This window comes from Cucumis sativus, chromosome 3 (assembly GCF_000004075.3).
Source record: "Cucumis sativus cultivar 9930 chromosome 3, Cucumber_9930_V3, whole genome shotgun sequence".
Lineage (NCBI taxonomy): Eukaryota > Viridiplantae > Streptophyta > Magnoliopsida > Cucurbitales > Cucurbitaceae > Cucumis > Cucumis sativus.
The window spans coordinates 25,147,620-25,219,708 of NC_026657.2; the positions used below are offsets into that span (position 1 = coordinate 25,147,620).

Sequence of the window (72,089 nt, forward strand, 5' to 3'; positions counted from 1 at the left end):
TTTTTGTCCCAAGACCCTTAGAATTGAAGTGTTCCATTATTTTTATATGTTATTAAATTCGGTAGAGCATTATGAATAAAAATTATAATTAATAAAGCGTCATATATTCAATTTAAAATATTGAATTCTGCAACGGCCTCTTTCTTCTTTTCATGTGGTCAATTACTTTAAGCAAATGGATGCATGGGCTGTTTATTAAATAATAATATCTTGTTTTCGTTTTTTTTACAAAATATGAATATATAATATCTTGTTTTTTAGTCCAATATTTTCCTCATATTATATTACTTGCATGAAATCTTCACATGTACTTGGGCTACACTAGATTCATTAATTTGGGGAAGAAGAAAATAACTCCTTTTTTTTTTTCCTCCCTCCACTTTTTATTTAATCATTTTATAATTATTTTAAATAACAAAACTTACCGAACATATTTACAAATACGATAAAATGTTTGAATCTATATTTCTATCAACATATAAATCAAGGGCAATCAACGTCTATAATGGATAATGGATAGATTTTAAAATTTTACTATACTTATAAATATTATAATTTATTTTTCTGTATTTAAAAATATTTTTTTCATTGGTTGTTTTATTTTTTTAGATTTGATTTATAATTTTATATGTTTGTTTAAATGAGATTGAGATAATTTTTCTCGGGTTTAGTCTATAATAAATATGTTATTCTAAGTTAAAAAGATATTATATTAGAGTATCAAATCAAATAAATTTTTGTAAATTTTGTTTTTAAGTTGTTTATTTTCAAGGTATTTATACCTAAATGATGTGTTATGTCAAATTTGAATTAGATGATTAAGTTAATTACTATTTTACTTTTTAATGAGTTCATTTTTTTACCACGATTATGACTTGTTTGTAGTAAAAGTGTGTAAATTTTTTGATTGTGGGAGTGACATAGCCTATATCTAATATCTTTTTATGTTGACCATTGGTTGTTTGTGTGGTTGAGACTTTTGTATGTGTGTAATACAATCACAGTGCATCTCGAAGAAGTTTCTTTGCGCTTAAGATGCTCTCATTTTCTCTCTACACTGTGTGATTAATTCTATGTGATAAAACATAGAGCATGATCATGGCATGTGAAATGCTCATTATATCCCTCTCCATTGCGTAACAGCGAAGTCCTCATTGAGTACAAGTTTTTCTACTGTTAGCCCAAGTGCAAGTACAACAACGTGTTTACCTAGGTAATCCAGGGTCGAACACAGTGAATTGATTCTAGATATTACTTCTCATTGAGGCATTATGAAAGAATTAAAGAATAACAAATGTGGGAATTGTTGAGCTAAGCTTCAATAACTAAACTTAGCTCAACAACTAAACTAAGCAAGAGAGTCTGTAAAGAGGGAATAAGGAGGGAGTGTGGTTATGCGAACTAACTTGTGTTAGAGATATGCAGGAACGAATGCCTACGTGTTATCATGTGAATAAGTAATAAGATAATATTGATGCGATGTAACTCACTAAATCATGCTTATGATTAAGGCTTGTTTCTCTCGAAGTCATTCTATACCACACATGGTCTCTTTTCAAAGATCTATATGACCAAGCACGAAGTGGCGAGTTATATCTATAAGGAATTGCTTTATAAATCGTATAGGATTTTGCAATTAAGGACTGCCACCTCTCGGTGCCCACTGTCCACAAGTGTTCTCCTTCCGGGATACAAATGTTGAAAATGACCTCGCGAAGAAGGACAAAATTCCTCCTTGCACGCGTTAGTTACATCCTAACTATCTTCCCTTTCGGGTAGTTAGCGACTTATGCTAGCCAAGCGATGAGAATAGCTCAACTAACGCAATAAGACTTTTTGTAACTCTTCTAATCAAGAACTTATCATCTACCTAAGCTATGAACAACACATTGACTGGTGGAAAGTAAAGGAATGTTAATTGAAAGGGGTATAAGTATGTAATATATACAAAGAATGTAGGTTGTAGGTTGCGTACGATATGCAAAATACATATTACAAAGAGTACAAAAATGGAAGACATAACAATGAAACAATATTACAAGTTAGGGGTTAGAAGGGAATGACCTTTTTGTCTACCCAAGCTTCGAGCTCTTACTTACAGCAAAACCATAGAAGAAGAGGAAAACTAAACTCTTTAGACTCATGGTTCATCTTGGCTCTCTTTTATGGTCTGTTCAGACCCCTATTTGGCTCATGCAGGCCTTCTTTTTGGTCCATTCATACCTTCTTCCCTTGGTGAAGATGAAGTACTTTTATAGGCAACTTCAGGCAAAAAACTTTTGTTCTTCTGAAATTGTCAGCGTCAATTTCGATCCTATAAAGTCACATCACTCCAACTACCAATCTTGTCTTCTAGTGAGCCTTCCTCGCGTAGTGACGTGGTTCTTCGCTTGGGATGTTAAAGTCGCATTCCCAAGGGAGTTCTCATCACGTTGTCTTGTGTACGTGCGAGATGTCCTTAGTGATTTGCTTCTTTCTTCTTGTCTACTTATCCTGTGTTTAAACATGAAACTCGCGTAAAACAAGCATGATACTTATGTAAGATATATTTTTAAATACTTATGTATTTACAACGTAAGACACACGCTTTGATCATCTTCTTATGTGTTTTGACCTCATTATTCTAATAAAAGAGGTTATAATAACGGGTATTTATACATGTTATCAATCATACAAAGAAGAAAAATATCAATATGTAATCTCATTTTCACCCTTTTTATTCTCTCTCTTTCTTCAAAAGGTGTGTAGAGGTTATTTTTCAATTTATAGGGAAGGGGTATAATGATGCTTCTTTTTGGGATAGAGATATTAGAGAAACAACTCTCCTATCAATTGATAATAACTTATTAGTAAAAGCAATAAAACATGAAACACCAACTTATGTGGAAATTCAAGTACCAAGAGAAAAACTACGATATATTTGTTCTTATTATTTTTTAATAAAAATACAATAGATAAAAGGGAGGGAATAAATAGAATAGTAGAAAGAGATAATAAAAGAAAAAGAAAAAAATATTTAGGACAAACCTCCCAATGGTCTAAGCCCACTAATTCTAGCACTCCCCCTCAAGTTGGGACATAAATATCAGTGAGGACAACTTGCTAAAGCAAAAGTCAAAGTTTGGTCTGAGAAACCCCACTACTACAAATTTGGTCTTTCTTGACGCATGCAGATTTTGATTTCTTGATGGTCATGGCAAAAAACCATATTTTTTTCTTGATACAATGTTTATCTTGCCGGTCATGTACGTCAAGAAAAGTCTCCTTATTTTGTTGAAAAATACGAAAAAAACATTTTTAAAAAATGTGGCTTCTTGTTTTCCTTAATGAGCAAAGATTTCTTAGTTTTGTTGATGGTCCACAAACGTCAAGAAAATTATTTCTCGATGGACAATAAATATTAAGGATAGTATATTAGTTAACTGGCAATGCTCATCAAGTTAGTTAGGTTTTCTTGATGGACAAGGTCCATTAAAGGATGAATTTTCTTGATTTGAAATGGTCATCATAAAAAAAAATTAAAATATTTGTTTTGGATTTCTTGATGGGTTTAGAATTTTCTTGATGGGTCTAAGGTTTCTTGATGGACAAAGACCAAAAAAAAATCATGGGCATTGCCCATCAAGAAAAAAAATTATAATTTTGGATTTATGATAAGATAGTGAGCAAGACCCATCAAGAAAAATGATATCTTGATGGGTATTGCCCATCAAGAAAAAACTATTTTTCACGAAGCACAAAATTTGAACTCTCGTTAACGATCTCAGAAAACACAATATTCATCAATAATGTTCTTAAATCTTTACTATTTTTTACAATTATTACTTTCTATTCATCAACAATAAAATATTACTTTTTTAAAAGTTAACAAGTAATTATAATTAGATTGAAATAAGTGACTTTATCAAAATCAAATTAGTTATTATGTTCAACTTTAATGAGTTGAATTCAAAGTTTGTAATTTAGGGTTTTTAAAATTTGTAGAAGCTGGACAATATGGGCTTAACTCAACTGGCACCTATATGTACTTGGGAACAAGAAGTCTCGGGTTCAAATCCCCATCCTTGCTTTGTTTATGAAATGCTCTAGGTGACTATTTCATACCATATATGAATTTCTAAAGTTTATATACCCTACTGATCGATAGCAAGACACTAACATATGCTTTATATTTGAGATTGCGTGTCCCTTGGGTAGAGCACAAATGATACAAATCTTCCAAGTTTTATTCTTTTCAAGAGTCTTCATCTCTTCCGTGACAACATTCTTCCATTCAGGACACTCTAAAGCAGTGTGAATATGCTTACTGTAAAAGCTCTGAACTATGGAGAGAGATTATCATAGGAAACATAGCTAGCTCAAATGAGACGTTTTTTACAAGACCTGGTACCTTTTCTCCGCATAATGGGAATGTCCAAAGAGGGATCATACTCATCAATTTTTCCTATATGACCCCATTTAGCTTCATTATTTCTAGTTTCTACTATAACCTCAGTCTTATCACCATTATCATTTTCTTCCACATTTTTTAGAACAGTAACATCAGAATTGTCACTCTCACTCATCTTATTATCAGTACAAGGTTCAATAGGGTTTCTCATACCTTGATCTCAACAAGATTCAGAGTCTTGGTCTGGAGTGATAACTTGTAGAAGTAATAGTTATTGTAGCCTTTTAGGTAGAACAATGAAATCAAAAGGTACGGTAAAGTACCAAAACGTGTAATTTTTACTGTAAATTTATAAAGATAAGAGAATACCACATACATAAATCTCTACACCTGATTGGCTATGTTTTTTAATGCTTTTGTTTTAGGATGATGAAGAAAAGAAGAAATATAGCAACTTGCAAGAATGTGTGCAAGAAGATGGTTATATAATATCTAGTGCATCAAGAACCACCACATGGCTTAATCGCCTACAATGCGGAAACGTTCGTGCATATTTCTTTAATACAAGTTAGTTCACTATATTAAATCACCAATTCACCCAAAAGCTTAAGCTAGTGGTTGAAGGCAAACACTCCCCCCTCACTTGTGGACTTGAAATATTTGAAAGGCCCAACAAGTGGAAATTTTGGGACTTGAGAACACGGATCTCCCTGGACCACCTGCTCTGATACCATATTAAACCACCAATTCACCCAAAAGCTTAAACTAGTGGTGAAGGAAAATTTAATTATATATCATCAACACACTATTCATAATCACGTCGGTCTATGCCACCTCCAACAGAATATCTAGTGTACATAGTAAGATTAATATACATTCACATTATACTGTATTGATATTTATACCGCCTAAATAACAAGAAAATGGTATAACTAAGCTTGATACAAATTCCATGTGTTCGACCCTAGCTTACACTTGGACGATAGAGAGGATTATGACATCAACAATGCGTAGGTAGAACATGCATCTTTTATCGTATCATCCTATCCTAGCCGCCTACTAAGTTGTTCGATTAGAGCTTAGTATGACATATCTTCGAAGCAATGTTTGTAAACAAGTCATGGAGTCGGCTGACTAGTAGGGATCTCAATTTCCTTTCTAAGATGCCTCCTGTAATATATTTTCCAGAGAACTTGGTTTATGGGTAGGATTATAGATGAGCAAGTCAGTCATACGACTAAAAGTAAATTCGATAAACTCTAAGGCATAGTTAGACTCTTCACTCACACTCTCCTTTGAAGATGGCTAACGAAAAAGAAGGGTTGGTTTTCATAGAAAGTCACATCCATAGTGACAAAGTATTTTCTAGACGACAGATGAAAACATTTATAACCCCACTGATGAAGGGGATGCCCAACAAACACCCAAGTCTGAGCCCAAGGGATATAAATTTGATCTTATTATGACCAAAATTATGGACATATGCAATACACCCAAATGCAAGAAGGGGAACCTCATAAATTAGACAACTAGAAGGTTAGGACTCCTTATGACAATCTAAGGGAGTATGAAGGTGGAGGATACGAGAATCTTTCCACAGGTATAAAGGAAGGGAAGTGGATAGCATAAGAAAATGGGTTACTTTCAGAAGATGACATTTTTCGCTAAGGAGTGTAGGCACACGAGCTTCGGTGAACAATCCCCTTGGAGGCTAGGAACTCACTAAGGTTATGGTTTTGAAATTCTCGACCATTATCACTTCAAAGAATTGCAATTTTTGTATGGAAATGATGGTATGATAGAAGTTTTAGAAAATAAAGGAAACCTCAGATTTATCGGTGATAAGGTAGACTCAAGTAAGATAAGTATGATCATCAATGAAAGTTATAAATCATCATTTTCCAAATGAGGTAGTGACCTTAGATGGACCCCAAACATCACTATGAATAAGAGTGAATGATTGTGTTGGTTTATATGATTGTGAGCAAAAAGAAACTTGATGTTGTTTTTCCGGAATATACACATCACAAGATAGAGAGAATACATTAGTTTTAAAAAAGAGATGTGAAAAAAAAAATGTTTCATAAAAGTATGGTTCGAGTGACCCAACCAAAAATGTCATAGCATACAGTTATGTACAAAAGTGCTAAACTAGGAAGAAAGTAAACTAGTCCTAGAGATGTTATTACTAGAGGTATCATCATCAAGGATGTAAACTCCCCTACTATGTCGGAAAGTGCCAATTGCCCTCCCCAAGCTCAAGTCCTGAAAACAAACAGAATCGGGTAAAAAAGTAGCTTTACAATGCAGTTCACAGGTGATCTTACTAATAGATAACAAATTGTAAGAAAGCTTAGTAATGTTTCAGTTTATGTAACAATCATTCATGGATGTATCATGCTAGGCTCTAAGTGAGCGACTTAATGGACGACTAGACTAGGAAGATGCAATAAAAGTGCATGTCTTATTTATGCATTACTGATTTCTAATGATATGCATGTAGTACAAGTTTTTTCTCTCTATCATCCAAGTATAAGTGAAGAGAGAGGTTTCCTGGTAAGTCCGGACCCAAACTTAGAGAATTAATGTTCCTATTGAATTTATCATGTGGCTAATTTTATGTGGTATGCTTTATACAGTATTAATTATGCACAATATTTTTATCTTAATTATATACACTCAGGTGCAATTGGTGGTGCAATTGGCGGTGCAAGATGATCATGGCGATGGATTGTATGGAAATGTGAACTCATGTAGCAGGCATGACATGCATAATATTTTATTAACTAAATATTGTGCATTAACATTTTGAGACGATTCAAAGTACCTATTAACTTCATAATTAAGGTGAGTGTCCTCTCCGCGCCTTCATCATACTTGCTCACCTCTCGAAATTCAAATACTTAAAGTTAAGCTATGGTTTGTATTTTTATTCATTGCAAGTAAATTATCCTAATTTAAGGCGAGCATTGCTTTCGGTGTTTTCGCCACTCACGTTAACATTTTTGCAACTTATGTGAAGGATGAGAGTGTATTGCTCCAATCTCTTCATCGCTCGCTTAGTTAACTATAGGTTCTCACTTGTCAGGCAACTACTATCAATGCAATTGTCTTTTCTCTTGAAGAAACAAGACTCGATTTTTGCATTTAGCTAAAAAAGACATACATCAAAATTCTCTTAATATCAATAACACATTACATTGTTCAGAAACTAATTAAATGCATTGAAAATGGATAGCAATAGAGAAATAGGAGAATGGTAGAAGAAATGCATTAATATTATAAACATAACTTTAGGCCTCTCGGCCATGGAGTAAATATTACAACTTAATACAAGCAAAATACAAAATGAAATACATATAAGTGAGTTTATGTTAATTTATTGCTTTTACATGATTTTGTATTTTTTTTTTCAATTTCAAATTTGCTGTAAATATACAAAAAATTCATCTAACTAATTTTGAAACCAATGAATATTAAGGAGAAGATTTATGTAGGATTTATTTTGGAGTTTTTTAAAAAATACAAGAAAGCTCCAAAATATTTATACGAAATAAAACAATTTCGAAAACAGAAAAAGTTAACCAACTCATAATAAAAAATACCAAAATTGCTCCCATCCACATGTGATTAATTGGCAGTCGCGCGCATAGTATATTTGGTACACGATCTTGGTACCAAACTCGTTTAGATTTGGCTAATCAAATTTAAACAATTTTTTGGTACACAATCGTTTAAATTTGACTAGCTATACGATTGTTTAGATTTGGATAGCCAAATCTAAATTATTTTTTTAAGGAATGATCGTTCAATTTAATTGTTCTTTGATACACGATCGTTTAGATTCGATTACTTAGATTTGGCTCAATTTGTAACAATTTTTTTAAAAGATTTTTTTTGTATACAAAATCATTTAGATTTGGTACATAGTTGTTTAGATTTTGTACACTATCATTTAGATTTGATACACAATCGTTTAGATTTGATTTTTTTGTACATGATTCTCGTTTAGATTTAATTACATAAATCTAAACAAGGATCATATCAATATCCCAACACTTGAAAAAAAAGTAAAAAAAATGGATATTTTATATTTGGTACACTATCTTAAATAAAATGAAAAAAATAATAAAAGAAAAATTGCAGAAAAAAAAGATGAAGAAGAAGGACAAACCTGTAATATTTTTTTAAAAAACATCGTCGACTTCGTAAGATATTTTATTTTGTTACACAAATCGTAAATATTTAGGTATTTTGTTATATTTATGAATTTTTTATTTTATTTTTCAACGTGATGAAACATGTGCAATACACGTCGTTCCAACTAGTTTAAATAAAATATGTTAAAAGGAAAAGTAATCACATGCATTATTTATTTATTTTTAAGGCCCCCCAAAAAAAAACTCAAATTATGTGATGTTGTAAGCCGCTATATGAATATCTATTTTTTTCTTATAGAGTAAATGTTATCTATACCCATTTCATTGATTTAGAAAATAATTATTTATAATACAAGTGACGTCATATACTTTTATAACCATTATTATACACTTACAAACAAAAATATAATAATAAGACGTCACTTCAGTGACTTCATGTACTTGTAGGTACTCATATCATGTCAATGTCATATAAATAATTATATGATTAAAACTTAATTTAGAACATGACTATAATCCATAAAATTATATTTTTTTTTAATTTAATAAACTCCTAAATTTAAAGGGTGTCCACTGTTCAATACAATTCTATTATGTTTGTGTCTAATTAAATTGTTAGTTGTGCCATATTTTTTTATTAAATTTTAAAACTCTATTATTAAACAGAAAATTAATCGTACATTTTAAAAATCATCTAAAATAACCCACAAACGGTTTCCATCTTAAAATGATCGAGCTGTTTCGAAAAACCGTTCAAATACATTTATTTTTTTATTGAAAAGATTAGTGTTAGTACATTACAGGTTCAATTACTTTCAAATCCTTAATCAAACTGTCAACTTAGTGCCTAAGTTTGATTTAAATTTGAAATAATGATTGGAATATGGTCAAACCTTAAATATTTAAAGTTTTATTGGTAATTTAATTTGATTTGATGATAAAATTTTAAATTTGATTTTTTTAAAAAATAATAATATAATTTGAAACATAACGAAAATTTTAATTTGAAATACATATGGAGTTTCTACCATGCCTTAATTTGTCTCGACGATGCACAAGAATTTGGAATGTCCAAATTTAATTTGAGATAAAAAAACGGAGGTTCTCAATCTTGAGATAAAGTTGAATTAATATATGACTCCCATTTAAATTTAAGATAAAAAGAAGGTCACATATGCAAGCTAATTTGATTTGGATTTTGAACCCAAATTTTAATTTTAAAATTGAGAATAAGATCTAATTATTTTTGAAAATTTTGAAAATTTTAAATATTTTAATTATCTCAACAAATTAAATTTGAAATTTATCCCAAAACTCAAGTAATTTAAAATAAGATAAGATAATTGAATTATATTTTGTATTTTAAACATTGAATATAATTAAATAAGATAAGATAATTGGATTATCTTTTCTTTATTATTAAAAAAATATTATCATTCCTATTCATTTAGGGTGCGTTTTGGGGAGGTAATGAGTCATGGGAGAAAATGATTATGATAATCCTAGTGTTATAATAATATGTGTTTGGGGTTGACATTATTATTAGTAGTGTTATAGTAGTATGTGTTTGAGGGAAAAATTATTATTATAGTATTATGATAATATGCGTTTGAGGAAAGAGTTATAATTATGGTGTTACTATAACATGTGTGTGGGGGAAGAGTTATGAGTGTAATATTATGATAAGATGAAGTAGGGAAATTTGTAGGGTTATGAAAAGACGAAGTATGATAGTTTGTAGGGTTATTTAACCCTAATCCTTAAAAATTGGAACTCTTAGCCCAAACTCTTGAACCTGAACCTTTTGTTCTTGAATACATACATGGTCGGTTGAGTTGAGCTTAAATTGACATAGTTGTATATTTTTTCCTAATAATTTAAAAAAAGTGAAGCCAAGTTTCAAAAACTAAAAAAATATAGTTTTTCAAAACCTATTTTTATTTTTTATTTGGGGTAAGAATTCCATTATTTTTCTCAAAAAATTATATTGCTATTTAAAAAAGTAGACACTTTCAAACATTTATAAAAAAAAAATATAAAATATAGTAAAAACATTGATATATTTCTATTAAGCTAGTAATAGATTCTTAAACTAATTTTATAAATATTTAGTTTTTCTTTGATAAAATATATTTGATTGTAAAAGTAAAAACTAAGTAAGAATGAAAATAGTTATGAGACTGAGATTCAAATAATTATTAAATCTGACCTAAATGGTGGCTAGAAGTGTAAGAAATAAACATGTAAATGAACCTAAATTTAAACATAAATGATATAATTATAAAAATAAAAATGATATGATTGGAGGGAATTGGCGGCAAGAGACGCTGGAATTTAACCCAATTCCCTCTCTCGGTGTTCATTTATTTATTAGTATATCTGGGCAGGTAATTTCCCCATACAGTGCATAATAAAATGTTGTCCCCACCAATAATTATCCTCTGCATCGCTCTCTACTGGGACCACATGCACCCACCCTTGGTCCCGTTTAATTTCAACGTCACTTTATATACTTCATCCTCAACCGTCAATTCTCCACTTCCATTCAATATCCACCGTGTTCTTCGTATCACTAGAACAGCTGGATTAATAATGGATACATTATTTTAATCCCAAAATTCTCTTTAAATCTTTCTATTTTTGGTAGTCCTTTGTGGGACCCTGTTAGTTGGATCCATCCCTAATGTAGCTATGGATCTTCATTTAGCTCAAAAGAAGAGTTTCTTTTTCATTGTTTTTACTATTTTAATATGTATTTCTGTTTTTTAACTTATATTTAAATTTGACATATACCCATGGTGTTATCACATCTTCATTTTCAATTTACATCAAATTTAAATATTTATTAAACACAATTTTAATTTTATAGTAATTTAAATTTCTCAATTTTCAAAACACTTTGAGTATGTTCAACATTTATGGTAAAAAAAATTAAAAATTGAAAAAAACTTATTTGTCATTTTTAACGTTCAAATACTTAAAAACACATAACTCGAATGATATAAAGACCTATTAGGATATATGTATTTATAAAATTGTTCAATAAAAACATTAACGTTTAGAATTTTCTTTATAATGTGTTCGTATATCATTTTTATTTTGTAGCTTTTTTGGAACCATTTAAAATAAAAACCATATATGTGTTTGATAGCTTCGTTGTTTAATGCTTTTTATAATAAATTTGTGATGGATACAATAGGCAACAACAGAAATTTGAACATGTATCTAATCCTATTAGAAATTAACATACATCCCTATCGAATCATTACATAAAAGTGTTTGTTAGTTCTCTCTCTTTATCTAATTCGAACTAATCCAACATACTATTTTAGGTCATTTCTATATGAACTAGTAGAGAATCCTAATAAGCCAACGATCTACGATTAACTGACTAAAGCCTTTTAGACTAAGCTAATCAACATTTGTTAACTAACGGGTCATTACACAAAAGTCTCATATAGTTGCACACTCTTCTCACTATAGATATATTTATGTTCATCTGATATAACTATGATTAGTATGTTAATCTTTCAAAGATTGTTTGCAATATTGATTGAGTCAAAATATCGTTTTACCCCTAAGATTACATCTTATTCCTTAAGTCTCATTGATTTACTGTTAAACAATTGGTTTAAGGTTCAACTTATAAACCGAATCATTTTGGGCTAATGAGAGGGGTGGAGAGAGTGGGTCTCCTTGTTCAAGAGCTAAATCCAGTTCTTAAGGGAATAAACCATCAAGTAATCCTATAGCGAGTAATAGTGAATTTTGTCTTGCATCTTATATCTCTAGTTATCTATCCAATTTTACCCTTGAAATGAGAGACTTATTGAGCTAACATTGTTGGGTTGCTCTCACCTATGTAGATCTAAGAATAATAATGTGTGAACAAAAGTACATAGTTAGCTCAAGATTGAAATTAAGTTACCTAGGTCACGATCAATAATCGAAATAATCAGATTTATATAGTAGTCAATGGTGTTATAACGTAAAAGTGACTATTTCATGGTTCTAATCTTATACAAACTCCACATAAACGTACGATTCAGAATCACATCGTTTGTACTAACTACAAAATGAGTCACATCCATAGTGTCTCCCAGAATAAGACGCTTAACCTTATTCATGTACTATATATCGTTTAGACTATATATTTAAACTTGATCAATGTTTATGTCTCTACCTAAAGTTCAAGTTTACTCAAGATAGCTTTGAGATATTAGTTTATTGAATTCAAGTGTAGTATTTGATTTTACTAATAATTTCTCAATAATAACTTTATTGAACAGAATATGATTCTAAACTATAAACTACGATTTTTAAGACATAAATTTTAACAAATTAATCGTTTGAATGTTAATCAATTATGCTTTTATTAATTAATCGTAGGATATTTTTTGTATTTTTTATTGGAAGCATGCATAGTTTTTCCGTTTTCAAAAAATTGTTTTGTACAATGTCAATCTTTCTTGTATTTTTTAAAGTACTCCATTAATTTATTGCATAATGAACATGATACATATATGTGCCTAAATAGATAGGGCATATGTCATCTAAACTAACATGCAAGTTTTTCATCCTATCATTTCTATCTCATTTTTACTTCAACCATGGTTTTGCAATATTGTTATATAAAGATCAGCTATAATATTAATAAAAAAAAAATTAAAAGGAAAATCATTTATAGTAAATGATAAATTTCACAAGAAACAGCCATATAAAATTTAATAGATTTTTAAACTTTGAAATATATATATTTTCTCTAAAAGAAATAGTTTATCCATTAGATATATATAGTTAAATTCATGTTTAATGGAATTTAAACTTTCGTTTTTTGTTGAGTAGATATGAATTTAAAAAAAATATTGAATAGCTAATAGATTATTAGCACACAGAATTAAAATTTTAAACTTAAAATAATATAATGTTTTTTTTTTCTTTTTTTCTTTTTTTTTTGATAAAAACTTCAATAAACATGATAGAAAATTTTAATTTAAATATTTTTTAGTACTTATATAAAAAGGAGAGGATCAAAGTTGTGTATTTGTTTTAGATGAAAAATCATGTCACTCATAATTTTATTTAAACTATAGAGATGATATGAACTTTTTTTTAATACTAAGAGTAGGAAAAAGAAAGGATTCTCTTAGTTACAGATCGTGGCAATTACGATAAGGATGAGGTAAGTCACTAAACGTATTTTTGAAGAAACCTTAGGGAAGTATTTTCAATAATTTAACATAATAATAAATAATAAAAAAATAAAAATATCTTATAAGAAAAAAGAAAAAAGAAAAAAGAAAAGGGGAACTTCGGGAAAGAGAAGTACATTGATTTGGGCACATAACCGTCAAAACCCCAACTCGTCCTTTTGCATTCTCTCTCTAAGCAAAGAAGAGAGAGTCAGAGGAATAGAGTAGAGAAAGAGAGCTTATCCTGGAGGTTGAAGGTAGCTCAGTTTGTACGGAGAGAGCGTTCACACTATTCACAGTTCACACTATCAACCCAAAATCCGTCCTCAAACTAAACTAACATTACATCTCTTTTAATTTGAGCTACCATGAAAGACAATCGACAATTGGATCCGCCATTGGGAAAAGCTTTCTGCGGTTAGCAAACTGACGAACTAAGAACTTTCTCGATACTAATTTTTGACAGAGACTTCAAGCAATTTGAAATTCTTTTCTTCGTTCTGGAATTTTGTTCCCACCGACGTTCCATTTCATTCAGTTTTCTTCCGGTTTCAGAGCGTCAGGGAGACGTAATCAAACTGTTGAGTGAGCGGCTTGGAGTTCTTCCTCTTTCTTGTTGGTTATTTAAACAGATTCCAATCAGGTTTTGTTGTTTTCTCATTTTTCATTTCTTTAGATTTAAATAAAACAATGAATTACTGCGTCCCTGATTTTGAGACCGACGAAGATTCCTTGCTTCCTTCTTCTTCTTCCGTGCCATCGCGCTCCAAGACGTCTTCCATGTGAGTGTGTGTTTCTAACTTGTTTATTTCTTTATTTGTTTATTCATTGTTTCTTGATTTTAGATTCAAATTTCATATTTGGTTTAAATACACAGGTTAGATGGTGAGGTTATGGAACTTCTATGTCAGAACGGTCAAGTGGTAATGCAAAGTCCAAACCAGAAATCCAGGATGAAATCGCCGCAGTCTACCACCGCGGAGCAAATCACGAACAGAGACACTCGCCCTATGAGTCAACAGGAGGAACCGCAGCTCTTCATGCAGGAGGACGAAATGATTTCGTGGCTTCATTATCCTCTGGTTGATGATTCTACTTTGGAGAATAGTTTCCGTGATGAACTTCTTTATCCTTCTAATCCTCAGAGTATTGAGCAAAACGCCGTCGTTTCTGCACAAGTTCGTACTACTGATGGCATGGAGTTTCGGCCTCTCACAGCGATGACGACGACAGCGACCTCAACAATGGTTGCTCGGCCGCCAATTCCACCGATGAGAAGAACGGAACCGGAAACGAAGGTAAATAGTTTCGGGCGCTTCTCCGGGCACGCACGGAGGATCGAATCTGCTCCGTCCAATTCGAAGAACATGGTAAGGGAATCTACAGTGGTCGGTTCGACTTCAAGCAACACAATGGTGTTGACGCCGGAAACAAGGAGTTCGGAAGTACAGAGAACGGCTATAACCGATATACCAAGCTGTGGTTTAGCCTGCAGTGGTGGAGTAGCAGCTCCGTCGACTGGCAACGGTGGAGAACTGATGAAGATGATAGTAAGTGAAACAGAACCGGTTCAAAGGACAACGAGTCTTGAGGATCGGAAGCGGAAAGGAAAAGAAACGGACGATTCCGATTACCTATGCTATAGCACGGTGAGTCTTTCTACGAACTCGGTTAATCTGGTGTTATTCAATTTCTCGTTTGATTTTATTTCCCTTCGATTTTTTATTTTATTTTATTTATTATATTTTTTCTGATAGGATTTTCCCTTAGGATTTATTACACATGCGATTTCTGACCATAAACCTTAAGAAAATAACCAAACCACATCGAATAATTTTATTTTACTAAAGTTAGGTGTGAGAACGGCATAAAGTAACTGAGTTATGAGCATGGGGTTGTTTTTTCCGTTCTCTAGAATCTAAACACCAAGATATTACTATTAAGCTGCAGTAGTTGACTGTTCACTGATTTCCCACACCTCTTGTGTGGTATGATGACGTGTTATAAACCCGTATTTCCATCAGAGATTGAAATGGGATGTTTGTTCCATTGGAACCTACGCTGGGCAGTTGGATTATCAATATTCGTGTCTCTCTGTCCATGGGGTGATAATTTGCCTCTTTTGAGTCTGGGTTTGCACATACATGATATGAGGAGGTGGATTTTGAGGATTTAACGGAGTTTCGAAGAAATTTACATTTTCATGAAACAAAACTGTTACAAATTCGTATCGAGGACTTATAAATTGTAATCGAGATTGATTTTAGGTGGCCTTTAAAAAGTGTAACAAAACTGTTACACTAAGCATGGTTTGTTTTTGCTTACAGTTCAAATGATTAAAGACATATAAGTGGTTCAATGTTGGAGTATATAGTGTCTTGACCATTTGGGTTATGATTTGACAACTACCATATTAACTTAATTTACACCCAATCAATTAAAATTGGATTTGATAAGTAAATTTAGTTTAGATGACCTTTTTTTATATTGAATCAACCTTCACCCAATAAGATAGAATGAATTAGTCCATATTAATTTATGGTTTAAATTAATGTATCAAATAAAACATAAAAATACTAGTATAGATGGATGTACCACATATTCAAAACGTGACCATCTAGGAAGTGACTAAGAAATTGAATTAGCTAGCTAACACATATATGGTATGTGTTGTGATTTGAGCTAACTGGTTAAGGTATATGTGATTAAAAGGTAGAGGTTTAAATTTGTTTTGTTCTGTTTATCTTTCTGTATTCCTTTTTTGAGTGATAGCAAGAAGTAGCAAAAAATATTCTTTGTTCCCTGTGAAATGCAAGTTCAGAATATTAAAAATAACCATCCCCTTGATTAATTTTGCATTATACAAAGTCGTTTTACCTTTTTGTTTCTTATTCATCAATTGTAATCTTTACCCTGCCATATATAACCAATCAAATGGTTCGCCAAACAAGTTTCTCACCCCACCATTCAATTTCAAGACAACTTTCTTGCATATTAGTTGTGATTTGGCAGGAAGGAATTTTCATTCTTGGGCTGGTTGGAAAGTTATTGGAATCCTGACAGAACTCGTGTAACATCCACGGGGAAACAAATGAAAACTTGAATCTCGGCCAGGAGTTTTTGGAATATCTGAGGAAATGATTTTGTTTCTGATGGTCAAAGTTTTCATTCAAAGGGTAGAGACTTCGACGGTTGCTGGATTCTTTTAGGATGCCGAGTACTGGTGTTAAATACATAGAACATTTTTGCTAAGAGTAAGGACTAAGATAGTGTCCTAAGCTGAAAGGGTCTGTCGAATAGAGCAGGCATCGGGGTTTCTGTTCTTGCGAGGGCTAAGGAGTGCTGTCATGTTTGAATGAGAATACTTGGTTTGGATGGGTATTAACTAGAGTCATGCATTGGAGAGATGCTTTTATTGGAGCTTGCCAAACACCTAACTTGGAATTGTTGTGTGCTGGGTCGGTGATTCTTCCCAAAAGCTAGAGCTAGACTTTGAATGTGAACATGAGTGTTAACAAAACAGTCCCTGTTTTTTAGATTTATTATTAATTTAGATGTAATATGTCAGAGAAATTTTGCAGAACCTGTAAAACAAGTTCAATTAGTTAAAAATATGTCGAGAAGATTTTTGCAGACAAATCCTACGATACTACTACTTTCCTTAAATTTTAGGCACTTGTATTGAATACCTTAAAAACCGAATGGAAAGGTAACTGAATGTGCTCATTTAGATGGTGTTGCTTTGTTTTGTGGTTCCAGGTTCTATATGTGATTATGAATGTTGTGCTTTGAGTGGATTCTTGCGTGCTTCTTCTGCATATGTAAATTCTGATGCTCTTGCCTGATGAGGCTACTGCTTTAGTGCCACTTCCGTTAAAAATTTTAACTTCTATAAACATTTGCCAAAGGATGTTGAATTCGAATCTACTGATGCAAAGAAGCAAGTTCGTGGATCGACCTCTACAAAGAGATCTCGTGCTGCTGAGGTCCATAATCTCTCAGAGCGAGTGAGTAATTTGCTGCTATTAGCACTTCCTTTAATCATATATATGTATAGGACAGTGTGGTTTCTTCTATGTTTTTGTTGCCATCTTCTCATGGAATATTCATTTCTCCACTACAGAGAAGAAGAGATCGGATAAATGAAAAGATGAAAGCTTTGCAGGAGCTTATACCCCGGTGTAACAAGGTGCATATACAATTAGCGAGATAATTTCCAACACCTCAAATCAGTGCGTAGATCAAATTGTTTCTTCCTATTTTTCTTTGTTCACTGAAATTTGGTTAATATGTTCTCAAATTTCAGGCAGACAAAGCTTCAATGTTGGACGAGGCAATTGAATACTTGAAGACACTTCAGTTACAAGTTCAGGTTGTTTGTCTCTATCGTGTTTACTTGAAAATCACATTGGTTATATATTTTCATGCTATTAGATGCATGACTTCCTTCCATTGTGATTGTTTTTGTTTTCTCCATGTTGCACGATTCCTGGAGTTTTTCAAATTGTTACACGAAGAGAAATATGTAAAAATAGGAAGAGAGAGAGGTTGAACCTACCACACTAATACTTGACCATTTAGGCTATAGTCATGTTTCTTATTTCAAATATGAATAATTTTCAGTACTCAGAATGGAGTTCACTATATTTGCAATTCAGAAGGCTTAATTTGGCATTCCATTTCTATTTACTCTTAGGAATTGGGTGGAGCACTTGTGACTGTCATGGTTTTTCCTTTAATGGTTTTTATTTATTAGAGTTTGTCTCTACTCCTCTATTGCATGTATCTTTGCTAGGTTCAGAATACAAAATTTAGGGTAAAAAAAATGATAATAGGAAAGGAGAATGCATTATATAACTAATCCCAGTAGGCATGCAGATGAAATCCGGCTGGATTTGCAGTTTTGAAGCTGCCGAATTTTCTTAAACAATATGATCTCTGTGAATATATTAAAAGAAATCCTAGCCTTTACCTGGGGTTCTCTCTTGGGAGTAATGCCGAATACATTTTCCTTTTGTGGTGGACAAAGTTAGGAAAAGATCCCTATTAGAAAAGTTTCTTATCTAAGAGTTGGCAGACTATCCTTGATTCCATCTGTTTTGATAGGTGTCCCTATTTATTTGTTCTCTTGTTTTAAAGCTTTATGTGCGGTTTGCAAGAATATTGAGAAGCTTATGTGTAATTTCATTTGTGAAGAGGTAGAGGAAGCAAAATGGTCACACTTGATTGGATGGGAAGGCTTATGTCCAGAGTGGACAAGAACATACCATTGTGTAAACGATTCTATTTTTTGTGCTTTAACTAATATAGGATGCTGTTTGAATCAAGATGCACCGTGGGAGGATTTCCATATTTGATTGAGAGCTGTAAGTTTTGGATTCAATCAGGTTTGGTTGTCTATGATATTCCAAATTCATCAGTTTTATTTCATCTCCTTTCTCCATGAAGGGTTAAAAATATGACTACGCCGATTTTACAGCATCCATGGCTTTTAGGATGACACAAGAATTCTCGACCTAGTATTTTCAACGTGTGCCCAAAAGATTCACATGTTGCTTAACTAGCTCTGCAAGTCATCAGATTTAAAATCAAATTACCTCCTAAATATTTGACGGTTTCAAGGAATATTCTTCAGGTTTGAGATCAAATCTGCCTCCTAATTAAGTAGTGCCAATAGAGATTTCAAGGAAGAAACTTGGAGAGGTATCTACCCTGAAGAATATTCTCTCTCTCTATGTAAGTTGTTAATGTATGTGTGAGAGCCCTAGTTAGAGATATATTAGGATTATTAGTAGTATATTAGATTAGAAAGAATGTAAGGGTTCATTAGCTAGAGGTGCCCTGGTTTTAAATAGAGTGTGGAGATTTTAGTAGAATTTTCATTTGTGGGAATTTTGAGGGAGTAGCCCTCCAAAAGACTACTATGTTGTAACTTCATATTACAATATACATTTCATCTTTTAGCGCTATTTGTTGTTTTTGAGTTATCTTGTTAGGTAGTATCCTAAAAGTATGTCACTTTTGAAAGGTCCAGCTTCTAATCATTTTGAGAAGCGCCCAACTATTTTTGTTCGTGTTAGTTAGAGGTCATTCTCAGTGGTTGAGAAAAAGGTATTCGTTAGTTTAGAAGAGAGAACAGGTATAGGGCTGGAGAGAGAAGTGGTGAGTGACTGAGATAGGTATTTCAATTTTTCTTTTTCTACTGGTTCTGTAAAACACCCTATAGAACAATCTTAAAGATACTTCTTAAACGAAAGTGGCGGACTAGAGTTATTATTATTATTGAAGTGTATAAAATTAGGTATATAAATAAAGATTGAATATGATCAACTTAGATATAGATGAATCTACAATGTATATACCTTACGAGCCATCTCTTCTTTTTTGTTGAGAAAAAATAGTTTATAGTAGGGTAGACTAACTTACAATGAAAGAGCCCAATGCTTTGTGTTTTAGGTCTTCGAAACAGTTGGGATTTCATTTTCATAATATTGAATTTTTTCCCCGAGAAGGTATATGGTTTGAGTCTGCATAGTATATGCCAAGTGAATGTAAGCTCATTGCCAGCCCACTTAAAACTGTGTTAAGTTCTTTCTACTTCCAGTGTTATTTCTTGTTTGAGATCAAACAAGTTAATTTTCTTCTGCAAAGCTTAGTTGGTGAGCTTGAATTTGTGATCTCCTCAACTATCAGCTTGGTTATTCACAACATAACTAACTATTGGAGACTTACTCATGCTAAACAACAATGGACCCTGCACCTAAACCTTCCTCACTCCTGGAACATTCTACTCTTGCTTTTCTTGCTGCATACAATCCCTTCTTAATCTCGCATCAGTCCTTCCCTTCCAAGATTCCTAATGAAATTTGATTTACTGAAATAGAGTTTTGGAAATCCTCCTCACCTCGTCTTGTCCTCAAAATTAAGGAATGGTTTATAGCATAACAAACGTGGTACAGTATGCATGATAAGTAATACGAATATTGACCAGTTTCAATGCAGATGATGTCCATGGGATGTGGTATGGTGCCAATGATGTTTCCTGGTGCTCAACAATTTATGCCTCCGATGGGAATGGGAATGGGACTTGGAATGGGCATCGGTATCGGCATGGAAGCAGGTGTAAACCGTCCCATGATGCCATATCCTAACATGTTAGCTGGACAGATGTTTCCGTGGCAAGCTGGAGCCACTCAACTTGGACCTTCTCTCTCTTTTCCACCCTTTCATATGGCTCATGTTTCCAATACTGATCCATCAAGAATCCAAGAAACCAATCAGTCAGATCAAATGCACAGCTCATCAGAAATGCAAAATATAAATCTGCCAAGGGCCTCGAGTTCACTTGATAGCTATCATCAGTTTCCTGGTTCCCAACAGATGCAAAAGTCAGCATCATCATCACAGCCTTCCCTACAGGTATCATTATAACCAGTTGTGTCATTATAGCTTATAAATGCATATTCTTTACTATATAGTTCTTTCACAGAATCAACCGCCAGCCCTGCTACCAGGAACACATAATCAACATACTAGGCGGAGACTTGAAAATATCGACAATCATGAAACAGGAAGTCCTACCATGTATCCGTGTGAGCTTTCATCTGAACTTTATTCTTGTTTCTTTGGTGTCTAAAGGTTCCTTGTTTTATCTGTTGAAATGCTGTGCGACAGTGAGTATCGTGGAGCAGCAGCTAAAGCTATACCCTAATCTTAACTTTGTATGATCGCAGGTTGAAATTGGAGGAAGCATGGAATTTCTTGGATAGGGCCCTACATTACATGCCTGCAAAAATTTTGTAGCTAGGTAGAGTTTGATTACAATAACAACATAACACAGGTTGACATGTAAATTATGCATAGTTCATACCATTATCAAATGAGAACAACACAGCTCCTTTTCCAATTTCCTCCCTTTTGCTACTTGGGATTTGTTTGAGTTTTTACACATTGATGATGTGAGCTCTCAATCAAACACACCTAACAGAATAGCTAGTCGTGGCTTGGAGATAAATATTAGAGTTGGTTTGGATTGATCAAGCATGTAATTTGTTCGTGGGTTGGAATTTTCTCAATGTGCAATGACCTACTCGGAACCCTAGAAAGTGGATTGTATTATTTCAATCTCACTTGGTTTTGTTTTCATCTTTGGTTTCGTGGGAAAAGAAAATGTGAAAGAAGGCTAGAAGGCTAGTGAATTGAAGATGGAGGAGAATTAAGATAATTTAATTTGGAATTTGGAGTGACCAACATAAACCAAATAATAAGTATATTAACACATTCGGAGTATATTAACACATTCGGAGAAATTTGTTCGTGGAGTTGAACTTGAGTTATTGATTTGATGTGATGCGATGTAGTTCGATCTCTAAAATTTGATCCTTTGATTCATTTTCGGTTGAATATTTACGCTTGATTTGAGCAAGTGGAGTACGTGATGTTCTTGATTTGAGGAAGCGAATTACATGATGTTGAAGTTGGAGTCTCGGAAGAAAGCTTATATTTTCAATTTGCACGTCATGATCTTAACCAAACCACATTTGAGTTTTTATTATTTTCATATACCTTCTTGATTTTAAACCAAACCACATTTGAGTTTTTATTATTTTCATATACCTTCTTGATTTTAAAGGCAAGGCAAGGTTTCTCTATATAGCATACTGTGAAACTCTCTTAAGTTTTGATTAAAAAACGACCCAAAGAAGTGAAGCTCAAAGTTTAAAACTAGTATAAAATCAATTCAAGGAAAGTTAGATCAAGTATCTGAAGGTAAGAATGATTATTTCATGTTTAAGAATCATATCGGGGGCACTGATAAAATCAAACTCAGATTATTATGCAACCTAAATTACATAGAATTGCTGAGGAATTTAGTTCTACTACAAACATGAGTGTCTGAAAGTTGTTTTTAGGAAAGTGTTAAAAATAGGGCTTTTGAAAAAGAAAAAAGTTGGTAAAAATTTCAGTCTTTCAAGAAAGATTGCTGATGTTGGACAACTTTTTCTTTTTGAATTTTCGTTGGCATTCACCGGCGTTGAGGTTGGACGTCCCCATTTTTTTCCGTTTCACGTTTCCTTACGACATTTTTCTTTTTCTTTTTCAAATCTATTTTTAAAAGAACAATAACCATTAGTTTGGGTTTTCCTTTTTAGAAACAAATCATTTTGAAGTTGGGTGAAGTTTTAAATTTTTTTATTTTTAAGTTTTAAAGTATTTCTAAAAGCAAACCATTGATGATTTTAGTTTTTGAAGTATTTGTATAAAAGGGTGTGTTCAAAATTATTAGAAATAATGAATTTAATCAAATATGGGGTTTAATTGTTTAGCTGACTAATTATAAAGGATTATGTCATAATCTTTGTATCACATATTATTGTCATAACTTATGCTTACTTAAACTAACCCAAATTTAGATAATTGAAAGACTAACATGTTTTCCATGCTTCAACTATGATGTAAAATAAATGGTGTAAATTTATTCTTAAAAACAAATTATCGTCTATTCATTCGTTGAAGATGATACACTTCGATCATGTCTAGAACGACCAAGATTTTCATGGCTTTATAAAATCGATGTTTTTCCTTCATCAATACCTTCACTACGGGATCGATATGTCACATATTGATCTTCAAGCCCATTGGACTATTAGAATGTTGACCTATGTACATGTTGTTGATTCGTAGGTTTGGAAATATTATATTAATAATAAAGTTTTTAAAACTAATTACGTGTAGATGTAGCTATTTTTAAAGTAATTACCAAAATACTGTTGTATTTACATTTTTTTTCTCTCTCCACCCTATATTTAGTTTTCCATCTTCTCCCATAGGGTGAGTCTTCAATACTCTTCTTTCTTTAAAACATAATTGATTCAAAGTAATTATAAAATTTGTTAACAAATTAAATTCTAATTTTTTAACTTAATATCAATTTATTTTTATCTCTAAATGAAAAAAATTATTTATTTTAAAATCAGTTTTATTGTTATTTAAATTTGTTGAAAAAGTATATCTATTGTATTTTTAAACGGGTGAAATTTAGTTAATTTTTTTTTTAATTTTTTAATTTATGTTTACGTTAATTTTTAAATTTATAGATATTTATCGTTGTAATTCACTTTGAGTTTATTAATTGAAGACCATAAACTTGTAGTAACTGTTTTTTATTTGAAAATAATTAAAAGATAAAACAAAACGTCTAATACAATAATTTAATATTTTTTATTTAATAAAAAAAAGATGAATGTGTACTAGATATTTTGTTGATTAAAATTAGTTGTTACAATTTTTCTGTTGCCAAAGTTAATTAAAATGTTATTAGTATATTGGTACTCATTAATAATTACTAATTTCCAAAGTTTAAATTTTTTCTCTCTCTTTCATAGTAACTCTCCCTTTATATTTCTTTTTCTATTTTTTCCATTTTTACGCCATTTAATTTAATTTGAAAATAATATCTTTTTTAATTAATTTTTATGAAAAATAATTTTATTGTTATTGAAACTTATTGAAAATGTATATTCATTGTATTTTTAAATTAATGAAAATTCGTTAAACTTTTTTCTTCAATTTTTCAATTTACGTTTACTTAATTTTCTAATTTATAGATATTTATTGTTGTAATTCACTAGTTTTGTATTAATTGAAGTACGTAAGTTTGTAGGAAGTGCTTTTGATTGAAAAATAATTAAAAGATAGAACAAAATGTCTAATACAATAATTTAGCAATTTTCATTCAATGAAAAAAAAAAGATCAATGTGTTCCACAACCTAGACGTCGATGATTTTTAGCTGGTTGTCGTCGTCGATTATGAACTTTTTGTTGTTGTATTTCTTCCTGATTCTCATGTTGTTGTTGTTCATCTAGTTGCTCGGGTCCTGCTGTAGGCACTTCGTAGTACAAATGTTCATTATGTTCTCCACGACCGCGCTCGTGACCATGCATGTATGAAGATGATGAATCTCTTCCTAAATCATAGTATTGTTGTCCAAAGTTTGATGATGATGAACCTGCCTTTGAATTATAATATCTTGTTCCAAAGTCTGATGAATGACCGACTCCTAAATCATGATATGTCGTTCCAAATGCTGGCATCATCATTATTGGACTAACGTAACCATGCTCGCTCTGTGTCTGTGTCACGAGAGGCACTTCTTCCACATGTTTGTCAATTTCTTCTAACTGATTAGGCACTTGTCCTCGAGCACGTCTCCTTTGGATTGGAGCAGGTACAATAGGGACATCGTACATATAGTGAATGTTTTTCATGTACTGCTCGTTTTCGCTGCATATATTTAGGACCTGTTGTGGATCATCTACAACATCTTGAAGTCTACTATTATTCGATCTATGTTAAATATTAAAATGAATTAGAAAGCATTGAAAATCAATTTATACTAAAATAGTTAGACAATATTTAAATATGTACCAGATGACCCGTAGCAGCTCCCGGTCGGGTGATATAAAGCCTAGTGATGTTTTTGTACCAATAGATGTATTCTGGAGTTACATCCATATGAAATTGCCCAATTGAATGTCCCTCAACAATAAGCCTTATGCGATTTAGTCATTGCATCATTAAATGAGCAACTCTATTTGACCAATCAGTAGTCCTTAGGTCAATCTTGTGCAAAAGTGGTTCAGTATTACAGCCATGTGGAACACCTTGTTGAATATCGAACTGTCTAAGTGTTCTGTCAAGTTGATGCCACTCAGCAATATAGAAACATATGAGAGAACTAACCGTCTGCCATATGTCTTGGCCGTTCGTACAAAAATGTGGCAAATTATCTATGACAACTTTGTATTGTATTGTACAAAAATGTGGCTCCCAAATAATCTGAAACACAACATATCGTATGAAAAAAATAATATTGCACAAATGATATAAAACTTAAAATTTAAATTTAGCACGACGTACCTGATCAGGTTGAAGAAGATCAAACATGTACCTATATTGAGAGACTACATGTGTAGCCGACCTGGTCACACAAAATTGATCTCTCCATATGTATTGTTTAAGTAATATTTTCGATTTAAAATCTATTACATATAAAAAGTTGTTAATCTAAAGCAAATTGAAATAACATACCTTGAACCATAAGCTCAATCATGTAATTGATGGGCATTGACATGAAGGAGTTGTGGAGCCACTATTGGGAATCATTCCCAAGCCCATATTTGTAACAATATTAGTGGTCTAGCAATTTCACGAATTCCTTGATTGGATGCTTTGCATAATTGTCTATACAACCATGCCAAATAGGCTCCATCCCAAGAATATCGTCTCGTGTGGTGCAGATTAGCTAAAAATGGTAGGAACATTAGGTGCACATAATGAACTGATTTATTTGCAAACATGCTCCCACCCATCAACTGCAAGATATATACCCATGCATATCTTGTGATAGTTTCCTCGTCTAATCCAGGAAACACTGACCCCAACCATGTTAAACTCAATCTTGAACCCCTAATTTGTTTAGGAGGTGGGGTCACACCAAGTAACATTTGGCAAAGATGCAACCAATCATCATAACTTTGACTAGTAACATGCTCACCATCAATCGATAATCCCATCAAAACTTTCACATCTAGCAATGTAATTGTGCACTCTCCAATCGACATGTGAAATGTATGCGTCTCTGGTCTCCCTCTCTCAACAAGTGTAGTGATGAGATGCCAATCTAACTGGATGAACCCCAATCTAGCAATCCCATAAAATCCCGAAGCACGTAGAAGTGGAAGTATGTTGCGGTGTAGTGGGATAGTACGATAAACATCTGTCTCACGTCGTCTACAGATTATCTTAGGTGTAGTTCGATCATTCCATACACTTTCTGATCGGTGAATGTTCTGATCATATAAAACATTTGGATCAATTGGTCATGGGTTTAATGTCATTATCTACATAACAATAATTTATTTTTAGTATTAAGAACAACATAAAGAAAAATTAAATAACAATTTAGTGTAACAAACATTTTAAGATGTGAACATTTATAACAAAAAAAATTGAGTGCACAAAGATCTCTAATTATTATGTGTCTGTCTCCTTAACAAAGTACACTTTCATCGGTTGTGACCAAGTTGACCACAAAATGAGCATTTTTGTCGAACACTTTGTTCTGTCCAATCCATCTCGTTGTGATAACATGAACTCTTTGGTCTTCCTCATTTTTTCAACAACAATGGATCTAGATGTAAGACAGGCATAGTCGTGGGTGTGCTCCAATAATCTTCATGCGGTACAGGTTGAAATTGAGGAGTGTAACATGCAACATAAGTTGATATTTTATAATAGTCCTCAATAAAGTCTTTGTAGTTCATGTTAAACAGTGAACAAACCGCCATAAAATGTGAGCATGGAATTCAGAAGGCTTGCCACTTGTTACAAGAACAGTACCGCTCAGACAACCTTAATATTTGGATATTTCCTCCTTTACAATTCAAGTCATGACGTCCAACCTTCACATGAAAAACTTCTTGAAATCGATCATATGATTGAACTTCATGCTTACTAGATCTTGTAGCCCATTTCAAAAAAATTTCGAGGACGTACCTAAAAATTGACACATTTAGTATAACATGAAAACCATAAAAATTATTGACAACTGTCAAGTTAAAAAATTCATACCCGATGTATTTATCTTAACGTTCTAATGCATCTCTTATTTCCTCTCTCCTTTTTTCAAAGTAATTCACACATTTGAATAATGTAATTTGAGCTCTAGAGCATTTATCAACAACGCTCGAGCTCCTTTAAGGACTCCATTCATGCACTCTGATAGGTTCGTCGTCATCCACCCGTACCAAAATCCTTCGTCATGTGCTTGAGTCCACTTTTCTAAAGGAATGCCATAAAAAAAGCTCATACAATTGCTGTTTATTCTCGTCAAATCCTGAATTACTTTATCAAACTTTTGAATTTGGAATTGACACCCGACACGATAGGCATAATTCTTCAATGGTGTGAATTTATATCTCTTATAGAAATTGCTGATGACATGACGTAAACAAAATCTATGATGACAATTCGATCCTGTCCACCCATTCTCCGAATTGTTCACTGGTGATATAATACCAGCATGTCGATCAGAAACTAAGCATACCTCATCGTGGGTCACAATTTTTTTAGATGTTTTAAAAACCACCCCCATGAATTTGCAGACTCATCTTCCACAACGACAAATGCTAATAGCAGAAGATGGCCATTCAAATCAATAGTCGTAGTAATTAATAATTTTCCTTGATACTTGCCATACAAGTGAGTGCCATCGATTTGAATTAGTGGCCTACATCTATTAAAGGCCTACATGGACCAAATGCCTAAAATACCAATGATAGTATGACATGACCTTCAGTAGGTGTGACTTGTACCCTCCATTCAACAAGTGTTCTAGGATTGATATGTTTCACCATGTATAACCACCTATGTAATAATTTGTATGACTCATCCCAATCGCCAAACACTTTGGCCACTACTTTTCTTTTACCATCCCAAGCCCTACGATAAGAAACATGATAGCCAAACTTTTCCTTGATGATTGATTGCAGTGACACAACACTTGTTGATGGTTTATCTAACAGGTTCAAAAAACTCTCATGCAAGCATTGAAGAATCCAACTGAACATGACTTTGACTAAGTTCAGAGTAAAAACATGTATGTTGGTCATATAATTTTGTGATCTCAAATAAACCATGAGTTTTTTTCATTATTGCACGAAGTCTCCATCTGCAACCTTCGTCCGACTTCTTACATCGGATGATCCATTTTATCGGTGTTGACTCTACTACTTCGTATGTGCGTGACTCTTAATAGCAAATCACTTGACCATATGTTGTAGCATCTCTTTGTTTTCACAAATCATTCCCTTGTATAATTTTGTGTTGTTAGTAACCATTGGAACTATAATTGGATCGTGTTCCCGAATGCTATCTACTGCATTCATGTCCAACTTAGTGAACATATTTGATGAAACTTGATATTCACGACCATCAAAGTCTATCTCTTCAAATTCATCATCAGTTTCTGTTATGAAGTCTTTGTACTCATTGTTAGCTACCATTTCTTCTTCATCACACACTGGTTGTGCATCTGAATCTACGTCAACATCAACATGTTATGTTTCAATATTTAAGTTTATGCCCAAATCTATCCTATTCATAGTCACATACAAATGCACCATGTTCGAAAAGGGTTGTGCAATGGAAAACATGGTGTTCACTGCTTGTTCGCTTGAAATAGGAATTGACGTAAACCTTACTGGTCCGAATGAGGTTAAGTTAGGGTGTCTATATATTATCTCTATCTTGCTTCAACTCATATCTACTGCAAGTGATAATCCCATCATTTGGAGGAATTGTTTAAAACAATTCCCCTACTCAAATTGATGCTAAAATTTCCACATGGAGGTTGATCGTAATCAACCGCATCCACACAATCAATCATATGACCATTTGTAAATAACAAAAACGACACATATTTGTTTGCCATTTTTTGTATATATATATATAAACAATAAACACAATGTGGCAAACGATTTAATTCAAATAATGGTTTGCATAAAAGATAATAAAATATATGAAATTAGGATAAAACAAAATAAAAATATAACAAAAATACAAAAATTTGAATTTTTAAAATTCAAATTAAATATAGAAAAGATTTATTATCTCCTTTATGATTGAAAGGAAAGAGTTATTATCTCATTTATAATTTAAAACTAAAAAAAAGTAAGGTCATAGGTTTAAAACAATTATGATTTGAAATTTATCAATTTTTTTTTTGAAAAAGTCAGCTAAATAGTCGAAAAGTTAACAAAATATTTTAATAACAATTTTATTATTAAAATAATGATTTTTTTACTATTTAAAATAAATGACATTTTTACTATTTCAAATATTTTATGATCACAAAATTTCGTACATAATTAAATCTTAAAAACAAATTTTTTTCTTCATAATTTTTACTCCTAATAAATTGGTCATAAATTTGGTATATATTAAATTAAATTAAAAAATTATCCATTTAACTAATGTCAAATTTTCAAATATTTGTAAATTTCACTTGAAATATTAAACAAAATACCCAATTTCATTCTTAATGCTAATAAAATGAGTATTTGAAACAAATTTGACTATGATGAGTCAACATTTGTTTGTTTTTATTAAACTAATTTATCAATAATATTTAATGCTAATAAAATGTTGATAATATAAATTACACCTAAGCATAACATACATTTTATAATATAATTACATAATTAGTTTTTTAAAAAAAAACTTACAAATTTTGAGGATGATCTTACTGATTTATTGTTGTCAATCCACGATACTTCAAGAAAAATATCCAAATGAGAACAAAATCTTTTTCAACAACAATCAAATATGAAAATATAATACAAGAATATAGTTAAAATTTATATAAATAAATTAAAAAATTTCGATTTAACTAATACAAAAAAGTTTTATATTTATTGGGAGGATGATAACCAAACCCAAAAATAATTAACTAATGATAAGAAAAGGATGAAAAAGGATGGAAAGAAAAATGACAAAAAAAATTTCACCTGTACATAATGGAAAGAAGGTGGAGAGGGTGAAAAATTTAATAAAGAGGAAGAATGGTGGAAGAATGTGAAAAATTTATATTGTAGAATGAAGAAGAATGTAGAAGGCAGAATGTGAAAAGGCGGAAGGTGAAAAAATTAGAAGAAAGAAGAATGGGGAAGAATTAGAAGGAAGAAGAATGAGAGAATGGAGAAGAATAAAGTAAATTTAAAGATGAAAATCACGAGAAAGTCTCCATTCCCTATTTTTTAATTTTTTTTAATAATAGAGGGCGAGTGACTCGCCCTCTTCTTTAATTTTATTTTTTAAAAAATAAGACTAGCCCTCCTCTTTAATTTTTTTAAAATAATGGAGGGCGGACTCGTCCCTTCTTTATTTATTTATTTTTTTAAATAAACCATAAAGGGCGAGTCTAGACTCGCCCCTTCTTTAATTTTTTTTTTAAATGTCAAAATCAACGTATTTACGTAAAAAGTTTCAAAATTGCCGTATTTTAGTAATAAGTTTTTTAAACAACAATTTTTTGGTATTTTGCCCCATTGGTTTTAATGAAGGAATTGTTAAATGTGGATCAAGAGTCATCATAGGTTGCATGAACATAGACATGTATTGTGGACTGAATGATGGAGTTTCATAAGGTACTCTATAGTCGATTGAGACGTTGTGATCCTGAACATGGACATATTATTGTTGAAAAAAAATTAATGATCCTGGATTGTATCTATCCAGATGTCAGAGTTGGTATATAATTATGTGTGCTTCTAAGTTCCTTTCGTGACCCTCACTTAGGTTTAAGATGTCACTCTAGAAAACAAAATGAAAAAGAATTTTAGGATGTTGCGAGTGTTGGCTTTTTGGCCCTTAATCTCAAATTAATTTATTTTAATTATTCAATTAATTTATGTTTTGATGATAACAAATCTGATTTTTTTTATTGACAATTTTATTAATTTGAATAGACCATATCGTAGAGCTTGGAAAAATGATTCTAACGCCTCTTGAATCACCCAAATCGAAGTTCAAATGAAGAAAATGTTGCTAAAAGAAGCTTAACGAAAAAATACCCGAGATGGTGACGTGGCGACCAAGCATTCAATTTGAACCAATTAGAGAAAGCCACTTGGAGCAATGAAGGAGTAACAAATGTGGCTTTTTGTTATGTTTTATTGGCTTTTATAAAGAAAATGAATTTAAAAGAAAAATGATTTTAATATTATTATTATTTCTTGTGTCTAACGGCTAGTTTTTTTAAAAGAGGGTGAAGTTGCTTTATTGATTTCTTTTTAAACAAAATATTTTGAAAAGACATATTATTATATTATTATTTGTATTGTGTCTAACGGCTAATTAAGTTTAAATCTCAACCATTCATTTTTCTTTTACCTATATCTAATGACCCAAATGATTTTGAATTTATCTTTCCTCTCTTTTTAAATACTTCACATTTACACAAGATCACAACATCTTTACAATCCTCAAGCAAAAAGCCAACATTGTTATTCTCTCTAAAGCTTCCAATTTTTATTCTTTTCATCTTATTCTTGAGAGCTTCTTATTGTATTGTGAGGATTAAATTTGTGAGCTTCAAATTGTATACTCACTCTTTTAGAGAGTTTTCTTTTGTGTGATTTAAAAATTTCATCATATTGTAACGGTTGGATCCTAACCCGTGGAAAGGATCGGGTTTGCTCTTGAACCCGAAAAAGGAGCAAGAATCGGTTCGGCTCAAATCCGTGGAAAGAGTCCAAAGAAGATTTTCAATCAAAATCCCAAGGGGTGCTTGGGAAAGTGGATGTAGGTTGAGTTTAACCGAACCACTATAAAATTACGGTGTCTTCTTCTCTAACTCTTTTCTAATTATTTTTTAATTTAATTTTAGTTACATATTCTTATTGGTTGAGTTTGATTGCATACTTCCATTCATATCTTTTTATCAATCTTGTTATTTAACAAAGTTTACAAAGTTCTTTATTTAAATTTTAGAAAATATCTAATTAGTTGATTTTACTTTTTATTTGTCAAAAAGTTTATTTAAACCCTATTCACCCCCCTCTAGGGTTGCCATACCGATCCAACAGCGAGCTGAACAATCAATAACACAAGAACAATTCCTTACCAATATAGCATTATATAATGCTCTTGATTGAGTAATGTATTTCTTATTAATGTTAGAAAACCACAATTCATATCCAAGACCTATATCTACACCCCTACGATTGGGTTTCCATGAATAACGAAGTTGTGTCGATTTTGCTATAATTTTCTATTTGAGGAGCCAATAGGCTTAGTTTTTTTCACGCTGCTCATGTAGGTTGTGTGTAGGTGTAGTCGTTTGTTTATATCACACTGTTGAGGAAATCTAATCGAATTGGCGCATCACACGATCAATTAAGTGTCATTTTGTTACAAAGAAACAAATCAAAAGAACTCTATTAGTCCAAATTTTGTTTCTACTAAGACATTCCACTAGTAGTATTTGGATCGAGTTGCTATAAGGTTCCTATTTAAAATATACGTAGTTCATTAAATTATTGCACATATAGAAATATATATTTTCATTAGTTCAAATATAATTCAACAATGCTTGTGTTAAGCCTTATGGTGTCCTAACCATGTATGTGCATTGAAGTAACACGTATGGAGGGTTATTCTTTACAACCTTAGCATTGTTCTACCTATAAATATTTACATAATTGTAAGGCTTTATTCACTATACAGGGATATGCAATATATTTAATTATATGATAAAGAAATTGTAACTTATGAGCTAGAGGCCTATCACCTTTTTTGTTCTCATAACACTACAAAGAAAAAACATTACTTTTATTTTACGCTTATAATCATTAAAAAAATGGTCAACAATGCGCCAAGAGATCATCTCCGATGATGTTTTTTTCGTAGGTAGAAAATATCAAGAGTTTCGACATTGAGAGATAGAAACTATCAACACCATGTAGACATCGTCGGGAGTTTGGAATTCCCAAAACAAATCTTGTTTTATTATGATTTTATTTTGTTTTATATTTTTTTTTATACTAATTACCTAGAATTTTGAACATTAATTATTAATCAAATAAATTTTTTCTTATAATGAATAAAATAAAACCAAACAAAGTCGATTGATGTATATAGAATTCTTTATTATAGAAAATAAAGAAGAGTTTGCAAAATGTTCTCTACAAAACCCTAAGCCCTTGAGAAATATAGAGAGAAAAAAATCTGATATCTCCAACAACTCCAAAACAACTGTTTACCTTCAATCACAGAGAATATCATTATAACATTCAAACTTCGTAAACTTCAATGAAACACAATATTCAAACTTCGTAATTTCAACCAAATACACAAAACTCCATTTATAAGATCCAAACAAGAATCTAACTTCTAACTTCTAACTTCTAACTTTGAAACCTTCCAACTTATGAAAAATATATAAATGTAAGACTCATACCTAAAATATAAGTTAAAGAAGTAAAATTTGCTCAAGTGTTCAATTTTGGTGATTTAGACAAAGGCATTTTGGTCAGTTTACTCGATTAAGAGGATAGTTTGCGAGGAAACTTTGAGAAAAGAAGGATTTGTGATAAGAACTATGAAGTCTAGGTGTTTACATGAGAAAAAGTCTTCGTGAGAAAGTTGGATAGTCTGCGAAAGAGTTACACGTTAAGACCTTTGAAAGTTATGTTAAACGGTTAAAGCTATTTGCGAAATGGAATTAGGCAAAAAGAAAGATTTGGCGAGAAAATATCAAATCTGATTTGACAAGGGTTAACGTGTAAGATTAAGGATTTAAGCATGACTAAGATAAATATTAATTTTACACGTGTGAGGTTATAAGTAGGAGCTAGCAATCGGACAAAGAACTAAGGATGACTAACCTGGATTAAGAAATAGTATAAATAGAGGATTTGGTCATTATGTAAGCATTAATTTTTTTTTTAAGAGCTAAAGTACTGCTGTTTGCTCTTGTGAAAAGAAGAAAAACAAGATGTTAAGTGTTGTGGTTTGTTCCGCGCGAAGGCTTTGCGAAAAGAGAAGGAAGAGGAGGATTTTTGGTAAAGTTTGGCGAGTGTTCTTTTCTTAAAAATATTTGTGAGTGCTTTTCTTCTCAAAGTATTTATGAATATATTTCTTAAATACGCTTATGATAAAAATTTTATTATGATTTGTCTTACTGATTTGAAAGACGAGTTCAAATGAAAAAGTGTTTCAAAAGAGATTTTCATGAAAAGCTTACATGTTTTCAAACATGTTTTATAATGTTTAAAGCTTGATTTGATGAATATGATATTGATTAAGAAATGGTGTTCAAACCATTAGTTGCTTGCTTTGAATGAGGTAACTGTTATGTACACATAAGGTTAAAGGCAACCAATAAATCTTATTAGTGTACGTATGCAAGTTAAGATTTCTTGTAGAAAGACAATACAAGCATGTGAGCAAGGGATCAAATCAAGGTCCCATTGGCGACATGAGCATGTGCGAGCCAAAATATTGGCAGCGTATTGTTCCTTATGATGGTGGACTTCAAATTCCTGTTGATCTACATTATATATTTGTCAAATTGTTAAATTCAATGTCATTCATAAATAAGTGTATAGATAATAATTGCAATTATTTTTCAAATCTCAAACAACATACATTCATTTAGCAACTTTTCCTTAAAGATTCTCGAATAATATTTTCTGTATATACTGATAGTTCTGTACGTTGAAAATTCCATTTGGTATGACGTTCATAGAACCACTTTAAAACCAAACTACGAATTGATTATAAAAGTTAATTTACAGGTAATTCTCAGGATTCTTTCAACGTAGAATTGATGCTTTTAAAAATGTTAATCGTAATAATCAAGTATTTCTTTTTTCTAAAAAATTCCCTAGCCCACGTATGTCTTCCGATATCTTCCAACTCATGCCTAATTGATGGAGAGAGATGATCAAGTCTTCTCATGTAGTACTCAAACATCAACGGGGTATAAGTTTTGACACAACTATGGAATGATTCCTCAACATGAAGTGACTCATTGTTCTTTTTCAAGTTCTTATAAAGATGGAATGCACATAATCCATGCTCAACTAATTCATACACAACATTAAACCCATTTTCTATACTCTTGTCAGCATTAGATACAATTACCATTTCGTTATTTTTTTCCAAAAATAGCTTTAAGATGGCGAAAAACCAAGTCATTCTCTGAATGAACCACAACAAAAGCTAGTGACACAATTTGAGAATTTGCATCAATAGTGCAAGCAGAAATGAGCATATCAAGATATTTTTTCTTCAACGCTGCATCATCAATTGAAATAAGTAGCACGCAATAATTTCATGCATTAATTAAAGCTGCAAGGGCCATGAAATAGAACTTAAATCAACCTTTATCGTATGATTCTTCAGTCGTATACGTTCTTTGTAACAATGCAATAAACATAATATTAAAATTACAATGTATTTCCAAGATGAACAATATAACTATAACAAATACAAAGTATTTGGTATATATATTGTTTCTAATCAATGAATCTGTGAATGCTGCCAACATTGCATATTAGTCCTCCGGGGTACCCCTAATGGAATTCAATGCAATCTCACGTCCTCTCCAAGCCTTATCATAACTTACATTTACTCAGTGACTAATCTTCATGTAATTAATAACATCAGAAGCGACATGGAGCCTTGTCATTCATTTTAAAAATGACTTTGTACACTCAGAAACAATCCAGAATGTTCCTTGCCTGTGATCGCTTTTAACAATGTCAATGACACACTGGTGGGTATCCGTAAACTTACGAACAATCTAAATATCACTTTTTTTCTTAACACAGAAGCACATAAATACCAAAGACATGACAAATCTTTGCATTATCGAATGTCATATGATGTGCGATTGGATCTAACTGTAACAAATTCAAAACTATTGTTCACGACTAACATATAAATCAATTTCTTCAGTGTTGACTTAGTTATGAACTTTACTCCCACCTTAATAGGTATTGCACCATTTGGCGAATCAAATGAATCAATGTCAATAATCTCTGATACATTATGTGTATGTTGCTGCCTATTTACTTAATTATTCAAATAAGATGTATTTCCAACCGACCTAACAGGTGCAGAATCAACAACCACAAATAAATCATTGTCAGGGAATTACAACATAATCACCATCAATCAATACATGTCCTTGTTTTCAACAATCAAAATAAAGTTTGAATTGTTGCATCCATCTCAATAAAGAGTAACCCCACACACAGAAAGATCTGAAGATGGAAAAAGTCTACCTTGAATGCATTGTATGAATTCTTGAAATGAAGATGAGCATGAAACATATACATCAACCACGCGATAGTCAATATATCGAAAAGATTCTATCCATCTACCATAAAAAACAGTCTTTACACGTTGCATTGTCATGACAAGAAACGCTAGAGGATAAAGGTAAAGAAATTCCAAAAACAGTCGTACAATAAAGGTGAAATTATTCAGCCAAATGAAAATAAAGTTGAATATTGTTGTACTTCAAAATAAAAGTTCGATAAAAAAACTATGGAGTATAATTGGTACAAATTAAATAATTTCACATAAAAATCATTGTATTCTCACGGTTTTTTTTTTTTTTTTTGGGATATTGACATCTAAAATCAAATTTTTAGTATTTTGGTGATTTCAAATCAAATTTTAAAATCATATTTTAAATAACATTTATGGAAAATATACTTCATTTAACGATTCTTCCATAAAATAATTTTATTCCCTTTAATTACGATGCATTTAATGTCCATATTATTAGTTAATAAATTTTTTATCATTCATAAATATCGTATAATTGATTGATTCCCAAAAAAATATTGTCAATTTATTATTATGTTAAATGCAAAATTGTAGAAGGGATAACATCACAATTTTAGGGATTTTTTTAAAAAATAATGTAAAATTTGAAACATATATAAAAAATAGGGTGGATGCAAAACTATTTTTAAAAATAGGTGATTTGAGGTGAAGTCGTGTACGGGGTACACGACTTCCATGCAGTGGACCCCACATATTTTTTTTTTCTTATTTTTATATTTATACTACACTGGACCCCACATTTTTTTATTTTCTCATTATTTATAAATGTGGGTCCCACATACTTCACTTTTTCTCATTATTTATATATACATACTCACATATAATATAATATATATATTAAACATTCAAATTCTAAAAATATATTCCTTTATTAAATTAATTTATTTTTTATTTTTTCTTTATATATATTTAAATATCACAATCTTCAATCTTCAATTTTTCTTATTAAATTTATTTTTCTACTTTAATCTAAATTTTTCTTAATCAAAATTACACATATCTTCTTTTCCAATTTTTATTTTTTTTAAAAAAACTCATATATTAACTAATATGTTATTAAAAATATATTAAACAAATAAAAATAGAAATAATAATAATAATTTATATATATATGTATATAATATCTCAATCTTCAATTTTTCTTATTAATTCATCTTTTCTAATTTAATTTAATTATTTCTTAACCAAAATTATATATATCTTTTTCTAATTTTCTGTTTAAAAAAACACATATATTAACCAAATATATTATTAAAAAATACATTAAACAAATAAAAATAGTAATAGTAATTGAAAGAAGTTGAAATGTACTCTAAAAATAATAATAACAATAAATTTTCAATTGAAAATTATCCGTTAAATTTAATTTGTAATCGAACCAATTCTTGTTTTTTTCCTTTTGCCATAAACATGAATTTCTTTTTATTCAATTATCAATGTGCATGGCTTCAAGTGTTATTATTATTTTTTTTTAGTAATTTTAACTTATCTCAATTATTATTATTACTATTTTAATTTGTTTAATATATTTTTAATAACATGTTTTGTTAATATATGAGATTTTTTTTTAAAAAATTGAAAATTGGAAAAAAAATATATGTATAATTTTGATTAAGAAAGAATTAAATTAAATTAGAAAAATGAATTTAATAAGAAAATTGAAGATGGAAGATTGTGATATTTAAAATATATATAAAGAAAAATATAAAAAATAAAATTAATTTAATAAATAAAGATATTTTTAGAATTTGAATGTATAATATATATATTATATTATATGTGATTATGTATATATAATAATGAGAAAAAGTGAAGTATGTGGGACCCACGTATAGAAATAATGAGAAAATAAAATAATGTGGGGCAAAGTGTAGTATAAATATAAAAATAAGAAAAAAAATAGAATATGTGGGGTCCACTGCATGGAAGTCGTGTTCCCCGTACACGACTTCACCTAAAATCACCTATTTTTCAAAATAGTTTTGCACCCACCCTATTTTTGATATAAGTTTCAAATTTTACATTATTTATAGAAATGATCCTTAGGGAAGGATACAATTTGATACAATTTTAAATTCAAATTTTAGAGATGTTTCAACTAAACTTTCAAAATCAAATAATAAAATAAATATTCATTATATATATATATATAGTGAAAACAATCAAAGATAAATATGAAAAATTGAATATTTGTATGATATAATAAAATGTTACTAAGTATTAAACAAATCTTATAAAATGTACCATGAATAAATTATATTATCAATCTTCTTATGGATAGTAAAAAGAGTATGAATTAAATAGCTATTAGTATATATATTATGAAAAATAAATGGTTAATTATTTGATTTGAAACCTATAAATCCGAAAATCTGGTATAAATTGCATGTATAAACTTAGTAGATATTGATTAAATGAGATCAAATCCCAAAATAAATATTTATTTAATATTTGTATGTAACTGAATAATTTACCAGTATGAAAAAAGAATTTACGTGTATGAAAGGGTAAAGTAGGGTGAAAAAGGATAAAAAAATATCTACTTTTACCGTAAATCAAAATATTTTTGAGATGGTTATTTTCCAAGTTGTTATCATTCCCACGGTTTTGTTTTGTGTTTTTAATCACAAGCCTAATTTAAGGTATTAACCCATACCCATACAAAAGAGAAGGCCCAAATGAGTCCAATTCGAAGCCACTCAGAGAGAGATATTTGGTAAAGGCCCAAGCTCAAATTAAAGACAACAGTGATTCTTTTCTTGTTCAATGGGTCACCGGCGGACTGAATATTAGCTTCAATTGGGAGCCATTTCTCGGAATCTCTCTTTCAATTGCAAAAAAATGGGTCAGGGAACTCCAGGAGGTTTGAACCGGCAAGCCCCCGGCGACCGGAAGTCCGACGCCGATAAAAAGAAAGACAAAAAGTATGAACCGGCGGCGCCGCCAACTCGAGTTGGCCGCAAACAGCGGAAGCAGAAAGGCCCGGAGGCGGCTGCTCGACTCCCGACGGTTACGCCTCTTACGAAGTGCAGGCTGAGGCTTTTGAAGCTCGAACGTGTGAAGGATTACCTGCTTATGGAAGAGGAATTTGTCACTAATCAGGAGCGCCTTAAGCCGCAGGAGGAGAAGGCGGAGGAGGATCGCTCTAAGGTCGATGATCTGAGAGGATCTCCCATGAGTGTCGGGAATTTGGAGGAGTTGATTGATGAGAATCATGCCATCGTTTCCTCTTCTGTTGGGCCGGAGTATTACGTTGGTATTATGTCTTTTGTTGATAAAGATCAGCTTGAGCCTGGGTGTGCAATTTTGATGCACAATAAGGTATAGGGCTTTTGGTTTCTATTTGAAGATTTTGAATTTCTCTTGTTAACTTCTTTGTGCTTGATTTTTTGTTGGAGTAGATTTTATTTCCTCGGTGTGTTAAACTGTATGATTCTGAAAGTTAAGCTTGGGTAGTTTGTGTTGGAATTTTAGGGATTTTTTTCTTGATTGGGTGGGAACACAATGGGGCAATTTCTTAGCTTTGTCTTTTGAGTAGAAGAAAGAGGGAATGACTTAAATTGTTGATGGTATCTCAAGTTTAGTAATCGGGGTTCAGTTCATATAATGTTTCATTACGTGTTTGTGGAACCTAAAATGCTGGTTTATCTCGGAGGTACCTCTCTTTTGTTAAAAACGAGTGTATTGAGACTGGAAAATGGAACATCTCAGTACTAAAATTGTCCAGAGAACTTGACATTGTTGAGCTCTTTTATGAACTATAAGTCTCGTGTTTTAACTTTGAATGGCATGTGTTGGGAGTGATTTTGAAATGGTTAAAATCACTTGTCAGTTTTAAAATACTCCAAACATGTTGTCGATCTATATGAGCTTGAATTGTAAACTCTAAATTGCAGTTTTGATTTTATGAAATAATTTAGAAGTGTTAAGATCAAACATAAAAATGATTTTGAAGGATTAAGGACATGCTTGAAATTGATTTTGAATTTGATAGAATTGCAAACATGCCCAAAGAGTCATAGTTGGGTATCTGTGATGGAAACCACATAGCTAGCTGATGCTTTTTATGGCATTCTGCAAGTCTTTTAGTTTGTCTTTTTTGGAGTATCATCAAGACCCTGGTTGATCAATTTGCTTACTATCAACGGTTTGTTTAATAGGTACTTTCCGTTGTTGGACTTCTCCAAGATGAGGTTGATCCAATGGTGTCTGTGATGAAAGTTGAGAAGGCCCCTTTAGAGTCATATGCTGATATTGGTGGATTGGATGCGCAAATACAAGAGATCAAAGAAGCTGTTGAGTTGCCATTGACTCATCCTGAGTTATATGAGGACATTGGTATTAGGCCACCCAAAGGTGTGATACTCTATGGGGAACCAGGAACTGGCAAGACTTTGCTTGCTAAGGTGATTGTTTATTCTTCTTTCTCCCTTAAAAAACTTTGCTGTCCACTCATTCAGTAGATTTATAACCTATTCTGTTTTAAGTTGAAGTCACGCTTATGTAAACTTTTTATCATTCAGACTAATTTCTTTTGGTTCTCTATTCAACTTTAAGATAAAATTTTAAATTAGAAGCCATCTAAGAATATAGTTGTAGAGAAAACCTGGATCACCTTCTTTGGGATTGCCGGTTTGCGAGGTCTAATGGTTGTGCAATGATCAGGGAGTTCCTTCTCCATCTGCCTTCCATAGAGAAAGACCGTTTGTTGTGGTTTGTTGGAGTATGTGTTGTGGGATATTTGGGGGGAGAAAAACGAAATGTTGTTTAGAGATTTGGATAAGGACTCTAGTGAGGTTTGGTCCTTAGTGAGGTTTGAAGTTTTGCTGTGAGCTTTCGTTTCGAACTTCTTTTTGTAATTATTTATTGGTAATCGTATTTTCCCTCTTTTAGGCAGTGGCAAACTCAACTTCAGCCACTTTTCTGCGTGTGGTTGGGAGTGAACTCATTCAGAAATACTTGGGAGATGGTCCAAAGTTAGTAAGGGAACTCTTCAGGGTTGCTGATGATCTCTCACCTTCCATTGTTTTTATTGATGAGATTGATGCTGTCGGCACAAAGAGGTCAGTTTTTTACTTTCTTATTCTAAAAGAAGAAGACTTTTGTTTCTGATTCATAATCCCTACGTGCAGGTATGATGCTCATTCTGGAGGTGAACGTGAGATCCAAAGGACAATGTTGGAATTACTTAACCAATTGGATGGTTTTGATTCGAGAGGAGATGTCAAAGTGATACTTGCTACAAACAGAATTGAAAGTCTCGATCCAGCTTTGCTTCGACCCGGCCGAATAGATAGGAAGATTGAGTTTCCATTGCCTGATATAAAAACCAGGAGGCGCATTTTTCAGGTTTACTTTCCAATTGAATGCCATGTTAATGCGTGAACTTTGCATTAACTTATACCATTTGATAGTTCAGTTTGGTTAGATATCGTTTATCTTTATCTAACAACTTGACAACTCTGATATGTAGATACACACATCAAGGATGACATTAGCAGATGATGTGAACTTGGAGGAATTTGTTATGACCAAAGATGAATTTTCTGGTGCTGATATAAAGGCCATATGTACTGAAGCTGGACTGCTTGCTTTGAGAGAACGGCGTATGAAGGTAAGAGTTCCCTAAGTTTCTAAATGAAAGAGTTCGTTCCCTAAGTTTCTAAATGAAAGAGTTCCCTAGGTTTCTAAATGAATTATGATTCAAGAAAACTCTTCCACTTGAATGATCTATTAACTAAGCTTTTGAAAGCTCCGTTGAGGTAGGCTTCAAAAACTTACAATGGATGATTAAGCTCCAAAGTTTTTGGTCTATCAAACATCAAGAAGTATCGAAATCTACAGTACAGATAGAATGGGATTGAACAGTTTGTCCCTAGTCTGTTTCGTGTATTGTTACTCTTGGGGTGTAAGCTTAGGTTCTTTTTTATGTTGTCTTTTGGTTCAGGTCACACATGCCGACTTCAAGAAGGCAAAGGAAAAGGTTATGTACAAGAAGAAAGAAGGCGTGCCAGAAGGCTTATATATGTGATGAAGATTATTGTTAAGTGTGTTTGAAACTCGAAGGAATGCCTTCTTTCACGTTTTGGATTATGGAAATACTCTGTTCTCAGATTCTAATCAATATATATGTGTTTTCCATTATGAAGCTAATTTGTTACCAGCCTTTGTTGGATATGTATTTTATATGTTCTCCAAACTCTTCTGCTCATGTTTTAGAACTTGAAAGCATCAATTTTGAAGATAATCAGAAATTTCTCCCTCAATCCTTTTTTTTCTTTTCTTTCATTTTTTACCGAGAAATTGATTGAATTCGATAGTGTACCAGAAACTATCATCAAACACATTTTTGTTTTTTTGTTCTAAAACAAAGAAGAAATAGGGAACGAGAAACAAAAATCAGAGAAGAAATGTTACCAAACAGTACCTAAAAGCTTGTTTGGTAACGTTCGTTTTCATTTTTTAAGATACGGAGGTGTTTGGTAACATTCTCTATTTATCTTTCTAAAGAAATAAAAACGTTTTTCATTTTATGAAAGTTATTGAAAAAAAAAATAGTTTCTTTCGTTCGCCTTTTTCAATTATTTCTATTGGTTTCTTTTTCTTTCTTTTTCAATTATCTCTATGGTTTTCTTTTCTTTTTTCTCAATTCATTTTATTGGTTTTCTTTTCTTTTTTTTTCAATTCTTTTTATTGGTTTTCTTTTCCTTTTTTCAATTTTTTTTTATATTTTATTTTAAGTAAAATTGTGGAAATTATTTGGTTTTGTAGAAATTGGAATTTAGTTAAATAATTTTAGGTGTTTATTTAATTAAATTTGAGGAGTGAAAATTTTAGAGATTTGATAATTATATATACATGGATACATATATATAATAATTATGGAAAAGGAAAAGATAATTATATTTGTTAAAATATAATCATTTAAGAGAAAAATATTGTATTTTGTATAGAAGACAAAAATAAATTATTTAAGGGAGGATATTTTTTTTAGAAAGAATAAAGTTGATTGGATTTAAGGGGATTTAAGGAAGAGAGAAAATATTTGATATTTGGAAAAGATAATTATTATTTTAAGATAAAAGTTAGTTTGATGGAGATCTTTTTGAGGGAAGGGAGAGCAAATTTTATTTAATATGGAAAAATAAAGTTTAGTTATATAATTATCATTCTTTATGAAAAATAAGATAATCGATCACGAGAGATGGTTTATTTGATTGGACGAGAAAAAATTATAGTTCAAATAGATATAAATGTTTACTATATATTTTGGTGAGAGAATAATTAAGTATTACTATTATTATTACTTATGGTTATAAATATGTAAGATTTTGCGAATTTAAGGAGTTTATTGAAAAAAGATAATGAGATTAAATATAGAAAAATTTTAAAGAATAGCAAATTTTACAAAATATTTATAACCTATAACAAAACCTTATAACTAATAGTAATTGATATACTATAACGATAGAAGACTATCATTGATAGAATCCAAAATTTTGCTATAACTTGTAAATATTTTAATTTATTTTTCTATTTTGAAAAAATGTTCTATATATATATATATATATATACTATATTTATTTATTGGTATTACATATAAATACATATATCCTATAAGCAAAAGGAAAAGGAAAATGAATGATAAATAATGATAAATATTGTTATTATTTGGGTTTATAAATAGTATTGGAATGCTCAAATTAAAAAGAGAAAGAGAAAGGAAAGGTTATTTATCTTTGAATTGATTTTGGTTGCATGTAGTTGGAAAGTCTCTTTGGCAAATCTTGAAGATTTTAATGGTAAATTTTTCCCATTAAGGTTGAATTGGTTTCAACCTCAACTTTGGTTAAGTTAATTTGGAAGAATTATTTTATGAAAGTCAATTGCTAATTTTATTAACTAAGATACTAAAATTTTCTTTTATGATTAGAATTGAATTAATTGGAGAATTTTGACTGTCAACAACAAAATATTTTTAACTAATCCCAGGTAAGAGATTATACTACTAGACATTCGAAATTAAAATTAAGAGTTTGCATGTATTTGTCATTATGCATTGATGTAGCTAAGATGCATAATGTGATGATATGAATGATTGATATAGATAGCTACCATAGATGACTATATGTTACGACTGATGTTATATTGATGATGACTCAAATTATGTTATGATAATGACTGATAATAAGATGATGATGATGACTTATATGTTTATGATGTTATGCTACATGATATTCGTTATGATTTAGACATGTCATGTCTATGGTGTTTATGATATGCTATATGTTATGGATGTGTGTTATGTTAACTTTGTCTATTAAGATTGTATCCATATGGGTGTCCCTCAGGATCACCACATTTTTACGACTGTGTGTGTTCAACGAGACCATTGGTCTGTCATGATAACTTTTAAAACTTTTATGAGTGATTCGACAGGGTTACTTATAGCCCGATATTATAGATGTTCCTTCGGGTCATCGATAGATGAGAGAGTTCCTTCGAGATCAGTAGATTGCATGTGTCCATCGGGCACATGATAGTTTCTGGTACCTCTTCACAGAACCTTAATGGCAAGTTAACAGACATCTGGTGGGACTAGTAGTGGATCTTTTACTGAGTATATGTTTATACTAACCCTTCTCTATGTTTAATTTTTCAACCAATAAGAATATGTAACTAAAATTGAATTAAAAAATAACTAGAAAAGAGTTAGAGAAGAAGACACTGTAATTTTATAGTGGTTCGGTTAAACTCAACCTACATCCACTTTCCCAAGCACCTCTTGGGATTTGATTGAAAATCTTCTTTTGACTCTTTCCACCGATTTGAGCCGAACCGATTCTTGCTCCTTTTTCGGGTTCAAGAGCAAACCCGATCCTTTCCATGGGTTAGGATCCAACCGTTACAATATGTTGAAGTTTTTAAATCACACAAAAGAAAACTCTCTAAAAGAGTGAGTATACAATTTGAAGCTCACAAATTTTAATCCTCACAATACAATAAGAAGCTCTCAAGAATAAGATGAAAAGAATAAAAATTGGAAGCTTTAGAGAGAATAACAATGTTGGCTTTTTGCACTTTTTTTGAGGATTGTAAAGATTTAATGATCTTGTCTTTTAAAATTTGGGAAAAGTGAAGTATTTAAAAAGAGAGGAAAAATAAATTCAAAATCATTTTGGATCGTAAAAGAAAAATGAATGGTTGAGATTTAAACTTAATTAGCCGTTAGACACAATACAAATAATAATATAATAATATGTCTTTTCAAAATATTTTGTTTAAAAAGAAACCAATAAAGCAACTTCACAATCTTTTAAAAAAAACTAGCCGTTAGACACAAGGAAAAATAATAATATTAAAGTCATTTTCTTTTTAAATTCATTTTCTTTATAAAAGCCAATAAAACATAACAAAAAGCCATATTTGTTACTGCTTCATTGCTCCAAGTGGCTTTCTCTAATTGGTTCGAATTGAATGCTTGGTCGCCACGTCACCATCTCGGGTATTTTTCCGTTAAGCTTTTTTTAGCAATATTTTCTTCATTTGAACTTCGATTTGAGTGATTCAAGAGACGTTGGAATCATTTTTCCAAGCTCTACAATATTGTCTATTCAAATTAATAAAATTGTCAATAAAAAAAATCAGATTTGTTATCATCAAAACATAAATTAGTTGAATAATTAAAATAAATTAATTTGAGATTAAGGGCCAAAAAGCCAACAGGTGAGTGCAACACTTAGGTTGGTAAGGCCAAACCCGAGAAGAGAGAGAGATAAAGAGTTGAGTCAACGAAAGGAAACCCTAAACATTGTCCTCGAGTTAGGTTGTTGGACCACCAAAGAGAAGAAAGAAATGAGGTCTTTACACCTCTAGGTGCCTCGTCTCATCAAGCAGTGTTTGGTGGCGAAGAAAGAAAAGGAGTCTTATACTCCAGAACATCTTGGTGCGAAGAGGCAACAACTTAGTGAAAGAATAAAGACATGTAGATCAGACTTGGTTTTATTTTATGCAAGAAAAAAAAAGGAATGCATTTGTAATTTGAGAACTATGTGAAAAGTGTTAAGTTAATAAGGAAGGAATTTTATATTATTCTATTGTATTTTATCTTTTGTGTTTGAAGCTAAAGTTGTTTGGATCAAATTTTAAGAGCTTTTTTTCCATTGGAAAAGTAAAGAATTTTGTAAAGAGACAAATGAAGGGAGTTATTCCACTTAATAGGTGTACACTCGTCATCTTGGGAAGTGGATGTATGTCTAGGTGTCACAACACCATCTGGTTGCATGGAGTGACAGTTGGGGCGAGGAGTGACATTATTATTGCTAAAATAGTCATCCATTGCAATTTTCTCAATATTTATGGCCCGTATAACAAAATTAGAAAGCCCATGAAGCTAGCCATTTTTTAAAAATATTCCAGGATTGACCTTCCTTTTCATCTTCTTTCTTTTGAAGCATAACTATGATGCTTCCTAAATTGAGTAGTTAGATTATGTGCTTAATGGAAGTTGTGTGAAACTAAAACGCAAATGAAATTTACATGAGTTGTATATATACTTGGAGTTTCATTAGATAAACTACGATCATAATGTAAAGGGTAATTAATTACAATTTTGATCTCTAACCATCGTATTATTTATTAATTGATATCCAACAGAAAAATGTTGTTTCTAAATCTGAGAATATGTTTCCACCTATTGGATGATGTGAAATAGAGAGAACTTTAAATTATTTTAATTTTCAATACTAAACAATTATGAGGCTAGAAATCTGTACTCCTTCACTTCATACTACTTCACAAAAACCTCACAATCTTTATTTTACGATAGGTTGCATGAGTCGCTCCTCTCTTAATTTATCATTTTGATATATGAAATCTCATGTTTATCAAATACAGTGTTTTGTGATGCTCAAATCAATATTAATTCAAAAGAGAATCTCACAAATTCTTTTCCTTTTAGATGAAATATACTTCATATTTATCTAATAATAAAAGTTGACATATAAATCGAATGTCTCTAATCTTCAAAAGGGAAACTAACTTTTGACGTTCATATTTTATTCATAGAGAATCATTCGTACATAGCTCTAAAAAAGGAAAAAAAAGAAAAAAAGAAAAAAAGAAAACTAAAGAAACGAATGATTTCATCATAGCATTTTCTAGATTCAGATTTTTTGAAAAATCTAGCCAAGCTATGGCAATATTCTTCTTCTTTTCCTTCCATAACTTTAGTTTACCAACCAGCCAACCATTTGGTATGTAAATCAAACTTATTTTCAGGAATATTTTTAATATAAATTCCATCATCTCTTACCGACCAAAAGCACCTTTGACCTTGACATCTATGTGAAAGCCAAGATTTAGAAATTGATTCTGGCCAAAACACTTCTAAAGCAATATGATTTTTTTCTTTCTTGTGCATGTAGCACCAGTACAATGTTGTTTGCCACAAATTCTTTCTGAATTTCCATGAAAATGTTTGAGCAAATCCTAGATTATGTTGTCCAAGATCATCATCTTTGGACTTACAATGAAGAAATAAGGATTGTTTGGTTTGCATGTCATTAGATATCTGCACACTCCAACGCTCAAATGGAGCTGCTATGCTTGTTTGAACCATGACTAATAATGCCATAGTAATCAACCAAACAAAAACCATGCAATATTTGAGGTTCTTCATAATTAGTTGTTGTGGCCGTTTTCCTAATGTTGGAAGCGTTGTAAAGAACACTCACGAATAAATAACAAGAAACAATTCAAAAAGTTTCAGAAGAAACAAGAAACAATTGTATTAAAAACTTTCACAGGAGTTGTTGCTTCAACGTTGCAAAGGCAAATGCTATTTATAGGATTTCTGTATAAATAATTTCATCTTCTAACTTCCGTTCCATTAAACATAATAAAACTCTTTTTTTTCTTAACCCCATTTTAAATTCATGAAAAACTTTTAAATTAATTGTCATACGTTGTTATCAAACTTAATCCTCAACCTAAATAAAAACTTAAATCTTAATTCGTATATAACTTACACATAGGATTAAAGAGATTTGTCTTTCAAACGCTTAGAATAATAGCTAAGTTTTTTTAAAAAAGAATAGGAAAAAAAGAGTTGAAGAAAATTATTTAGATTTAGCTTTATATTACACAGTTTAGAGTGTGCTCGGAAAGTGATTAAATAGCATGTCACGATTTATTTTTTCTTTTGTTGTATAAATTACAAAAGATTTGAATCACAAACATCTTTAACAAGAGTTTCATCTCAGATAAATTATGTTTGTTCAAGCAATTTAGGGTATTTGGGTTAAATTTTCTTTACTCGGGCGATTTCAAATATGTACTACCATAGTCTCGTTTATAAAAAGTTATTATATTGGTTATCATATTAGTATTTTTTAAGAAATGAAACAAGTCTACTAGATCAATATTTGCAAGAGGAAAATTTATATTACATAATTGAAAATTCTTCAATTCAAATCATCATTTCTTGAGATGTAATATCATACTCCACCCCAAGATCACTTCCATATGACTGTCTAGAGACTTAACATGTTATCTAGCATGTTAAGAGCCTAGTAAGTGGATTACAATTACAACATCAATCATAATCAAGTTGAAACTTACGGTTCTCTTAATATTTAGCTCAGACTTACAATCTTAAGTTAACAGACAACAATAAACACAACGCAAGATAACAAACAACTTCTCTTTATTAACTTAACAACTTGCGTTCCAAATACAATACAATACAAGCTTTCTTAGATACAAAACTATAAAATATGGCTTCCAACACCTTGCGCAACATCACCCTTAAAACATATGGCTTACACCTTAACGAGTAACAGCTCGCCCTACCTTTATCAATTTGGCCTCAACGCCTTGATAACCTGGGGAAGAGAAGTTTAACACGAAATTCAAATACTTAGTGAGTGAATAGCCTCGACGCCTTGACTGAAGCGCATTTGGTCAACTTGTCTATGCCATGTGGTTTGCAGCACCACCATGGTTGTCGTTACTCATTATGTGCCCGTAATAGCTAGCTCATTGATAGGAATAAAGCTAATAGTTTACTCACATGCATACATAGAAGCATCAAACATGAACCCTTAGTTTTAGAAAAAAAAAATTCAATAATCAAGTATAAACACCAACATCATTACAATACACGTTAAACATATAAGGACGACATAAGACTCTTGCAAAACATCCATTTGAGATGTCATTACCTTCTCATCTTAGGGAATGACCAAATGACAAGGCCATAACAAATATGATCCAACTTCTCGGAAAATCACATTGACACCTTCCCTTGCTGGAACAGGGACGAAGCAATCACCGTCCACAACCACGCCCGTTGAAACCTTCATGTTGTCACCCTCCATGTCATAGTTAAATATAGTTATAACCCTGAAGACATTCTCCTTGGCCCCCATCACTAGTAGACAAGAAGTCCCATCCTATAGTATATAGTGGAAGAAAATATAAACATATTAATGTATTGCATAAGAAAAATGGAAAACTATAGGAATAAAATTCATACTAACCTTCATTTTCGTCAAAGTCCTGGCTGATGCACTAAAATCTCTATTCTCATATATCCAACCTTTGCAGCACATAAGTGTTAATTGGTTAGATATTCAATCATAAGAAAAAAACTACACAAATGTCTTTTACCTTATCTTGTTTTTCTCTCGTTAAGTCCTCTATTTCCACTTCTTGAAAAACTTGTCTATTTCCTTCTAATGTATCATTGTCATGAGCATCGTTCGTCAACATCAAATACTTCCTCCTCATACATAGCCACAATGGAAGGTCGTATATTATAGCAATCACGTGCCAACAACTATATTTTGTCGATAAATCTCCTTATGAATTGATGTCATTTGTGGACAACTCCAAGCTGAGATTTCTCAGTTTGAACCCAAAACTTGTCCACAAATGGCCTACCAACCTCCAAGATGTAGTATTGCTTGTGAATATTTTTCTAATAATTATTCTATGCATGCATTACTATCATGGATTTATCATGATAAACTCTAATTGAGCAACTACTAGACAACTCAATACGATTATGCGTTAAAAGGTGCATCCCTATTTATCCTATCGCGCAACTAAATCATGCAGTATAAACTATATAGTAAAGATATGCACAATATACTTTTTATCCTAACTATTTACACTAAGGTGCTTAGTGGTGCAAGGTGAGCATGGCGAAATAATGAAAATGGACATTGAACACATTCTAGGCATGGTGAGGAAGTAACAGTTTAATTATCTAAATGCAATGAATTGTGTTTTAATAATTTAAGGTGATATAAAGCATATTTTAACTCTGAATTAGGGCAAGCTATCTTTCTACGCTTTTGCCATACTTTCTCGCTTCTCAGGATCCAAATATATAAAGTTAAGCTATGATTTATACCTAGTTAATAATTTTATATGCATTTTAAGTAATTTCTCCATGATTAAGGTGGACAACCTCTTGGTGCTTTGGCCACACACATTGGAATTTATGTAATGTATGCGAAGGAAAAAATTGGCGATAAGATTGTATCACTACAACCTTCTCGCCACTCGCGTAGCTAAATGCATGTTCTCATTTGTCAAATGATTACAATCAATATCATTGTTTTTCTCTTGAATATACAATGTTTTTGACATCCACACTTAACTATGCAAAAATTAAAACGCAAACTCTATGATTCTATAGGTATTAAAACACATTTTATTGCTAACAAGTTAATCAAATAGATTAAAGAGGGCAAGTATAAAAAAGATGGGAGAATGGAAGAAGAAATGCATTGTATTCATAAAAATAACTTTAGGCCTTTCGGTCATGATGTCAATCTTACAAAGAAATATAATAAAAATACAAATTGGAATACAAAAGAAAGTGTCACGCCTTCGAGTATGATTTCTCAAACTCTTTGGCACTTATTTTTGCCTATTTGTCAGGAGCAACATGGAGGAGATGAACTCTCTCTCTTTTGTTCTAAACCCTCACCTAAAACTCAAGGGAAGAGAGAAGATGGGCGATGTAAAGAACTTGCTATCTGGCCAACTTGTGCACACCTTGTTTTGAAGTGAGAGGCTCAATTTATAGACGAGGCTTGATGTTGACAGGATGCCATGAGTCATTAATGCCTCTGAAAAGCTGCATCGGCATTGAGCATACATCTTTTGTGTTATCTTTTTTAATTTTGCACCAACCAAATTTGTCTGCTAGTGACTTATATCGCCTATAAATTATATCTTACCATTGATTCTTTATATGACACACGATTTCCACATTTGAAATATAGACACCTAATAGTACTAGAACGTTTGTCATTACGAAATTGAAATTGAATGAACACTTCCACTCCTAATTCATAGTCCCTAGACATCCTGCTGTCCATCATCCATGATCTGTCCATTAGACGATATTCAAATTCAAATATCTCAGAAGTTAGTTCTTAGCCAAACCTGTTTGCAGCAGAAATAGACAAGATACTTAGGTTATATATTTAGTAGTTTTGTTGTGGGGGTTTTTCTATAAATTTGAACAGAAAATGTCATGAAAGAAAGAAAGATATAGCAAAGGAGAAAAAGGAAGACATGAGAATTTGAAAAAAAAAACTTAAACTAATTACAACTTAAAATGAAGTAGTGAAGAGATAGTGTGATGAATTGATTCATACACACTAAATGTAGGGTAAGAATCCCAACAAATCTCAATTCACCCCAAAAAAAAAATACACGACTTAGGAAAAAGATAATAACCATTAATACTTTATTTAGGTGTTTCATCTTTAGTCAAGAAGTATCACATCCCACCAATAGGTAAGGGTGCCAAGAAAGAGAGATTTAGTAGACTTAAGAGAAAAGACATCAATCCTTTTTATTGATTTTTTTATGTGAGGCAACCACACCATATTCAAAGCAAAAACTAAAATCAAATAAAGAAGTCCTTATTGGTTTCTGCGGGAACTCCACAACACACAAACTTAATTCTCAATAGAAAGTTTGTATCTACTACGACTTAGAATTGACTGAAAAATGCATAACCACTTACTATAGCAAAATCCTTACAATAAAATAGTAAAACTATATTAACCCAACGAGTTAAATGGCCAACATTAACTATCTACCATTCTTTATGCTTCGTACATCTTCTTTCCACTCACACTTCAACCAAAAAATAACATAAAATGGCTTGCTAAATTCATTAGAAAAAAAATCAAGCTAACATAGTGAACATGAACAATAGCAAAATAATCTACTAGAATTGCATAAATCAGTTTTAAGAACCTACCAACAAGATAGTAACCAAAGTAAGAAATAAACTCACTATTCAAACCAAAGTTGAATGTGGTCGTTCTCCTAAGTTCATAGAGAATAAAAGCACACACATATACTAAACTTTCATGAAGTTTGACCTCAAATTTCACATGGTTCATTTTACTAAAGTTATCGTTGACACACAAAGAAAAATTAAGTTCTTAAACGCGGAGAGCTTGGGTTTATACTGCTTAATATTGGTTCTAGTTTTGGGCTATCACCAGATTGAAAAAGAAATGAAATTCAATATTGGTTCTATTTTTTTGTTTATATATAGGTCTCTTCCATAGTAGAAAAATCCTAAATTTACACATGACCAACGTGACAGACAACAATATTGGTCCTATTTTTGGGTTATATATAGTTCTCATCCCTAGTAGAAAATTCAAAACTACATTAATGTAAAAGTTGTGGATGTCAATAATGACATTTTATGAGATTTTTTGTCACGTTAATTGATAATATTTTTTTGACATTTTATGAGATTTTTCATCACGCTAATTAATAATTTTCTTTTTCAACGTCAATCTCTACCTCTAACTGGCATGGTTCCCAACTAGACGAAACTGAACCAATATAACTTGAAAAAAATACCTAACAAAAAAATTACTACAGAAAAAATGTAAATTAGTCATAATATTGATAGACAAGTATCTTAGAATTACTTATGAAATTAAATATAACATAAAGTCTGTCGGTGATAAACTAATATAATTGATAAACTAAAATACGAATCTATTAATTGTAGACTAATATCATTGGTATACTAACATCTGAATCTATTTGTGATAGACTAATATCAGTAACAAATAGTTTATGGATGAATACTCTTATCAATGAAGTAATGTGAGTCTATCGATGATGGACTTGAGATATGAGTCCAAATAATCAAGTCTATTAATGATAGATAGACTAATATCGTTGATATACTAAAATTTGAGTCTCATTTGATTAGTAGTAGTACCTTACCAACAACTCCAGAATAGTATTTTTTTATCTTCTTTTTCAAAAAGAAAAAAAGAAAGAAAGAAAAAATGGTAAATTACTCTGCATAGGGAAAAACAAGTCTAGCAAAGTTATTTATTTGTCATTCGTCCTTTTTCAACTCAACTGGCCGGCAACAACATCAGCTAACAGAAAGAATGTTCAGTAGTTTAAGCTAGAAATTGGCCAGAAAAATATAAACAAAAAGTTGGTACCATCTTTAGAACAATTTTTTACTCCATCACAGCAACTCCTCCAGCAGCTTTGATTTTTTCGATGATACCGTTTGCTTCCTCCTTGGTCACCCCTTGCTTGAGAATCGCAGGTACTTTCTCTACCAAGTCTTTTGCCTCCTTCAGACCCAAATTAGTGAAGGCCCTTACTTCTTTAATCACTTTAATTTTTGAAGCAGCATCAAACTTCTCTAGCTTCACGTCAAAAGCAGTTTTTTCTTTTTTCTCTTCCACGTTGGAAGATCCTGCCGCTGCCCCTCCTTCCGGACCCATGTCCAAGCCATCCACTGAAATTTCCTGCAGCTTAGGATGTCTAAGTTTTTCGCCAAGTGTGGGACCAATCTGGCAACGCTCAGCAGCAGGCAGTGCTACAATTCTTTCAGCAAGCTCAATGATTTTATCAGAGGGTGGGGGCCTAGGGCCATATGGATCATAAAATGCTGGGTACTTGTATTTTTTCGGCTTGGCATTTGGGTCTCTAGGAGTAAAATCAGGCTGAAAGAAGCGGACCTGCGACAACCCAATTATTTTAGCAAATGTGGAACGGACTTGAAGGGATTGTGCAACTACAGTCAGCTTCATTATTCTTCAATTCAATATCAGTAAATTACTGAATCATAGAACAGAATCCCTGTGGAACACAAAAATAGACGAAAAGATAAGCACAAAACTTTAACGGTGGTATTTAGAATCCCTGTAGAATACAAAAATCTAAAATCAATTAACTGAACATAGAGAAAAAACTAGGACAGGGATCTGCAGAACACAAAAAGTTTGAAGTGTTACTGATTTTAACCATCGCTCACCTCTCACTTCACAATTTGTTTAGCACGCAGGATTGAATTGTCGACTCAACTCGACTCGACTATTTTGTCAAAAAATCTATATTTGGAAAGTTGAATCGAGTTATTTTGTCAAGGGAATTATTGTGTAGTCCCCAATTCTTCATACTTATAAAGAAAGGGGCAAGAAGGGGAATTCATGGAAGTATTCATCCGGAGGCTCATTGGAGAGGAAGAAACACCTGAGGGCCCCACTATGGTGCTTGTATAAAAAGTAATGTTTTTGGGATTTCTGAAGTTACGTTTTGTTTGGTAAATAGCTGCTGAGAGCATTTTAGGGAAAAGCTGCCAGCCTTCTCGAAGGAGCTAGGATATTTCCAATATCGTTCCTATATATTTTCCTTTTTTGTTTTCTTCTTTGATTGAGTGTTAGCTTATGGAACTCTATTGGTTTATTATTCAATATACTATTTCAGAGTACAGTCTCAGGATTTTTTGAGTTTCAAGTTGGAGAGCCTCAACATTCTGCCTCAAACAATATCCATGGCACAAAAACAATTAGAAGAGAGAATGCAGTGAAGCGAGGAGGAAATTATGGGAATTAAGGAGATGATCCTCTCGCTAATGAAATTTGTTGAAAAGTTGGCGAAAGATGTGAAAGAAAACAACTCTATCAAGCGGAAAGAGGAACCGAGTACGTCTGATGGGTCAAGTGACTCAAAATGAAAGGTAAAGCTGATGAGACGGAGTTGACATCCTATCTTGGTGGGGAATCGATGGAGTTGACATCCCGTAAGTACGAGAAACTTGAGGTGCCAGTTTTTCAAGGGTGAATTCAGAGTCAAAGCTTTATAGAGTCAAGAATTACTTTGAAATCAATGATCTGGTGGAAGCAGAGAAGGTAAAGGTTGCACTGATCAGCTTCACTCCTGATGAGGTGGATTGGTTCCAATGGAGCAATAACAGGAGATAGGTGACTTCGTAGGAGGACTTGAAGAATCGGATGTTCGAACATTTTCGACCAACCGAAGAAGGGATTTGGGAGCAAGAGTGATAAGAATCAAGCACGAAGGGACCTACACAGATTATTTGAAGAAGTTCTTGAATTATTCTACACAGATTATTAGAGTGTATGATGGACGCCTTCGTGACGGGATTGGAGCCGAAATTACAAGCTGAAATCATGAGTACGCATCTGAAAACCTTAGAGAAGTCTATGAAGGAGGCCCAGTTGGTGAACGATAGATGTTGCCCTAAAATTAGCCTTCAATGAGCCGGGAACCCACGAACCTAGAAAGAAAGAAGCACAATCCATTAAGAATGCTAGTTCTAATCTGGAGAAAAGTGGGCCAAAGGGAAACATAACTTGTACGTGACAGATATCCATACCCTTGCATGGGAATTACAGGAAGAGAGCCGCCGGTGAAGAGACTCTTCGACAACAAATTCCAGACACAACTTGATAAGGGATTGTGTTTCCGGTGTAATGAAAAGTACTCGCACGATCATCGTTGCAAGGTGAAAGAAAGCTATGAACTAATGTTTTTAATAATGAATGAAGAGGAAGAAACGGATGAAGGTGTCGCCATGGAAGAAAACTAAGGTTGAAACAGTCGAATTGAAGATGATGGAAGTCACAGAGGAAATGGAAATTTCACTGCACAACATCCTCAAGTTTTTGGAAAAAGGGACTATTAAGCTATGAGGAGAGGTAAAGGAAAGAAGAGTGATTGTTCTAAATGATAGTGGTGCAAACCAAAACTTTATTCGTCAGAAAATGGTAGATCATTTAAGGTTACCAATTATAAAAGGAACTAAATTCGGAGTAACAATCGGAGATGGAACGGCAGTCGTGAGACCCGGAATTTGTAAGAATTGGGGAGAGTTTACCAAAATTCACCATTTGGAAAGATTTCTTAGCAATTGATTTGGGAAAAATGGATGTCATATTAGGAATGTCGTGGTTGTGCTCCGCTGGATTTACAGGAGTCCATCATGTTAACAGAGAATGGTAATCAAATTTAACATAGTACCAAGGAACAAAATACAAAAAAACAACACAAATTTTAACTAATAATCATCAAAGAAAACAAGGAAGACAAGGCAACAACAAAAAAATTAAACACATATAGAGGAATGCACAACAAAAATAAAATAAGAACAAAACAAAAAAAAAATGAACAGAATAGGAGGTTAACAATATAGTTGCAGTTTTTAATTGCCATAATGACCCCAAACGTTTCCAAATTTAATATATCTAACCCTCCTTAGTCCCCATTTTCACACACCAACCAAAAACACAGCCTCAGTCCTCACCGCTGTTTCTAATTCAATCCTTCTCTTAATTAACCATTTTCACACTCTCAATTGAAAAATGCAGTTGCTCCTCATCCATCATATTGCAAAGCATTTTACAAGCTCAATGATTATTCCTCTGAGTTTCTCAAAGGCATTCCCTCGGCCGACATGATTTTGTTACTGTTTATCAAAGCCCATTTAACTTGTACTTATGAACACTCCACTCCCCCAAACTTCTAAAACCAACAAGGAGACCTACGGAAAATAACTCTATTAAAACACAGTCACCTAACATTTTCTTCCACATATCACGAGCTCTATATCACATATGGGGAAAAATCACATTCACTTCACAACCTCAAAAACCCACCGACAACAAAAACTATGACTCAAGAACGTGGGTCTGAAAATGGAGCAGTACAGAGCACGGCCATGGCAGAGGGTAGATAGCAGGGTGCCTGGTATATAAATATCGAAGAACAAGTACAGAAAAGGATAGCAAAAGCGAAGAGATCGAAAAACAGTGAAATTTACTTTACTTTACTCATTGCTCAAAGAACAAATACAAAACAAATACATTACTTTACTTGATACCTGACACTGGTTCTAAAGCGACCATGGTGGAGAATGACAAACTTAAAAGAATGACAAACCGAGTTGGTTTGGTTTGGTTCGGTTTTTTTCACCCTTAATATCCATTATATCAACAGACCAACAGCCTTAAGCACTTCCTAAGATTTAGATTGAATTATTCCCCAAATACTTTAATTTAAGCTAAAATTTCAGTTTTGGACCCTTAAACTTAAACTTAAACACCACACCCAAACTTAAGTCAACTTGGAGATTTAGATTCAGTAACAACTCAATACCAATCTAACAAGTCAAATACTTGGGAACTTACCCAAACTTGTCTAAAAGAACCTTAAACGTGTGTTGATCAATGCTTCCAAGTTCATGCTAAAACTAAATTGGCATTCAAAATTCCAAGAGAACTCATTATAAGTATCCAAAGATCATATGTTATTCAATATTAACACTAAACTTCAATGGCTATTCAAGAGCCACTCCAAAAAGCTTTAGAATCGAACTTAGAGTGTGCCAAAACGCCCAAAAATCACTCCTTCTTGGCTAGACAACAGCTAAATCCTTCCAAGAACTCAATTTTAATACCTAAACATGATGGTATTGATAAAAATTTAAGTTCAAATTTAATCTGTGCTCCAAAATTTACAAGAATCCCAACTAAAACAATTAAATCTTACCCCAAAGCTCAAGAATAACAATTTCAGCGGCAACCTACTGGAAATACAGCGGAGATTCGAAGCTTACTAGCACACCGGAGGCTCAATCAACATACAAACAGAAAGGGCAACTAGCTCGACACAGGACTCGGGTCCTAGTGGCAAGATCTGAGCGCTACGACTTTGGATTAGGTAGCAGCGCGAAACGAATCTCGAGGTAGCGTGACTGGTCCAAGCGGCAGCGTGGCGGACAAACAAAATCCCACGGCCAGGAGTTAGTGAACGACTTCCAATCGGTAGACAGTAACTGATCGGTGAAGGGACAAAGTACAACACAGATAGGGTAGCAACTTCGATCCTGCGCGGCGAGAGCTGGCGGCGGTGCGTTTGGCTGGTGGGCGTTCAGCCACAGTGGCAGTGCAGAGATAGAGATAGATGCCGGCGAGAGGAAAGGAGTTGGCTGGCGTTGCGGCCACTGAAACTTGAAGGGTATAGGAGGGGGGGTTTGCGTGAGAAGGAAGAGGAAGGAAATTTTTTTAAAAAATAAACCCTTTTTTTAATTCATTTATTCAAAAAATAAGGCTAATGATATATAGAAAATGACCATGTTCCCACCTCAAATTAACCTCACTTTTTCACTTGGTTTCCTTCTATTTAACACTTCTAAATTTTCATGTTTTATACTTAAAATTGAAACTTTCTTATTGAAGTAATTAAATCTCCAAAGGTGTAAACTGTACTCCAACTTAACTTTGATCTACTGAAATTAAGAAAGATTAGGGTATATAGAAAATCAGACCTTACCATCACTATCACTTATCAATCTAGAGTAGATAGTGATACTGATATATCTATTTAGGATAAACGACTAATCATTTAGATTTTGATACACGATTGTGTAGTGAAGAAAAATGAAAGATGACATGGAGTAATGAAATTCTGGAAGAGGAGATGAAGAAATTGCGAACAATAATAAAGTGGAAATATGAAGAATGAGAAGTAATAATATGAAAAAGATGCACAATAGTTCTGTACACGTCCCATAAAATTTAAAATCAACAAGGATAGATTTTGAATTTATGAAAAAACAATGGTGACTCATGGGCTTTTTTTTTTTTTTTTTTTTTGTTATACGGGATGTAAATATTTTTGTGTTTTGTTCTATATATATGTGAATTAATCTATATTTAATTTAATCCAAATAGAAATCATATTCATATATAAATTTCTCTCCTAACATATATTTTTAAGGTGTATCATATACGAATTAAATTTTAACTTATAGTTTTAATATAGTTCAGTTCGCATTAATTTATTCTCTCATAAATTAATTTTGAATCATATTCAAAATTAAATTTATCTGCGGCTCATGATGTATCCCATGTTTATATGCTGAGAAAATATGTAGTAGATCTAACACATATTGTTGATTATGAACCATTAAAAATCAGTGACGATTTGAGCTATGAGGAATAACCAGTTGAGGTTTTGGGAAGAGAGGTTAAGTTGCTCCGTAACAGAGGTATTGCACTAGTTAAAGTCCTTTAACGAAACCATAACATTGAAAAGGCTACTTGGGAAAGAGAGGATGATGCGAGAGTTCAGTATCCCAAGCTCTTCGAGGATTAAAACTTTCGAGGATGAAAGGTTCTCAAAGAAGGCAAGATTGTAATGCCCAAAAAATAAGGCAATTATAAATTGAATTATCGTGGTTTAATTTAGATTAGTTTTCATAAATATAACAAACCAGAAAAATATTTACATTTGGTATAATAAAACTAAAAACCCATGGAACTGGCCATCTTTTTAAATATTCTAGTTTGTCTTTCCTTTTCAGTCTTTCTTTCTTCTCTGCTCTTTTGCAATTTTTTTTCTTTACAACATCTTTTTCTCTTCTTCTGCAATTTTTCTTTTATTTTTTTAACTGTTAATTGGTTATTTCAAATATAAAAGATTGTGAAAAAAATCATTGAGATATTGAATATTCAAATCTAACCGATTATGTACAAAGAATCTTTAAAAAATCTTCTAGATTTAGGTAGCTAACGATAGTGTTCCAAATATAAATGATTGTATACTAAATCTAAATGATAATTTTTCAAACATAAACAATCATGTACAAAAAAAAAAATCATTGAGATTTGGCTACCAAATTTTAAACTATCAAATATAAACAATCGTGTACAACAAATTATGAAAAAAAAAAATCGTTTAGATTTGGCTACCCAAATTTAAATTTAAACGATCAAATCTAAACATACCAAAAAATCTTGAAAAAAATGTTTATATTTGGCTACCCAAATATATTACACTCGATGGATGCTCATTAATCATGTGGCATTTTTTGTATTTTCAATTGTGGGTCTGTTGGCTTTTTCCTTTTTCGAAATTGTTCTATAACGTGTAAATTTTTTGCTGTTTTGTTATATTTTTTTAAAATACTCCTTTAATTTAATTATGTTAGAATTATTGTGAGTTATTTTAGATTTTTGTTGATGATTATTTGATTTGGTGGAAGTTAGAATTAATTACATATTTTTGGAAGAATATTTAAAATTTTGGTGTCAGTCAAGTCTTGATATTTTGGATTGAATGATTTGAGTTAATTATTTTGGTGAGATTTAAAGATTATGGTTAATTATATATAAATATATATATAATTAAATAATATTTTGGATTGAAAAAATTATATTGTGAAATATAATTATTTAAGGTAGTATATTTTATTGTTTTGGGAAGAAGATAAAAGGATTGATTTGATGGATATTAAATAGAAAATAAAAGATGATTTTTTATTGGAAAAAGAAAAAAGAAAAAGAAATAGTTAAGTAAAAAGGAAATAAAAATAATAATATATTAAACAGGATTTCCTGAAACATGCAACACCATATTCATCACCTTCCTCCTCTTCTTGATTAACCTAGCCACCGCCACCACCTCCATTCACCGTCAGTCAACACTCGACCGTCGTGCATACCGTCCCTGTTGTCAATCTCTTTCTGTCGAACACAGCTTCTTGTCGAGCCTTCAGTCCCGTCACCTCCATCTTTGTCTCTCTAACCATTCGAAATTGACCCACTTCTCCTTGATAACGTGTATAAATATCAATTATTATAACCTCTTTTATTAGAATAATGAGGTCAAAACACGTAAGAAGATGATCAGAACACGTAACTTACGTTGTAAATACATAAACATTTAGAAATACATCATAATACGTATCATTCGGTTTTATGTGATTGTCATGTCTAAATGCAGGATAATGAACAAAGAAAAAAACTAATGAATCGCAGGAGACATCTTGCGTAAGGGTTATGCGATGGAAATTCATCGGACGATTAACATCTCCAACCGAGGAACTACGTCATCATGCGAGGAAGGCTCACTAGAGGTAAAGAATGGTAGTTGAAGTGATGTGACTTCATAGGATTAAAGTAGGCGCTGACAATCTCAAAAGAATAGAAGTTTCTTGCCTAAAGTCATCTATAAAAGTACTTCGTCCCCATCAAAGAGGGGAGAGGGGGGCTACATGGGCTAGATGAGATCTTAATGGACTAAAACCTAGAGAGTTGGTGGTAAAGATTAGCCTTACCACCATTTGTACAGCACTCCTTCATCTTCTCCGATCAGATTGTAACGCGAAAGCTTACAGTTTGAGAGGAGAAAAGTCCATCCCTCGTTTCCCCTAACTTGTATTTCATTTTCTTCTTCTTTCTATTTTACTAGTTCTTTACATTGTATTCAGTTATATTGTACATTAGTCGAAGACCTTCATTCTTTAATACAATGTATCTTTATACACTTTTCAATCTATCCATGCCTCTACTGTTCATTTATCTTTATGTTATTTAAGATAAAAATATGAGTTGAATGAGAAATAATATTTTAAAATAAATTTTAGCTACATATGATTAATAAAAATTTATTGTATTATAGTTATTAATTTTATAACGGTATTTACGTGTATCTAATAATGTTAATATATTATAATTATTCTTTTATATATTTTTAATGAAGTCTATATATTTTTTATTTTTTAAATAACTATATTAAAAAGCAAAAAAAGTTAAGAAATATAACTCAAGAAATGAGAAACAAGAAATGGTTATCAAACAAATACATGTATTTTGTTTTTGTTTTTGTTTTCAAGAAATGGAAAACGGGAATAGTTATCAAATATAATTTTGTTTCTGGTTCTCGAAAAACAAGAAACAAGAAATAAAAAACATGAAACAAGAACGTTATCAAATGGACTTGAAACAACTTTGCGTATAAATTCTCAAATTTTAGTCCTATATAAATTTAGAAACGTTTCTAAAATTAAGAAACATGGAAAGTTTACAAACAAATGTGTTTCTAAAACAAATTAGAAACAAAAATAGAAAATAAAAAACGGAAATGTTATTAAACAAGCTTTTATAAATCCGTGGAAGTTGAAACACATGTGTCTAGTTTACAAAATTTGTATGTAAAAACCAAAATTAAGTTATCACAACAATAAATATAGTTATAAAGTTTCATTTTTCTCTTCAACTCTTTCTCTAAATCATTAATATTAATATATCGTAACATCAAAAATATATTTCAACATAAAAGCAAAGCGAAAGACTATATAATAAAAATTATTATAAGAAAAAACCATGTACATTTGCTATAGAAAAAACACATACGTAGCTTATAAAAAAATTCAAATGTTTATATAAAAATGATTGAAGAGATGTCTTTATATATAGTTGAAAAAAATAAATGACTACAAACTTTTTTGAAATCTCATCATTAAATATAAATTTATAATCTTTAAAAATTAAATTATTAAAATAAATATACAAAAACCTTTGATATTGAGAGATGAAAGTAAGAATTATGACATCATTAAATATAAACTCATTTTCATGATCTTTATAAATCGATTTATTGAAATAAATAGACAAAACTCTTTCACGTTCCTAACGAAGTTAAGGAATTTGAAAAAAATAATCTATAAATTTCTTTTACACAACTCTTGGAACATAAATGACTTGTTTTTTCTTTTTCTCAATTTAAATAATAACTAATATTTATTTTAAAAGATTAACGTTGAAAATTTTAAACTTGGTAAGAGGTAGAATCGTTCAAAAATTACTTCTAAACACAAATATCGATTTACGTGGATAAATACACTTTTCAATTGAGTAGTCCATAACAAATGAGGTCTTTTCAAAACTATAACATAAAACATTTTCAAAAAATGAAAAAGCCCTTAGACCTAGAATGAAAAAATACCAAAAACGTCTATGTGATTAATTGACACCCAGTGCATAATATATTTGGTAAACGATCGTTTTAGATTTAGCTATTCTTTAATCGTTTACATTTGATTGTTTAAATTTGGCTACTCAAATCTAAACGATTTTTAAATATTGTTTAGTACAAGATCATTTAGATTTGACTATCTTCTGTACACGATCATTTAGAATTGGCTACCTAATATCCCAACGAATTTTTTCATGATCCTTTATATATCTTAAACAACTAAATAATAATTTGAAAAATAATAAAAATAATAAAAAATTTATATTTGATACGAGATCTTGAATCGCATAATAGTTTGAAAAAAAATTAAAAGAAAAATTGTAGATGAAAAGGAGGAAAAAACAATCGAAAGGAAAAGAAAAACTGCAAAAGAAAAAAGATGGAAATGAAGGACAAACTTGAAATATATTAAAAAAATAGTTGGATTTAGATTTTTTTATTTTGTTATACGAACCATAAATATTTTGGTGTTTTCTTATCTTTATGACAAAGTTTTATAACAAATTTTAATATGATCGGTGAAGATTTCAAATTTATTATTTTAAGAGATATTTTAAATAAGACATCGGTTGCTCCGGAGTAAGATTGAGATTGTGACGTAAGTTAACAATACAATAAACAGAAATGAAGAAAACGTCATATATTACACTTCAATTATATTTAAGGTAATTAAAATGTTTGGAGTTATTAATTGTGAAAGTATAATAAATACATTTGAAAAAAGTATTCCTTCATTTTTCTCAACAATATAAGAATGGGAATAGTTGTTTAAAACAAATAGTACTACTAGAAACAAATCAAATTCCAAGAGTGTCAGAAATGATCCTGAGTACAAAATCTTGTATGGCTTTTGCTTTGGTATTGTTAGCATGGGTGATGCATAGTCAATCGTGCTTTGCATTTCGCCTTAGTAGTTGGACGATTCGAGTATTTAATGACATGAACAATGGAGAAACGTTATCGATTCACTGTAAATCTAAAGATGACGATTTGGGACTACATTATCTCGACATCGGAAAGCAGTTTACATGGAGTTTTAGAGAAAATCTATGGTCGTCAACGTTGTTTTGGTGCTACATTCGAAACCAAGATAATCATGTGTCTTTAGAATTGTTTAATGCTTATGAACCTAACTTATATTATAGATGTAAGAGTTTTGAGTGCATTTGGTCCATCAGAGAGGATGGAATTTATGGGTTAAATAAAGATTTTGACAATCAATTTGAATTGATAGGTAAATGGGAGTCTGGTTGGTAGAATTTTGTTATTATCTGTCTTGAGCATCCTTGATATATTGGTGTATAACTCAACTATAATGTTAAAGATATTTGAATCTCCACTCCAAATGTTATATTAATTAAATGGTTTATATAACTCTTACTTGAATCAGAATAAATAATATTAATAATTTTACCTATTTTTTTATTATCACAGTTGGATATACCTATTTCACAACGGAAAAACTTTTCAATGTTGTGTAAAATAAAATAAATAAATTTTAAGTATTAAATTTTATATCCCAACATTCATTTAGATCCAAATCTATACATGCATTTCATTTTTGTTTAAATAGAAAGTCAATATAAAAACAAAAAGAGAAAAACTAGAATTATTGATAATAAGTTAAAAAGAAAAGAGGAAGCTTTTGTAACTAAGAAATGGTTTTTTTTAGAGAATTGTGCATTTAATGGTTTTTTAGAGTAATTTTTAAAAATGGTAAATTTTACCAAATATTTAAAATAACAAAATCTAAAATTTTGCTATAGCTTGTAAATGTTTTAATTTATTTTGCTATTTTTAAAAATGTTCCTGAAATAACGTATTCGGTGCATTTAATTGAAGAATTTGAATTTTATGTATAGGGCGATACTTTACTTAAAAATGAAATTTTTAAGTGTTTATAAAACATTTCTTTTTTCTTTCTCTCCTTTTTTTTCATTTTTAAAATTATGTCAGAAAGAAAATCAGTTATGGTTCTAAGTGTTCAAAGTCCAATTTCCTTTGAAGACTATGTAACTTACATATGAATTAAGATTTAATTAATTATATTTAAGTTTTACTTAGGATGAGATAAGTATGTTAATAATGTGTGTAAGAAATAATATAGTAGTTTGTCATGAATTTTAAAAATGAGAGTTTGTAAAATGAGTTTTATGTATTTTGGGGAGGGGAGTTATAAGATGTAAAATTTTAAGTAAAGTTCCTATAAATAGAATTTGATTTTTGTAATATTGAAGTAACAATCATTTTAAAAGTTTTAAATAAAAATAGAGACTTTTGTTTCTCTTACACATATTTGTATTATTATTTTATCTGTGAGTGTCTCACACACAATTCAACCACCGACGGATTTAGTGTAGGTCTAGGGGACTCAAGCCTCCTCAACTCCTCTTAATAATCCTATTCACATGGCCACATTTCATATTTAACTTTTACAATTAATCTAATATAAGTTAAAATCTCATACTAAATACAAATAACACCATTTTTCTTTCTTTGATGATAAATTTGACTCATTTCAAATTTAGTAATAAAATCGTCCAACTCAAATTCAAATTTATGAGAGTAAAATTGGCACGATAGTAATAAAATTAAAATGTAAAGGAAAATTATATTAGTCCAAAGAGATATAAAATTTTACTTTTTTCTAATAATATTATCGATAGACATAGATGTACAAATTTATAAATTAAAGATATTATATAATGTTGTAAAAATGAGTTACAATCGAATTATAGATATCGGAAAATATAATATTAAAAATAATAGAATGAAATATATAAATTAATAAATAAATAAGAAAATTAAGAAATTAAGAAAAAAATACATATTAGAGAAAATTCTGAAAATATAAGTCCACTGTATCTTGTTTATTTGGAAAATCCTTGAGTGTATCATTGTATCTTTACAAACCCACCAAGGTATCTACTTAGGAAAAATGGTAAGTTGTGGATTACTTGGCCACTAAGAGATGATGCTTCCAAGACACTCGGGTGTTGGATGATTAAGGGGGTGACAAATGATGGAAATTGAGCTTAATATTGTGCATCTATATTCATGTTTAAAGTGTTCGAGGGTTTTCTAAAACGTTTAGGTCTACGAGTTATGTACATTAGATAATCTAGGGTAAGTGGGAGATGTGTAATGGGTATGAGGATGCCCTAGTTTATTGTATTTGTATATACGTTTTATGTAATATACTTGTAAATTTGATTATTTCCAATGTCAGATGATTACTTTATTATGTACATCCCAACAAGACTAGAGTTCTTGTCCAAGTGGGAGTTTGTTGGGATTTATGTCCTAAAACTCGTAGATTGTAAATATAATCCATTGACCGTTGTTAATAAAGTATTAATATTGTAATAATTATTATTGAATATATTATTAGTTTTATCTTAATAACTCAAATCCAATAAACTAACATCTGAAGCTGCTTAATGAGTCTTGAACAGTATGTAGAGACATACATGGATCAATGTCTAAGATCAACTTAAGTGGTCTATAGTATAGAGATAAGGCTGGGTACCTTATGCTGGTAACACCATGGATACGACTCACTTTGTATTTGATACAAACGCAATGATCCAATGCGTTCATGTAGTTGACATGCGAGTGAGAGTATCCTATGCAATGAGTTGGCATAAGACATGACTGCAAAATAGTAACCACTAGATGTAACTCCGTTAACTAGTTATGTTTCTATTTCACTATGATGACTTAGGTAACTTAGTCTTAATCCTGAGTGTATGATGAACTCCTGTTCGCGAGGGATTGTCCTTTGATTTTTACGGGTGAGAGTGGTCAGATCGTCGACTCAATAAGCTTATCATTTTGGGGACAAGACCGGGTGAGGAGCTAAGAATATAATTACATAAGATGAAATTTACTCATTCCCTACTTTAGGGTAAATTGATTAGTGTTCCCTTAAATGATGTTTCCACGACTTGAACAAAGGGCCATTACCCTCTCTATGGTACAAGAGGGGTTTCTGTTTATTGGTATGACCACAAACAAGTTGTTCATTAGAGAAGCACAAGTATTTAAGGATTAGACGTAACCCATGGGTAAAACGGTAAATTAACCCAACTTATGTTACAAACACTCGTGAAGGACTAACTTACTGTTATTGGAATATATTCGTGGACACAAAAATACATCTACACTGAGAAGATTTCAACTGCGAGTCTTTAGCGGAGTGTACACACAGTTAACGAATATTGATTAATGTGGTTAATGAGTTTAACCAATTATTCAAGGTATTGTTATTTATACTTAATGGGGCATAAATCTGAACCTCTTGAAAAGAAATAGAGTTAATAGAAAAACTCACCTTTGGTGCTTTTCTATTATTGTAATCTCCTCATGTGCTCTTCACAATCTCCTCATGAAATCTAAGCCAGGACTACCACTAGTGTTGAACCACTATTCTCTGAACTTAGAACTGAGTTTTGGGACTCGAACGGTGGAGAAAATAGAGAGAGAGATGAATTTAGTTGGATGAACTTGGCTTTTAGAACTTGTGGAGAGAAAAGAAATTTTGGTTTGATTTTGCAATTCCAAATTACAAAATCAATTTTAACAAAAAACAACACTAATTTTTCATTTCAAATCTATTCCTTTTATAAGCAAACTACATGCAAAAAATTGTTTGTAGTAAGCTTTTATTCTTCACACTTGGCAAATGACCAAGTAGGTGTCTCACATGCATGAAACCATTTGTTAATTACATGTAATGTTCTTCCAAGAGTAATATGGCAATTTGACATTTAAATAGTCAAAAGTCAACATTTTGAATTTTACCATTTTATCCATCTTGAAAAATTTCGACCTCTCGAGTATGTATCCACGCCCATTTTCCCAAAATTCAAATCATATTTGAATATAAAGTCGTTCAAAGTTTAAATTTTCAAAGTCAAAAGTCAACATTTTGACTTTTTACATCTTTGACCATTTTCATCAATTCTGAGCTTCCAAATAAGAATCCATATTCATATTTAAATCACATTTAAACATGAAGATCTATCTTAAGTTACAACCGATCGTTGTATCAAATATATATCTCAATTTCTCTCTCTTTACCTAATAAAAATAATTCAAATTATTTCGTCATAATGTTCTAAGTTAATTCCTTATGAGCTAGTGGGAGAACCTAATGGACTTATAGATCATGGGCATCTTTAACTGTCTAAACTCTTTAGTTCAAGTTAATCAACCTTCGTTAACTAACGAGTCATTCTACTAAAGTCTCATCGTTGCAGTCCCCTAACTAAGATATATTTGTGTCCATAAGATATAACCATGATAAGTAAGTTAATCTTCACAGGTTGTTCGTAATCTCGACTAGGTGAAAGTACCATTTTATCCCTAAGATTACATCTTGCTCCTTAAGTCCCACTGATCCACTGTTGAACATTTGATTTAAGGTTCCACCTTTAAAGCTAATCCCTCTCGGACCAATGAGAGGGTGGAGCTTCTTATTCAGGATCTGGATTCAGTCTTTAAGGGAACAACCTATCTACTAACCTTAAAACAGGTAGGAGTGAATTCCTACTTGCACCCTATGTCCCTAGCTATCCATCCGGTCTTACCCCTGAAATTGAAGGCTTATTGGGCCAGTGCCATTGAGCTGCCCTCACCTGTGCAAACCTAAGGATAATTCCGTGTGAACAAAAGTTCATAGTTAGCTCAAGATTCAGATTAAGTTATATTGGATGTCTATAAACGAAATAGTCAATTTATTAAAGTCAACGATGTTATAACCTAAGAGCGACTATTTCTATGGTTTCAGTCGTATGTAAACTCTTTACATAGGATGCCCCTACTTCCATGTCTCTACATGAATCATTTGTACTAACTACAAAGCGGGCCACATCTATAGTGTCTCCAAAATAAGGTGCCCAACCGTATTCGTATACTATAGACTATTTATGTTATATACTTGAACTTAATCCACGTTTATGTCTTTACATAAAGTTCAAGTTTACTCAAGAATAGCCTTGGGACCTTCGTTTATTGGCTTTAAGATTATAGCATTAATAACGATTTTATTGAGTAGAATATGATTACAAACTACGAGTTTTAGGACATAAATTCCAACAAACACAACTTGCAAGAAGACTAAAATGACCAATGTGTTTCGCTGTGAACTTTCTGGTAGGGTGGTTTCATTGAGTACAACTCTATTCAATTAGCCTAATGATTTCACGAGATAACTCGCTCTTCCTAACTTGTTAAAAACTCTAAACTAAAAGCAGATATTAAAAATCTATAAAATACTTACAAGCGTAAAAATGATTACAAACATCCTATACAAAAATCAATATTTAAAAATTATGGATATGAACTTTACTAAAGATAGGGAAAGTTTACACTCTACAAAAGCATTCTAGTGTTCAGGTTCTTTGCGAGAAAAAATTGTTCTCTTCTCACACAATGCTCTACGTAGCCATCCTAACTGCTACACGATTGTCTCTTCTTGCATTGTCTTTTCCTGAACACCCTTGATCATTTGCTACACGATTCTCTATATCATGATCGTTCATCGCAATAAGCCTCTGCTTCAAACCTTCATTGCAATGTTTAAATGATCATTCTTGGTCCCTTTATGGCGTAGTCGGTTAAGATTAAAGTCTTACTGAACTTACAACGTGGACACTTTCTTTTACACCTTAATAAATTGTTGATCTTGACAGATTTAGTGTTTAAGATTTTAGACGTTTGAGGCTCCCAGCTTCATTTGCGTTTAAAATGCATCGATTTAGGTTCCTCTTATTACTTACCAAAAGATGCATTCAACCCTGAGGCAGATCCACACAATTACAAATTACTCTGGTACCATCGACCTATTGGCGCAAACCTCGGCTAAACGCGTAATTCCCTAGCATCAAGTTTTTTTTGCCCAAAATCAAAATAAAACCATATTCCTAATTTTAAAAAATCAACTCCCTAATAACAATGCCAAAAATTTAGTGGTTTCATTTCAAACTTAGTGTGTGTGCAGTGTTCTATATGTCTATATCTAAATGTGTGCAATGAGTCATTGATCATGATCATGATCATTGCATACATAATGCTCACTATGTATCTTATCCTCATGTAAATACTAAGTCTTCGTTGAGTACAAGTTTTCCTATTGCTTGTCTAAGTATAAGCGAAACAATAGTTTTCCTAGGTAATCCAACAACGAACATAGAGAATTGATATAAAAGCTTTGTTCTAGAGTTCACTCTTCATTCAGGCAGTATACTTTACTATTTATACAGTATAATGAAGTATAAGCTTAAACTATATCTAATTATCTACACTAAAGAATCTGTAAAGGGGGATTAAAATGGAAGTGAGAGGGACATGCGAACTAACTTGTAGATAAGAAAGGGTGAAGGAAGGTCTCTGCACTATTAAGCAATTAAGTTATGCGGCAGTCTTGATGCGACACAACTTAATTAACTACCTTAAAATTAAGGGAAGCACCCCTCAGTGCTTTAAACACCACACTAGCTTACCTCTCGAGCAGAAAATGCTCAACTTGGTTAAGAGAGACATATTTAGAAATTCTTTTTTACAAGACTTATAGAGCTTATCTTTTAACGGTGACAACTTCTCTATGCCAAATACTCACACTTGTTCTTCTTTCGGGACATAAATAATGAAAGTTATCTCACTAAGGTGGAGTTTGTCTTCAAACTCCTCCTTGCGCGTGTTTGCCATATTCTTGCTACTTGCCTTCACATGTAGTTGGCGATATACACTAGCCATGTGATGACTATAGCTCAACTAATGCGATAAGTTTTATAAGCTAAGCTTCTTATCAAGAACTTATCACATACCTAAAGTACATATAGCACATTGACATTAATAGTAAAGACATGATGGATTGAAAATGTATACACATGCAATATATTAAAGAATGTAGGCCTTAGGCCCTTGTACAATATGAACAAATACATTGCAAAGAAATACAAAAATGGATAGTACAGAAATGAACATTACAGGTTAGGGAAAATTGAAAATGGGATATTCTCTACTTAAACCTTAAGCATTCACCTACCGATTGACTAAAGAAGATGAAGAATAACTTTTATAGAGAGTGGAAAAGCTACTCCTTTCCTCCCCTCTCTAGTGTTTAGCCAATTCAGACTTTGTTGGTCGGTCCATTAAGACATCTCACTTCTCTCGAAGCTGACCTCTTTGCTTGCATTAGATATTACACATTTTGACACGTTTCGTCACATTGTTCAACCTAAAAGGCCTTAATAACTTGTATTTCTACAAG

The 72,089-nt window shown here is 31.7% G+C and overlaps 3 protein-coding genes across 5 annotated transcripts; 2 read left to right on the forward strand and 1 right to left on the reverse strand.

Moving 5' to 3' along the window:
- The first annotated feature begins 13,885 nt into the window (after positions 1-13,885).
- LOC101204255 (transcription factor PIF1) lies at positions 13,886-21,866 on the forward strand. 2 transcript variants are annotated; one of them, XM_011653330.2, is made up of 9 exons: positions 13,886-14,159; positions 14,298-14,524; positions 14,620-15,391; positions 17,651-17,749; positions 17,866-17,931; positions 18,049-18,114; positions 20,745-21,161; positions 21,232-21,334; positions 21,476-21,866. In XM_011653330.2, exons 2-9 carry the CDS (start codon positions 14,433-14,435, stop codon positions 21,478-21,480), a joined length of 1,620 nt encoding a protein of 539 aa, XP_011651632.1. In that variant the 5' UTR covers positions 13,886-14,159; positions 14,298-14,432; the 3' UTR covers positions 21,481-21,866. The 2 variants fall into 2 exon arrangements, with proteins under 2 accessions (XP_011651632.1, XP_011651631.1); XM_011653329.2 differs by having other exon boundaries at positions 13,886-14,524.
- Positions 21,867-39,439: 17,573 nt separating this feature from the next.
- LOC101206724 (26S proteasome regulatory subunit 4 homolog B) lies at positions 39,440-42,933 on the forward strand. Its single transcript, XM_004151964.3, has 6 exons — positions 39,440-39,988; positions 40,828-41,073; positions 41,561-41,730; positions 41,800-42,016; positions 42,141-42,281; positions 42,615-42,933. Exons 1-6 carry the CDS (start codon positions 39,509-39,511, stop codon positions 42,696-42,698), a joined length of 1,338 nt encoding a protein of 445 aa, XP_004152012.1. The 5' UTR covers positions 39,440-39,508; the 3' UTR covers positions 42,699-42,933.
- An 11,071-nt stretch (positions 42,934-54,004) lies between these two features.
- LOC101206962 (50S ribosomal protein L7/L12) lies at positions 54,005-59,067 on the reverse strand. 2 transcript variants are annotated; one of them, XM_011653333.2, is made up of 2 exons: positions 58,611-59,067; positions 54,005-54,832 (listed from the first exon to the last, which is right to left on the reverse strand). In XM_011653333.2, exon 2 carries the CDS (start codon positions 54,781-54,783, stop codon positions 54,202-54,204), a length of 582 nt encoding a protein of 193 aa, XP_011651635.1. In that variant the 5' UTR covers positions 54,784-54,832; positions 58,611-59,067; the 3' UTR covers positions 54,005-54,201. The 2 variants fall into 2 exon arrangements, with proteins under 2 accessions (XP_011651635.1, XP_011651634.1); XM_011653332.2 differs by having other exon boundaries at positions 58,544-59,066.
- Positions 59,068-72,089: the final 13,022 nt, after the last annotated feature.

Excerpts from the sequence above, each read along its gene's own strand:
- LOC101206724 (XM_004151964.3), top strand. The coding sequence starts at position 39,509 with ATGGGTCAGGGAACTCCAGGAGGTTTGAACCGGCAAGCCCCCGGCGAC. Across the intron at positions 41,074-41,560 it reads GCAAGACTTTGCTTGCTAAG|GCAGTGGCAAACTCAACTTC; the intron begins GTGATTGTTTAT and ends TCCCTCTTTTAG. Across the intron at positions 42,017-42,140 it reads CCAGGAGGCGCATTTTTCAG|ATACACACATCAAGGATGAC; the intron begins GTTTACTTTCCA and ends TCTGATATGTAG.
- LOC101206962 (XM_011653333.2), bottom strand. The coding sequence starts at position 54,783 with ATGAAGCTGACTGTAGTTGCACAATCCCTTCAAGTCCGTTCCACATTT.
- LOC101204255 (XM_011653329.2), top strand. The coding sequence starts at position 14,433 with ATGAATTACTGCGTCCCTGATTTTGAGACCGACGAAGATTCCTTGCTT. Across the intron at positions 14,525-14,619 it reads CGCTCCAAGACGTCTTCCAT|GTTAGATGGTGAGGTTATGG; the intron begins GTGAGTGTGTGT and ends TTAAATACACAG. Across the intron at positions 17,750-17,865 it reads TCCATAATCTCTCAGAGCGA|AGAAGAAGAGATCGGATAAA; the intron begins GTGAGTAATTTG and ends TCTCCACTACAG.